The sequence below is a fragment of the Chelonoidis abingdonii genome, chromosome 17, assembly GCF_003597395.2.
Source record: "Chelonoidis abingdonii isolate Lonesome George chromosome 17, CheloAbing_2.0, whole genome shotgun sequence".
Classification (NCBI taxonomy): domain Eukaryota; kingdom Metazoa; phylum Chordata; order Testudines; family Testudinidae; genus Chelonoidis; species Chelonoidis abingdonii.
Genome location: NC_133785.1, coordinates 18,479,467 through 18,550,405, shown reverse-complemented (window position 1 = coordinate 18,550,405; position 70,939 = coordinate 18,479,467). Strand labels below are relative to the sequence as shown.

At 47.6% G+C, this 70,939-nt stretch overlaps 3 protein-coding genes across 4 annotated transcripts in view; all 3 read left to right on the top strand.

Annotated features, from left to right (window-relative positions):
* The window catches only part of MCM2 (minichromosome maintenance complex component 2), an 18,328-nt gene extending 17,464 nt beyond the window's left edge, over positions 1-864 (top strand). Inside the window, exon 16 of the mRNA XM_032802741.1 lies at positions 1-864. This exon is cut by the window's left edge and continues 246 nt beyond it. The gene's annotated coding sequence lies outside the window, so the exon portion shown is untranslated.
* Positions 865-14,904: 14,040 nt separating this feature from the next.
* Positions 14,905-56,811, top strand: PODXL2 (podocalyxin like 2). 2 transcript variants are annotated; one of them, XM_032802742.2, is made up of 8 exons: positions 14,905-15,671; positions 29,803-30,096; positions 42,280-43,205; positions 45,007-45,081; positions 49,228-49,384; positions 51,095-51,156; positions 54,559-54,738; positions 55,423-56,811. In XM_032802742.2, the coding sequence occupies exons 1-8, from the start codon at positions 15,626-15,628 to the stop codon at positions 55,630-55,632; spliced, it is 1,950 nt and encodes a 649-aa protein (XP_032658633.1). In that variant the 5' UTR covers positions 14,905-15,625; the 3' UTR covers positions 55,633-56,811. The 2 variants fall into 2 exon arrangements, with proteins under 2 accessions (XP_032658633.1, XP_074929275.1); XM_075073174.1 differs by lacking the exon at positions 29,803-30,096 and having other exon boundaries at positions 14,906-15,671.
* A 13,408-nt stretch (positions 56,812-70,219) lies between these two features.
* Positions 70,220-70,939, top strand: part of ABTB1 (ankyrin repeat and BTB domain containing 1) — a 40,740-nt gene continuing 40,020 nt past the window's right edge. The window contains exon 1 of the mRNA XM_032802724.2: positions 70,220-70,431. Within this exon, the coding sequence (XP_032658615.1) occupies positions 70,376-70,431 (56 nt within the window). The 5' untranslated portion in view covers positions 70,220-70,375. The remainder of the gene's footprint in view (positions 70,432-70,939) is intronic.

Here is a 70,939-nt window from a genome sequence, read left to right as displayed (position 1 = left end):
GGAGTGCCTTAGGGGTGCTGAGCTGCGGAAGGACTTGTAAATAGAGTTAACTAGGTAAAGGCCCAGCTAAGTCTGTTTGTTAGCAGCTTTGGTTACTCTCTTCTCTTAGCTGAACCTGATAGGTGAGAATTGCTGGTTGTGACATGGGTTGGAGTTTTACACCCTCCCCTCTTCCTCCATGCCGAGCTCCAGCTTGAGGTTCCCCGTGACGGCACGGCTGGAGCAGTACCAGCAGAAGGGCGTTCCTTCGCTGGCAGATATGTTCCAGTGAGATCACCATAGCCTTCAGCCTCCTTCTGTTTCTGGTTACTGCCTAATGGAGGGGCTTGGCGAGACTTTAACATGGCACATAGAACACGAATGCCTCAAATATTAGAGCCGTTGAAGTGTTTATTGGCAAAGCAGGGGGCCAGTATTGCATCTGTCTTGCACTGGGGCAGTGTTCAGAGTCCCTAGTGGGTTGTTAAATGCCTTGGTGGGTGGAACATTCTGCCCTAGGTAGGGGTACAGTTCAGAACCGGAACAAGCAGCAGAACCTAAGGTATATTTGTGGGTTTAGGAATGACCATCACGCCTCCCCTTCCCCCGCCAGTCCTAAAGCAACCCAGCTTGTACAGGAGGCTGACTGGCTGGTGAGCATGTCTTCAGTGCAAAATGTTTCAGTGTCCGTAAGGGCAAAGTCAGTTGAGATGCCACAGATGTGAGAGCTGTGGTGGCAAGAACCCCAGCAGGACAACATGCAAGGAGAAATCTGTTGGGGGACGGATGGTCTGAACACGTTCCTGTGTCACACCTGCTTTTTGTATATTTGACTGCGAGTCTTTTGCTCTTTTACTGTGTGTTTGAATACATGTGTTTTGAATATGCCTGTGTTCGTATTCCTCTGGAAGTTTCCTCCCCTGCAGTAAGGAAGTATAAGCATGACTGAGCAGCTTGCCTGCTCTCATCCTTTGTCTTGCTAAGTGTCTGTTCCGCCATTCAAAATGGAGGCTCACAGCGAGAGGGAGGAGCCATTTTTATCTCCTGGGGTTTGATATCCTGGCCCTGCTTTTGTACTACTTGCACTTAGCAGGTAACTGTCACTGTGAGGGGAGTGGGAATGGACTGGGCACCTGTTGAAGCGCTGAGGGTGCGTGGATGGGTGGGGGATGGATGGGCATGCAGTAGTTTTCTCTAGGCTATTCAGCATTTCCTCACCGTGATGGGATGATAGGAGACTGCCGCACAGAGCAAGGAGAATGATCGACACTCTACCATTTCTGCCCGAGGCCAGTAGTGGCTGAGCCTTTGAATGATACCTGGGTCTGTGGACTTTTTCTGGTTCCTATAGAGTCTGTGGATCTGAAGGCCAGGCCCAACTACTGTTCTGAACTGCTCAACCCCTGTTGTGTTCCACTGGCTCTCTGTAGGCTCCTGCGTCTCCTGTGAACAGCACTGTGACCATGGCTTTAAACTGCAGCCCAGTAACCCCAGTTTCCTTCCTTTTTAATATACAGCGTCCATGTCAATCTGCAGGCTTGGCTGAGGGGCTGCTACTTACACTTCACTGCGGCATAGCCCTAGACCATGTCCAAGAGCAGTTCAGCTATTTGGCTTTAAGTGCAATTTGCCTGACTGGTGTAGAACAGCCTCAAACCTGGGTTTAGACTGCCCCCACCTACTTTAGAACGTGTCGTGGAAATGACTGTACCTGCCGTGTGGGGTCCAGGCAAACTCCTTGGTGTTCAGGTGCCTTTCACAGAACTTGTCTGCATTTACTGGTGGTGTTGGCTCCCTCCCCATAGGTTACATCCCCACACAGCTTGGCTATAACTCTTGGCAGCAGGGCAGCTAACAGTGATCTAGATTAGCACATGACTCTTGTCCCATAAGTGGTTCAGCACACTGCCTTTGTGCAGTGTAAACTAGACTCCTACCTGGGATTAGTATAACTGGCTTGACTTTCCCCTGGGGCTCTGTGTGGCAGGGCGTCCTATTGCGGCTCATGGGCATGTCTTCCTGGCCCCCTGTCCCTTGCTGGGGATTTTTGCCTCCAGAATGTACTGATATAAATATGATTAATTAGTACACTAGATGTGGATGTGCCCATGTGGTTGTCATGGCAGAGCTGGGGTGTGGATACAACCTATAAATTGTAACCAGCTGGGGTGATATGAGCTTAAAGCCCATTTTATAATTGTGGTTAATGGCGGTAACCTGGACAGAACCTTTTAGCATGAACAGCATCCCAGTAGCATCCGAAGCTTGTTCTGATTTTTAGTGTACAGGGCTTTGAACACCTCACCTGCTACTGCCTGAGGTGGTGGGGAAGGCGTAGTGAGGGACAAATGGCCTGGGAGAGCAGCTGGGAATTCTGTGGCTGGCTCAGCCTTTTGTTCCTCTCTGTCACTCAAGAGGGGAGCTGCCTCCACTGGAAGAGGGCAAGGACCTTCAGTCTGAGATGTTGCTAGCCCTGCCACAATGCTACACACACCATGAGCTCTTAATTTAGAGGTAGCTACAGTACTTGGCTTCACCCTTCACCTTGTTGCATTGTCCAGCCCAGCTGTGCAGGACAATTCTTGACATCTGTGGCCCTTGCTACAGCTGACATTGGCATCACTAGTGGAAGATTCCCACAAGCCAGGAACACACATTTTACCCCATTTGGGAAGTAGCCACACTGTGTACTAGAGATGTAAGTATTGTTTTAAAAAGTATATGTATAAACGGTTAACCGGTGTAATTTTAATAGTTTAATTGTAAACACAAGGGGGGGCTGGGGCTGCTGTCCGGCCCTGCACAAGGGGGGCTGGGGTTGCCACCCAGCCCCACACTGCAGGGGCGTCAGGACTGCTGCCAATTTGCTCTAAACATTAACTGAAATATATTAATGGTTGGTTATTGGTTAACCGTTTAATATTTGGCATCCCTAACAGAATAGAAGTGTGTGCGTGTGCAGGGAAGGGGGTTCCTCTCCAGTTCCTGTGGCACTCTGACTCTCCTTCTTAACACAGGCCTGGAGGCATATTCCTCCCCTTAAGACTGTCGAGCATCCAGGGTCCCTGGAGTGAACTCGGGCCCTCAGAAACGTCAGATGCCTGGTCTGAGCGGGGACGCTGCACTGGGTGAAAACTGATACTGCTTCGCTCGGAAGCTGCCTTGCCAGGAAGTGTTCATCAGTAGACTGCAGCAAGGATGGCACTGCAGGGCTCAGTAGAAAGCACTCCACTCCTCTCTGGAGTGTTTCTCTGGGAGCTGTTGCCTTCCCTAACAGGCTTCACTGAAGTCCCTGGGGTTAGCCAAGTTTGACCACTCTGCTCCAAGCTGTAATGGGTAAAACATTACCTGAAAACCTGCAGGTCTTGTGTGTTGTGAAGGATGGGAGAGGCCACTGCTCTGCTTGGATTTGTACTTAAATCCACTGATAGCTGAGAAGTGCAGAGTTCCTTCGATGATTGCTTTTAAGAAATACACAGGCAAGGTGGTGTCACTACAATCTGCGAAGGCCCCTGCTGGGCCGTTGGCTGCTTGTGAATGCTGAGTTAGGCTGGCTTTGGAAGAGGCTCCAGTGTGACTTCAAACTACAATGATTGAAAAGGGGAGGGTTCACCCAGACTCTGATCCAGTACAAGCTGATCCCCTGGTGTGTAAGCTCAAGTCTCTTGGAGTTGGAACAATGCGTCTGCATGCACTTTACAAAACCGCCATCTAGCCTCAGCCTAGCTTGAGAACATCGTATAAGTGTCCAACCTAGGGGAGACCTGGATGAACTTGACTCCCTGGGCACAGAGAATGCTCTCTGGGTCTGGGTGGGCAGATGGCTGTAAGTAACCAGCTCCTTTCATAGGTGAAGTAGTATTGTGGATAGTTCCACAAAACTAATGGCACTTCAGTATCTACTCCAGTCCTGTAAGCTCTCCACTAGCAGCGTTACCCCTGTTATATGTAGAAAGGTTTAACAGTTCAATGTTAGCTTCTGCTTTCACCATGGCCCCAAAGCACCACCACCCAACCTCTCTCAAAGCTAATTGCATGCTGGATAGTAGACGTGTCTGAGCATGCTTGTCAAATGACAGATGACAGCCAGCATTCACAACTACAGCTGTAATGCAAAGGCTTTCACAAAGTAATGATAAGATTGGAACACACAGTGCCTTTGGCCTGACAATGATTCAAAATCTTCTATGGTGAACCTGCAGGGCCGGCTCTAGGTTTTTAGCAGCCCCAAGCAAAAAGATTTTTGGCTGCCCCCCACCCCTGCTGCCCCAGCCCCTGGCCTCCCCCCAATCAGTGCTGACTCTGCCCACCCCCCCTTGCCTCCAGCCGGTACTGGCAGGGTCAGGGTAAGCAGCAGGGCTCCAGAGCCGCACCTCAGCCCAGGGTCCCTCCAGCCAGGGCTCCCGCCTCCAGGACCGTCAGGGACCCGGGAGGGCAGAGCCGGGGGACCGCCCAGGCAGGGGGCTGAGGAGTCGGGGCAGGGTAGCCCCAGAGGGAGCGGAGCCCCGGAGAGCGGGACGTGGGCTCCGCACGGCAGCCCCCCGCCCTCCATGGCCCCGCTGCTGCTGCTGCTGCTGCTGCTTCTGGCCGGCCTGCCAGTCCCTGGGCAGCTTGGGCCGCTTTGCCCAGCTCCAGCTGCGGCACTGGGGGCGGCTGCCCTGTGGCACCTGCAGGTGGCTCCATGTGCCCCGTGGGGCGGCTCTTAGCCTGAGTGTCCCCCGCTCAGAGTCCGCCCGGCCCAGCCACATGGTGTGGTTGCTGCTCCCCCGCAGCATGAACCGCAGCAGCCTCAGGGCGCCCCCCATACATGACGCGCTGCTGCTGCCAGGGCCAGCTCTAGGCTTTTGCCGCTGGCAGCGGAAAAAAAAAAAAAAAAAAAAGATGCAAATGCCACTCTTTGAAACGTGCGCCTCAACACATGCTTGGCTTTGCTGGTGCCTAGAGAGCCGGCCCTGCAAAACCTGTGTTATATAGCTGGCAGAAGTTAGTTGCCCATCCTCTGCATTTCTCCAGGGTCCAGTGAATCAGCTGAAGGTTCTCTTCCCAGTGTACTCCCTTAGCACACTCAGGGCCAGCGTCTAGACTACGCCGCTATCGGCGCGTTAAAATCGATTGCTCGGGATCGATTATACGCGTCTCATCTAGACGCGATATATCGATCCCTGAGCAACGCTTACATCGATTCCGGAACTTCTACCAACCCCAACGGAGTTCCGATTCGACATGCGAGCCGCGGACATCGATCCTGCGCGGTGAAGACGGAGTGAGTAATCTGATTTTAGATATTCGACTCAGCTACGCGTATTCTCGTAGCATGAAATTGCGTATCTAAAATCAATTTTACCCGTAGGTAGACTGACCTCAGATGGCTGTGGCTTTGACTGTCTCTTGGCACTGATGCTCCAACTGTCTCTTGGTGTCCTACGAGGAAGCCGAGCACCTGTGACTCAAATACAGAGGGTGTAAAGGGGGTAAATTTCAGGGCTGTGTTATACCAGTTGTTAGATATGGGTTCCTGTCTGCATCCTGTATCACTTGCCAGACCGTATTGCCCTGGCCTCTTTTTTTGTCATTCAGTATTGGACCCATTCCATACCTCTATGCATTCTCACCTTTGGGGGCAAAGCCAGACTTTTGGCACCTGCTCCCTGATTTGATGTAACATTGGCTTGTGAATCAAGGCGACACACACAGGTTTTGGGCACGCCGAGTCCCTATGAAACCTTCAACGTGTGTCAATATGAGTACTTTAGGGTTGCGCTGCGATGTGCGAGAGCAGAGAGAGGAGAATGAACGTGTCCGTGTATTCCGTGTATTGACCGTACTTTGAGCCTTGATCACTGCTGTCGAAGCTCTCTCGTCGTCGTGTTAATAGAGCTTTACGTTGCTGCGTCGGTGCGTGTTTGGTGTGTATTTGTAAGGTATCAGTCTTTATGAATGCTGCATTTGTTTATAAATATTGTTAGTAGATATTTAAGGGCATTGGTGTTTTAGGTGCTTGTTAGTTTATTAAATATTCATAAGCTGCTCCTACCCTTGTGACTATTGCTCCACTAGAATTTAAATTGATTATTTTAGTTGTGGGTTGTGTGTGTGTCTGCAGTTTGCCTCGTGACCCATACTCCCCTTGCATCTCTTACCTATATAGTCTGTTGCCACGTGCAGCCTGGTAAATAACAGGCCTGCATTTTCTTTTGCCCCTGCGAATATGTGGCAATCTACAACAGTGAGGTCAGCTTAGATGTAGAACTTCTTCTATGCTATTTATCTGGAAGACTTTGTTATTACATGTCTCCTCCGCACAAGCCCCAGTAAGTGTTGAAGCTGCATCTGAGGGAAGTAGATGCAAACCTCACACCTACAATGATGTAAGACTAGAACCAGTACCTGCCCCTGCTTAGTACAAGTCACAAAATGTTTCACAGTATCCCAGCACTAAAAAGACTAAATCAGCAAAATAAATCTCTTATATAAATCTCTTTGGAAAGAGAGATGCTCAGGTAAACTTCTGTGTGCTGCAACAGCACAAGATTAACTTTCTTTTAGAGAAGGGGTTAGTGCTGCGACAAAAGGGAAATAAATCCTCAACACTTCCTATTATGAGAAAAAGGATGCTCTTGTGGCTTAAAAAAATAGACCGTGCGGCAGAACACTGGGTTGAATTCTCAGGTCTGCAACAACTTTCCTGTGTGACCTTGGCAAGGTCACTTAATCCCTCTATCCCTCCATTCTCCAACTGTAAAAGGACATTTCTTTCTCCCACTCTGTCTAGCCTGCTTAGATGGTAAAATCTTTGGGACAGAAATGCTCTCTTACTACTGTATGTTTAGTGCCTAGCATGAGGTCCACTCTCAGTTGATGCTTCTAGGTGCTACTGAAATACAAACAGTAAGTAGTTTGGGGGAAGGGGGCTTGTTTGTTTTATTTTATTTTTTTTACTAAAATCCTTTGTTCTGTTACTAGTTAACACCTGTAATTGTTAATGCTGCAGTAATATCAAAACATCTCTCTGCTCTTCACTATGGCAGTAGTTTACTTTTTGTTCAGCATGACAATGGTAACAGACTGGTTGGATTATCTGGCTTCTGATTGGTTTCACCCTCATGGTCTCGGATTAGATCAATGCTGCTTTGTTGGGCCCTAAAATCTCTTACCAGCATATTTTTTTAATTAATTTTTTAATTGAAGCTTGAAAACTAGCATTTGTTTTGTTTAGTATATTTTATTTAACAGATCTAAGGGTATGTCTACACTACGGGATTATTCCGATTTTACATAAACTGGTTTTATAAAACAGATTGTATAAAGTCAAGTGCACGCAGCCACACTAAGCACATGAATTCGGCGGTGTGCGTCCATGGTCCGAGGCTAGCGTCAATTTCCGGAGCATTGCACTGTGGATAGCTATTCTGTAGCTATCCCATAGTTCCCGCAGTCTCCCCCGCCCTTTAGAATTCTGGGTTGAGAGCCCAGTGGCTGATGGGGCAAAAATCATTGTCGCGGGTGGTTCTGGGTAAATTGTCGTCAGTCTTCCTTCCTCCGGGAAAAGCAACGGATAGACAACATTGTGCCTTTTTCCCTGGATTGCCCTGGCAGATCCATAGCAGGCAACCATGAGCCCGTTCAGCATTTTTTTTTACAGTCACCGTATGTGTACTGGATGCCACAGACAGAGGCGATACTCCAGCGCTACACAGCAGGCATTCATTTGCTTTTGCATGAGAGCAGAGATGGTTATCAGTCATTCTATATCATCTGCTGCAGCGTAAATTGGCAATGAGATGACGGTTATCTGTCCTTCTGTTACTGTCTGCTGCTATCATGGTGTGCCCTGGCTGAGATCGGCTGGGGGCGCAAAAGCAAAAACTGGGAATGACTCCCTGAATCAATCCCTCTTTATGGTTTCTAAAAACAGTCAGTCCTGCCTAGAATATGGCAAGCGTACTAGAGACCAGTGTATCAGAGAGCACAGCTGCCTCTGTCAGATCAGAGAAATGATGAGCTACATGCCATCACGTGGGTGCCCCTGCAACAACCCCACCGTTGCTTCCCTCCTCCCCCAACCTTCCTGGGCTACCGTGGCAGTGTCTTCCCCCCCCACCATTTTTGTCATGAAGTAATAAAGAATGCAGGGATAAGAACACTGAGTTTTTAGTGACATAAAATGAGGGGGAGGGCCTCCCGGGGCTATAACAGTCCAGGCAGGACATTAAGCGGTGGGGGGAGAGAAGCCCAGCATGCCACTGCTATGACCAGTCCAGGCAGGACAGAATCTTTTCTTTACACAGGAAGGGAGGGGGCTGATGGAGCTCACGCCCCAGTTGCTATGATTGAAGCGGTTACCAGCCGTTCTGTACATCTACTGGGAATGACTGGGAGTCTTCCTATTTTTACCCAGGCGCCCTGGCCGCCTCACCTGAAGCCAACCAGGAGCACTCACGGGTTGATAACAAGGACAGTTACCAGTCCTACTGCATTGTCTGCACCAGGGAGGGGAGAGGAGTGGATCTGAGCTTCACTGCTGCAGCATCGCATCTACAGCAGCATTTAGTAGACATAGGTGACATTGAAAGAAATCAAGAACGATTTCTTTCCTTTTCTTTCACATGGAGGGGGAGTAAATTGACGAGTATTCCCTGAACACGCCGGACAATGTGTTTGAACCTACAGCATTGGGAGCTCAGCCAAGAATGCCATAGTTTTCGGAGACTGCTGTGGACTGTGGAATAGCTGGAGTCCTCAGTACCCCCCCCTCCTCCATGAGCGCCCATTTGAGTCTCTGGCTTCTGTTATGCTTGTCATGCAGCACTGTTAGCCTGTAAATTTTTTTTAAACGCTTTGGCATTTCGTCTTCTGTAAGGGAGCTTTGATAGAACAGATTTTTTTCCCATACAGCGATCAGATCCAATATCTCCCGTACGGTCCCATGCTGGAGCTCTTTTTGGATTTGGGCTTGCATCGCCACCCGTCTGGCTGATCCAGAGCTCCACGCTGGGCAAAAAGGTAATGAAAATCAAAATTTTGGGGCTTTTCCTGTTTACCTGGCCACTGCATCTGAGCTTCAGATTGCTGTCCAGAAGCGGTCACAGTGGTGCACTGGTGGGATACCGCCTGGAGGCCAATACCGTCGATTTGAGGCACACTAACCCTAATCCGATTATGGTAATACCAATTTTAGCGCTACTCCTCTCGTCGGGGAGAGTACAGAAACCAATTTAAAGAGCCTTTATATCGATGTAAAGGGCCTTCATAGTGTGGACGGGTACAGGCGTTAAATCGATTTAACGCTGCTAAAATCGGTTTAAAATGCATAGTATGACCAAGCCTAAGTCATTGAATATTCTCCCTCAGCTTATTCACCATTCTCCTTCTACTTCCAGGAAGTTGTATGCAAATACAAAAAATGACATAGAGGACTGTAAAACTATGCATCCTCATAAGGACAAGGCTAGTAACTTAAACATGCACAAAAGAAATCTTCAGTTTCCTCGCAACTGAACAGTGCAAGGGCGCTAGTAGGAAGCCCCTGGTGGGCCAGCTGGTTTGTTTACTGCCATCCGCAGGTCTGACTGATCACAGCTCCACTGGTTGCGGTTCACCGCTGCAGCCAATTGGGGCTGCTGGAAGGGGCGCAGGCCGAGGGACTCACTGGCCACTGCTTCCAGCAGCCCCCATTGGCCTGGAGCGGGTGAACCGCGGCCATGTGGAGCTGCGATCGGCTGGACTGCAGACAGGGCAGGTAAACAACCGCCTGGCCTGCCAGGGGCTTTCCCTGAACAAGCGGCAACCACGGTTTGCGAAACATGGCATTAGAGGGAACTTGAAAGTAGGAACAAAAGTGGAATTGACCTGACCAATTTTAGTGTTCTAACCTACGTGAAGGGCAGAAAGTGACAGTAAAGACATTAATAATAAAAAAAAAAAAAGGGGGGGGGAGGGAGAGACATTTGGATGCTCCTGTTAACAATTTTCATCACAATTTTGGAGTTTACTTTGCCATAAAACAAAGGATCCATAACGCTTTAGTTGAATCACAAAACTCCTTTCACTACTGCTAGTCATTAACATAATTTGAGAACATCAACCACCTACGAAGCTGAATATCAAATAAATTATATAAACCTTCACCTGTAGCATTGTCTAAATCTTCTTAGAGCAAAGTTCAGTTAACCACACTTGTCTATGGTTGTGTGGCTCAGGTGCTGAATATAAGTTCTGCATGCTATCTTGGGACTTGGCATTTGCCCACTGCTGACAGCTATTTTTCCCAAGATTGGCAGAGTTGGCCTGGCTGCCTTAGGCTAGTGATGAATGGTGTCAGTCATTTCATTCTGTTTGAAAATGCGTTTTTCCCGCTTATGCTGCCTTTACGCAGATCAGTCAGAGACCAGAACACAAGTGCCAAAATAAGGAGCAAATTTCAGTCCATCCAGAGGCAGGAGTATCATGTCACTAGAAATTTTGAATAGGCATGTGCATTGTTCAATTAGTTTCCTCCGCCCATGTTATTCCTACAAGCCCAGGGCAGAGACCCCAAAACATAAAAGGATGTAGATCAGGACTTGGTTCTGAATTTATGGGCTTTTTCTATCACTGTCAGTGGAATGAATGAAAATATATCTCTAAAGTTTGGGGCTCTTGGAGGGAGGGGAGGCATGTGGCATTTAGATTGCATTAATTCTTGTAATTTCCCCATACTGGAGGGGAACTGAATTACCTTGGGTTAGTAATAAGGCTATGCATTTTTTAAAAATGCCTCGGGTCACTGTTTGACCCGGACTAACAGTGAGCGCTGCAGGCTTTGCTACATGAAATCAGATTGCCTCATTTGGTTGTTCTAAACAGAGGATGTCAAAAGCTGATAAGTATGTTTTGTGAAAAAAATTCCAAACATTTTCATTAAAAAAAAGTTTGCAATTTGTTGGATGTTTCTCTGATGTTTTTTCCAGTGAAAAACAGAGAACCGTTGTTTGTTTGTTTGTTGTCAGCTTTAACCTTTTGTTGAAAAATTACAGAATTTAGTGGAAAATGTTGATCAGCTCTAAGTGCACAACACAGATTTACAACGAATTTGTTGGCTTCATTCTCAAAATTATGGGATTAGGAACAAGGAATTGGGCCTTGTGTGTACCATTCCCCGATCTACCACCAGGTCACTTTCCTTGTTTTTGTGCTAGTTTTCTACATCTATGAACTAGGTAATTAAAAGCCTCAGCAGCCCTTGGCATAATCTTCAAAGTGCATTTAACTTATTATGGAGAATAGTTTGTAGAGAGTTATTTATAAGAGACCTGATGCCTGTCTTGAGAAGCTTACACTTGAAATCAGACACACAAATATTACATCAGGCATAGGATAGCCCCCGGTGAAGGGTCTGCAGGTTTGCCAACTCTTGTGATTTTATTGTTAATCTCATGCTATTGATAGTTGTTTTTTTTTTTTTAAGTTTTGTAAAGCCTTAGCTCCTGGAGTCATGTGATTATAAGAACCTCCACTTTCATTTTTTTTAAAGTACATTTCTATCCTCACAGCAGTGGTTCTCAACCATTCCAGACTACTGTACCCCTTTCAGGAATCTGATTTGTCTTGCATACCTTAAGCTTCTCCTCATTAAAAACTACTTGCTTACAAAATCAGACATAAAAATACAAAAGTGTCATAGCACACTATTACTGAAAAATTGCTGACTTTTTTTTAATTTTACCATATAATTATAAAATATTTGATTTGAAATATAAGTACAATATTTATATTCTATGTGATACTTGAGCCTGTTTTTCACTTGTGAGCCTTGTCTGATGCCCAAGGCCCAGTTGGTGGGCTGAAGCATGTAATTTAGCTTTGCGGGGGCCCCGTGTGATGTAGGGCCCTGCCTGCTACCCCCTAATGCCAGCCGTACACTTGCGATCTGTCTAAACCCATCCTGTGACTCCCTTGGGGGCTGCAACCCACAGGTGGAGAAACACAGATCTGGATGAGTTAAGTACCCCTGGAAGACCTCTGTGAACCCCAGGGGTATGTGTACCCCTGGTGGAGAACCACTGCCTCATGGTGTGGAGAAAAGCTTGAAAACATGAGCTGAGTACCTCCTAAAGGCTCAAAAACAGAAGGCAAAAAGTCTGGCTTTAAAAAAATTATGAATCTCATAATATTTGGTGGCCTGACTCATCATTTTTGAATGCTTGGGATTAGCAGTACCAGGACTGCTGTGTTAGTCAGAGAGCATAGGTGCAGGCTTTGGAAAACTGCTACTTGGGGTAGTGAATACTAAGATTTCAAGGGGGCAGAGAGAGGATGAGGTGGAGGGGAAAAGCATGAGAGGGCACCATCCCTTACTCTTGGCCAAAAGTGCAGTAAAAGCAAGAGAAGACAGCAGAACAGAGGGAATGAGGGGAGCACAGTAGGAAGTGAGAGCAGAGAGATAGGCAGGAGGAAAGAGTGTGAGGGTAAGGAGTTGAAGTTACCAGGCAGGGTGAGTAGGGAATAGGATAAAATGCAGGAGGCGTCCTAGTGGTGAGAGAGGATAACTGGAGTAGCTGTGTTTTGGGAGGGCAAACTAGTAATAACTAATAATATAAAAGCTCTTCAATTGTTAAGCAGAACTAGTTGGAAAATTAAGAGAAAAAATTTTGAAATTGTTTTATGTTTGTAGGGTGCATAATGGGGCCTGTCCTTGGTAACACTTTTTACCATGTCTCCTCTAGACATTTTTATCTAAACAGTGGCTGGTCGGTATTGTTCCTTGAATTTGAGGTAAACAAAAGATGTCTGACAGTGGTTCTCAAACTTTTTTTTTCACAGACCACTTGAAAATTGCTAAGAGTCTCAGCGGACCACTTAATGATCTTTCCAAATGTTGTTTGTATCGTTACCTAACTACTGTAAAGCGCTTTGGATAAAAGTACTATATATACAAAACCTTATTAATAATTAACATTTTTGTTCTACAAATAAAAGCACCCAACTCATTTTAATGTCAGTAGTCTTACCTTTCTAATGCAATGGATGTGCCTTCTCTCTCCTGCCACGGCCGCCCCTGTCATAGCTTCCTACTCAGATCTGAACCTTAGAGTTCAGAACATAAGATGCTAGCATGAAACCTCCAAGCTTAATTACCAGCTTAGATTTGATATCGCTGCCACCAGAGAGGAATTCCAGTGCCTGCCTCACTCTGGTCTCCCAAAAACCTCCCTAGGGGACCCAAGACTCAGATGCTGAGTCTCACAACAAAGGGAATAACCCACTTCCCTTCTCCCTCTTTACTCCTCCCAGGCTTCCCCTCCCTGGGTTACCCTGGAAGATTACTATACTTAAACTCCTTGAATTACCAAAACAGAGAGGACGATTCACCTTCCCCACTCCTTCTTTTCCCCCCCACCAATTCCCTGGTGAACTGCAGGCTCAACCCCCTGAGCCCCACTGAAAAAAAATCCAACAAGTTTTAAAAAGAAAGCTTTTATAAAAAGAAAGAAAAGACATAAAATGGTCTCTGTATCAAGATGAAATATACAGGGTCAATTGCTTAAAAGAAAAAATGAATAAACAGCCTTATCCAAAAAGAATTACAATTTAAAACATTCCAGCAATTACACACATGTAAACACACACAAAAAAAAAAACATATAGCCTATTGTTTTTCTACCTTTATACTCACAACTGGGAAACAGAAGATTTAGAAAGCCTGAAGGTAGAGAGATCCTCTCAAAGCCGAGAGGCACTAGAACAGAACAAAGAACCCACACCCAAAAACTTCCCTCCCTGAGCTTTGAAAAATCCGGTTTCCTGATTGGTCCTCTGGTCAGGTGTTTGGTTCCCTTTGTTAACCCTTTACAGGTAAAAGAAACATTAACCCTTAGCTATCTGTTTATGACAGCCCCTGAGCTGGGGCTGGGAAGAAGCCGGGGGGGGGGGGTGTTCCCTCTCTCCCCTGCCGCAGCAGTCCTGGAGCTGGGGAAAGTCGCCACTTTCTCTGGCCATCACAGCCCTGCACATCCCAAATTCCCCCACCCCCTCTTCTCACCCCACTGCCCCCTCCCACCTACCCTCTATTCCCCACATGGCCACCACCTCACACTACATGTACGTCTTCTCCAGGGTCCAGGTACCTAATTAGTGAAGCCATGCCTACACAGCTCCACTTATTAGGTAGGTGGCTTTTCGTTCTCTTGTGTGGGGCTGTGCAGACGTGCACCTTAGAGGGAACTATCCATGGACCACCTGAATGGAGGTCATGGACCACAGTTTGAGAACCTCTGGACTAACAGTTTCCATGTGAAAAATGTTGGGTTGATATTATCTACATATGTTGCTTTCTGTGGTGGGGAAAGTGAACAATGTGAGGACAGGCTATTTGTTTCACTGGGAGAAATGTCTCCTTTGGAAAATTTCCACCAGCTCTGCTTCTATGTAGCGCTGGACCCAGATCTGATGGTTTTACTGGGGGGAATCTGAACTCTGCAACTAGGGCCCTATCTCTATAATGCGTAGCTCAAATCCCAACTCTGGAGTGTGCCAGCTGCCAGTGAAAAATGCTGTATAAGAGCTAGATGATTATATTTAAAAAGCAACAAAGAGTCCTGTGGCACCTTATAGACTAACAGACTACTGGAGCATGAGCTTTTGTGGGTAGTGGGTATTCACCCCTGGAAACTCATGCTCCAATACCTCTGATAGTCTATAAGGTGCCACAGGACTCATTGTTGCCTTTTACAGATCCCGACTAACAGGGCTCCCCCTTCTGCTATATGATGATATTTGTAGCTCTGCCTTGTGGTGCTAATAGCACCTCCCTTCTCCCAGAAACAGCCTTTTGTGTGCACAAATGACAAGAAGACGCTTTCCCCAGCAGCCAGCCTCTTAGCGGTAGTCGGGGGGCGCTTCTGCCGGAGAGCTTCTCATTGTGTGTTGAGGGAGGGTAAACTCCCCCCACCCACAGCTCCTGCCTCCCACGGAGCCTGGCCCGCAGGAGGGTCGCTCGTGAGCGCCCTCAGCAGGGCACCGGCCGGCACTCCCTCTAGGACCCGGGGGAAGCTGATCGCGGGCAGTGGCCGGAATGCAGCCCCTGCGCAACGCCTGAGATGTCTGAATAATTCCAGCTCTTGGGAACCTGGGGCATCCCGAGCAGCCGCCGCAGCCATGGAGGCGGGGTGAAGGTTTGCCCTTAGCGGCTGCAGGAGACGGAGCAAAGCCACTGCAGCTGGCGACTAGGAGCAAGGCAGTCTCTGGGCACGCTCCGCGGGCCAGCCCCCTTTGCCCCGGGAAGGAGGATGCACGCCGTGGCTTTGAGAGATGTGGCTGATTTTATGCAAGCCTCAGACCTGGGCTGCGTCTGGCAGGGCGGCTGCTGAGGCGGCTGCTGCTCTTGCCCAGCTTTGGGCTGGCTCCCTTTGTGCATTGATTGACCATTGAGAAGCTCCCCACCCCACCCCCTCCAGATCCCCTACCCTAGGCAGCCTGACAGTAGCCAGTCGAGCCCGGCGGGAGGAGGGGGTCGGGGGAAAGTTGCGGCTCAGCTGCGGCTGGTGGGGAGATGCAGGCTGAGGGTGACCTGCAGGGGGGAGAGGTGGTTGCTGTGTCCAGGAGGGGCAGAGCCCCGTGGGCAGGTGCAGAATCCAGGTCCAAGTGAAGAAGTGCAACGGACGGCACCATGAAGCTGCGGCTGCGCCAGGCCCTGGCGGTGCTGCTGGCCTGGGGTGAGTTGCCTTTGTTGCTTTGAGTTTAAAGTGATTTGTTTGCGGGAGAGCTAATGGAATCGCGGGGAGAAGCTGACACAATCACAGCAGAGTTCTGTCAGTTGCAGAAGAGTTACTCAATTAAAGCAGCTTGGACAAAGCCCTGGGAATAAACTAGTGGGGTCGATCCTGTCTGGGGACCAGTGGGGTGGACTAAATAGGACTTCTCTATCACTAGGGAGCAAAGTCTTGGGGAATAGATAGTAGGGACCAAACTGGTTCTGGTCCCCAGCACCTGGCGAAGTAAATGGCACCTCCCCTCTTGTCCCTTCTGTTACTGTATTTATTAAATAAAAGAATAACTCGCTGGGTGTGAATGTGAACATGTGGGGAGCAAAGAAACCAAAACCACTCTGATCTTCTGGTACTTCACCTCTAACAACCTGGGTAGCTCCCCAGAAGGGAACATGACTTGTTATTAGCGAGTAACCCCCCTCTTCTGTATGTTTCCCTAGAGTTTGGGTTATGTGCTAAATATTCACCGCAGTGTGTTCTTTACTTCTGTGCAGCTTTGAGATCTTTGCTGGGCAGGTTCTTCCCTCCCTAAACCATTAATTTTAGGGATATAAGATTACGCTCACCCTTTTATGTTTAGATTTTGTGACCCAAGTTTCGCTTCTATACTTTTTCCTTCATTTGATTTTATGAAGGGTGCATGTTCAATCCATGATAGTTGTAAGAATCATTTAATTATTATTATGCAGTGTGGGGATTTTTGGAGAGAGGGGGAATCGTTTGTTACTTGTATGTTCTAAAAGTTTATTTCTTAGGAAGAAGGTGTGTCAAGGCTGCTAAAAGTGTCTTTGGGCAGGGAAGGTGTATGCTACAATAAGCACTTGTCCAACTGAAGTAAACAAGATGGTGTTATTATGGAGAGGATGGAAATAGCTCTGAATGTAGCATGCTTTGTGCATGCCATGTAGAGCTGGGATTCCTGCATGCTGTTGTTTTCCCCAAGGGGGCTGTAGAGATGCCACTATTTTGTGCTGCACAAGAAAATCTTTATTTATGGGCTTTTTCAGTTTACCAACTACTGTGAAGTCACCAAAAAAAAAAAAAAAAAAGGAAGAGGGGACTGAAAAAAACCAAGTCCATTGGCCCCAAAGATCCTAATCTTGAAATTTGGAGAAGGGGTGGGACATTAATTAAAGCCGATTAAGCACATAAGTAATTATACTTAGACTGGTTATGAGGTCTGTGCTGCTATTTTTATATAATCTGCTTGGAGATGTTTTCAAACAAGGGGCCCCTCTCAAAGAACTCTGGGAAAGAGAGTTTTGCCTTTTAAAAGAAAATTAGTTTGAATTTTGGGGTAGTGCTATGAAAACAGAACTTTGGAATGGAGCATTAGAAGTGTAAGCCTTCTTTGTCTGGGGTCATTTGAGAGTAGCCAGGGTTGAAGGCATCTTATGCTGGATCTGGGAGCATCTCTCCCTGAGTATAATGATAGGCCAGTTTCATTAAAAGGTAGTTCGTTTGCACTAGATGATGCACTGCGGGGTCAGTAATATCCCACTTCCTGATGTCAGTCAATGGTACACCCTCAAAGCAGCCAATGGAGAGGTATTGACTGTAAGTGCTTCGGGGCAGGAACTGTCTTTTGATTCTTTGTATGCAGTGCCTAGCAAAATGAGGCCTGGACCTCTGGTTGAAGTCTCTTGGCACTACCATAACAGAAAGAATAGATATATTTTTAAATAATAAGGAGGTAAGAAGGTATAGGACAGGAAGGATCAGAGGGCCTATTTAGGGGACTAGTACCAACTCCCACCATGGTGCTGAATAATCAGTGATGTCCCAACTGCAAATACTTGTGATTTCTTCCTGCCCTCATAGTGGGTGGACATCCCTTCCCTTCACTTAATACAGTTCAAACCAAGCTGCAGCAATCATATGAGAATATGCTGTAAGGAACCTTCCTGCGCTGCTTGAAGGGAGATAGACAAGCTGCAACCTAGCAGTTCTTCTGTCTCTGATTTCTGATTCAGCTGTCTACCTCTGTGTGCTGGCCTCTGATTTGCAAATACAGCTCAGAGTGCATCATGGAGTGAGTGTGGAGCCCTGCACCACCAGAGATTCAGGGGTATCCCTAGTACTCTTAGCATCTTAAATCAGCAGAGCTCTGATGTGCAGGTAGGGATAAATGGGCAAATCTTTGCTGGTTGGCTGACTATGCAGTCCACCCCAGTTTATGGAGCGCTACTCATGGTGGTCCAGAAGTGATTATGTACCTTTTTGTCCCTATCCCAATTGGTGATATGATAGTGGTGGCAAAATAGGGAAGAGGGGCCCACCAGAGAGATTATATGGTGGGGTGGGAAATTCAGAAACCAAATGTGGTTTAAATTATGCCACCAGAGTGTGTGTTTGTTAGGAGGAGGAGGGATCCAGTGTCTAGCCCTCTTCCCACTGGGGTCATCCAGCTGTTACAGGATCAGGTCTTAGCCTATCTCCTAGTGAAAAGTTCTCTACAGCATAGAAAGCCACCACAACTGGGACCTCCTTGTTGTGCATATCTGCAGGAGACCCCAGCAGTGAATGAGAATGGATACAATGACCTGCTTATCCTTGGAGGGTAAGGTCAGGGGCAGCTCCAGGCACCAGCACAGCAAGCACGTGCCTGGAGCGGCAAGCCTTGGGGGGCGGTGTGACGGTTGGCGGTGTTTCTGCGAGAGGTCCGCCGGTCCTGCGGCTTTGGCGGCAATTTGACAGCAGGTATGCCAAAAGCGCGGGACTGGCAGATCACCTGCAGAACCACCGCCGAATCCGCGTGACCGGCGGACCTCCCGCAGAAACGCCACTGAAGGCTCCCTGACTGCCATGCTTGGGGAAGCAAAAAACACAGAGCCACCCTGGGTAAGGTAGGGAGGTCCCTGGAGGCAAGCAGTATGAGTGTGGGATGGTCGCCCTGCTGCTTCCCGGAAGCTGTCTTTTGGGCTGTAAAGCCAGCAACTTTCACCAACACTAACTAGACAATTATTATTTTAAAGCTACGTTCAGCCCTTGGGAGGTGGCGTTAAATGACGTCTGGTAGCTACAGGAGTTGGGCTACATCATACCAATATTAGGTGGAGACACATAGACTGGCGAAACCTTCCAAATTTCATTTCAGTTCTGGAAGGGCCTCTCTGCTGAGATGCAGGTTTGTAGCTTTACAGTAATCCTCCAGCTGACTGACAAAAAGGGGTTTGGTCCTTAGAACTCTCCCAATTGTACCTAGATAGTATGGGGGTGGAAGGAGACACCGAAAAGGGCACAACTTAGTACCAGCTGAATCCTTTCGCTAGTGAAACTGGTATTGTGGCAGGAGAGGGTCAGTGGGTGAACTCATTAGCCAGCTGCCTCTGGAGACCTGGATTCTTACCTAGTGTAGCGGTCAGAAGTGAAGAATGAGGAGTCTGCAGTGAGTCTGCATTGCAAAACTAGTGCATAGTTTTTCATGACTGGCAGTCCCAGCTGAGGAGAGGTTCAGGTCTGGGATAACTGGGGGTGATGCAGGACAGGAATGAGGTGTAGCAGGGGAGCCTCAGGACTGGAATAGGACGGGAGGCTGCAGGTCAGGAATGAGGTGGATTGATGGAGCTTCAGTTTGAGACTCCGGGGCTGAGATAGTATCTTGGCTGCTGCAGATTATGTTTAAGGTACACTGGCTGAGCTCTGGGACGGTGGCAAGTCAGAATTGAGGTCCACTGTCAGATCTGGCAGGTGGTCAGCATGCCATTTACCTGAGCATTGCCTTACTCTAGCCAGTTATCTAAGACCTTTGCTTTCATGAATAGTAAATGTATGAGATTAAGAGAAAAACATCTCCCTCCTCCTCCCCATATCACCCCAGGTGTCTGTCTGCATGTGGCTGTGGGAATGCCAGGCTCTATTAGATAACTTTTTCCCCTCCGTCTGTCCGCTTAGACAATTCCTTGTTAGTACTGTATAAATGAACCCATGCCTAGGGAGTATAAATCAGGATGGATGAAAATTCCCTGCAGTCAATTTTTCCTTTGCCTCTTCAGTAACATAAGGAAATGTTCACTTAATTATAGGCATCAGGGGTTGAAATAATTACATGGAGACCTCGAAGGGAAGCTCCAGGCGACAGGCTGCAGATCAGAATACATAAAAGTTTTCCCTCTGCTCAAAGTGGGAGGCAGCTCTAGAGTATTGCGCATAAAATAAGCCAAGGGTAGCAACAAAGCATGCTAGACTGCAGAGTACAGTGTGAGGGGGGTGAAGGGTGAAGGTGCACTGGGGCCTGCTGCTGGCGACTGTGTGAATTTGCTGCCAGTTCTCATTGGTTATTTAAACACATAATCCCAAAAGAATGGAGACAAGCTATTTGTCACCCACACGAGTGCAGCCTGGGCAGAAGCACAACGGAGGCAAAGCAAACACACGCAGCCATTTGTTTATGGGGTAGGGATGCTGGCAAGACAGTTGTGCCCTGCTTAGCTAGGATCAGACCCGTGCTGTTCACTTCCCTGGTTAAACCTAGTTGTTGGCAGGATTCAGGCATGGATTCCTTGGTGAGGGGAGAGAGAGAGAGAGAGAGTGTGTGTGTGTGTGTGTGTGTGTGTGTCCCTTAACATGACAAGTACAACCAAGCCTGGTTACACCACTGTCTTCATTTGCTCCTGTCAATTTTGTAGTCTACCATGGAACGAACAGTGTTTTAAATGGTGTCCTCAAGCTACGCTGAACCCTTGAACATGTCCAGAGGTTTAGCCCAGTTAAGGAATATGGATGAGGTCCTGACTAAACTACAGCATGAAACTGTTGAAATTCGATCCTGTGACTTGGATATAAATATAGTAGAGGGGCCCAGACCAGTGCATCATCTAACAGAAGGAAGTCCGGAAGACCCTTTGTACGCACGGGCTGGAACTGAATTTAACTGCTGTGTTTAAGCTTAGTTGTGGCAAAATCAGTGTAAACACCATTTGGCCGACTGTGCTGATGGGGCCTCTAACATAGTTTGGGTAGCGTGTTTCTTAGAAACCTGTTCCTCTGTGCTCTGGTCAGGGAGCCCTGTCTCTGCAACAGCTATGCTGTTGGAGCCAATAATGCAACTTTATTTGGTACACCTCAGATCCTGTAATACTTTGAGGGGTTATGCAGTAAACTGGGAGAAAAAAATAAGAGGCAAGGGCAAAGAGAGATTTTTCAGCTGATAGTGGAAACGCCCTGGAATGGTGATGGAACAGAAGGATCTGTCGGGCTTTCCCAGACAGAGGGAGATGCAGAAGGAAGATGGTGAAAAGGCAGCTACTAGATGAATGGAAGGAGCAGGAAGGGGAGGGAAACCAGGTCCGTGGGGATTTGAAAACAAGGAGAGTAATCCTGATCTAGATCCTGGAATGAATGGAGTGGAGGAGGGAGGCGAGGTGGGTTTGTTTGATGCTGGTGGATGGGATGAGTTTTCACTGTATGTGTGAGGAGGCATTGGGCAATGGTCTGCTCAGCATCAGGATCCTCCTGGCATCGTGACACATGCTGATGATGGGCGCATTCCCTACCTTTCATAGTTGGTCAGTGTTAAGGACCTGGCCTTTCAGAAGTGCTTTGCGTCTGTATTGCTGATTGAAAATTGCAACCAGTTGAGGTCAATGTGAGCGGGGGGTGGGTGGGTGCTTGGCAACTCTGAAAATCAGACCCCAAGATCAGGGCCGCATGGTTCTGAGGCGAAGTAGCCTTGCCCAAGGGGAGGCAATTTCCAGCAGTGCCTGAGCAGAACCAGTTTCCACGTGTAGGCCTAGATTCTCTCCTGCATCCTTCCTGAAACAGCACTGGTGCTACCATCTGGTGTGCACTTCTTTGTTAACTGTGCCCCCCCCCCATCCTTTCCAGCATTCCAAGGTTGTCTTAGTGCAAGAGCACCCATCTTGCTTGGTTTGGTGGCTCTGGTGTGGGGAAGGAGCATGATGGTACAGGTTTACCCCTTCCCATAGAGCTCCTGCATCCTCTATAACTCGCCAACCACAAAGACCTGTTAGGCCACATCTTGCCCATCCCTCTCCAGTCAATGGAGAACTGTTCCCAGGACGAGTGATTAAACTACCACCACCACCACAGCCTCCCCACACACATACATGCATCGCAGTAGCCCAGAAAACATACTGGGGCCCAGGGAAGATAAGGTATATTAAGTGTGGTAAGGGACCTGTGTGCTCACCCCTTGGACTGTGCCAGAGGGGTGAGCTGTGGAAAGCTGTGTTTTCCGAAACCCTAATTAGAAGTGATAGCTCCCCTAGGCTTCCTAATCCAGCATTCAATTTAAAATGTTCCACTAGTAAATGAGAGCAACACAGCAAGGGGGAAGGATAGAGTGAGGGGAGGAGAAGGGGAATCTTGTAGGGGGAAGGAGCAGAGGTCAGATAATCTGTAACAATGAGCACACATCAGGCCGATTAACGCTGGCTGGGGTCTGAGCCTCTCATATGTTTCTTAGTGCAAGTCATTGAGTTTCCATGGGGCTGATGCTGATGCAGATGATAGAGGGGAGCATCTGAGAGTAGCGTCATATTCCTTCTTCTCTTTCTCCACCATCAGTACCTGGGATCAGAATTATCCTTGTGATTTCTCAGTTAGTTTTCATTCTGTGTTTCATGCTGCTTTAAAGAACCCAGATAATAGCCGGGCACTGAGCAGAGACAATAGCTGGTTGTCGTAAGTTTTAGCATTAATTCCAGATCCGTTTCCCTCCTCAGCTCTCTGTGCCCACACCTCCCTCCTCTCTTAATGCCGTTGGGCCTCGCTCCCTCAGCTATTCCAGACTACTCAGTGTTTTTGGATTGGAGGGGGAGGGGACATCACTGGCAGATGCTTCCCTCCGCCAGTCATTGTGCTCCTGTCCTAACTGATTATCAGTAAGTGACCCTTTCCTGACCCTGCTAACCTGATAAATCACATTTGCTGGGCAAACCCTTGGACCCGTTTGGGGTAAAGCTTGAAATGGAAGCCGGACAGCAGCAGGACCAAACTCGGCTGGAACCCTGAATACTCCATTTCCCTTCACTGTGTCATGGCTGCCCTCTTTCTGGTTGGGGACAACTTGAGACCCTCCTGACCCTCTCTGGTGCCCATCACACACTCATTTGGGAGGCTGTTGTACAGAATCTGCCAGTCAGGGGCATACCCCCATGGAAGAAACCAGTGTGTCCTGGCTAACGCTCCCCACTTGATCTCTTCGGCAGTCATGGTATTTTGTTTGCTTGTGTGTGTTGTTCTCCTATCAGCTGATCTATATTTAAAGTACCATGTCAGAAAACTGACTCCAAATGGAAATCATTTGTTCCCCCTTTGCTCTCCAAAGGAGTCTGGCTTAGGAACAGCCTTGTTGGATGTTGGATCTCCACTCCAGTCATTGATCCATTTCCTTCCAGGTATGCTCCTGCTTCTGCTTTGAGTCATCCATTACCTGTCTTGACAACTGCCATAGGCCTCCCTATGAGGCACTTGGGAGAATGTGAGGGGAGTGTCAATAAAGATTCCAAGGAGACATCCTGGGCCTGATTCTCCGGGTCCCTGCCCCTTGTGTTCCCCTTTCAACTGTGCAAAGTGGATGTAAGGCATTCCGATGCATGTGAGTGGGGTGGTAGCATTTTCTATTCACTGTGCACAAGTGTAAATGAATGCATGAAATGCAGGATAGCAGAGAACTAGGCTGCGAGTGTGTGCCAGGACTCGGAGGTGTCCTGAGTCCTGGCCCTCCATCTCACCCCTCTGTGACACTATTACAAAAGTGAACACCGTGCAACAGACCCTGGGCTTTCCCAGGGACTAATGCAACTACTTGGTCTTTCACCTGATGCTGGATGAAGTCACTTCTCTTGCTGCCATACTCTCTGACAGACCCAGAGGCACACTTCCATTTGGGAGATGTCCCTAGAGAGAGTGGGTGGTGCCCACATGAACCATCTCTGCTGACAGCTCACTCTAGAGTTTGAGACAAAGTAATTTCATCTTGCGCTGAGGGTAGTGGAACTCTGGGCTCAGCAGAATTTGAACTTTATTATTTGGTAAATTTTACAGTTAAGATCAGTGATAACAATTGGAAGAAAAGGTTAAAAGTAAACAATATTTACACATTTTCACAGTTTCACAGCAGAGCTATGGGGAGCACCTGGCATGGATGCGGGGCCAAGAGAGCAGGGCCGCAGGGGGCTTGCTGTGGGGCTGATGACACCAGATTCCTGCAGGTGCAAGTTTCAGAGCAGGCTATGGCCCTGGTGGGGCAGAGCAGAAACCCTCCCTGCCTAGGACTGTGAGGAGGAGGGCAAGTCCCTGGCCATGAGGGAGACCATCCTGTCACTGAATGGCTCCGGCCCAGGGACAGCCCTACACTCCTAGCTGTTTAATGAGTAAATGGGGCCGTGACAGTGGGGCTGCAGAGGGTCCCCTGTGTGGCCATGGGGCCTGGATACCAGATCTCGAGGGCACCAAAGGCAAGGGAGGCTGCACTCGCTGGCTGCTGTCGATGGATATTTTGTTCATTGGTTTCTGTGTAGGGTGACCGTATGTCCCATTTTGGCCAGGACAGTCCCCTTTCTAGCCCTGTTCCGGTTGTCCCGACTTCTTTGGCGAAACTGGGCATTTGTCCTGGTTGCTCTTGGCAATTGATCCTCATGCACAGTTTTGCCAAAAAAGTGTGGTGCGACCCCTAGCAGGGAGTGGAGGAACATGTTGGGGAGAGTGGAGCAAGCAGCAACGCTAGCCCTGCGCAGGAGAGAGGGCTCAGGAGAGTGGCTTGGGCTGGGCCAGGCGGGCAGTGGGAGGGCTCGGGCTGGCCTCGCATGCGGGGTGGTGGTGGGGGAGAGGGAGTCCTAGGGCTGGCCCAGGGTGGGTGGCAGGGGGACTCCAGCCAGCCCTGCAGGCATGTGGCAAGGGGGTTCAGGAAGGGGAGGGGGACCTCAGGTCAGCCCCACGTGGGTGGTAAGGAGGGCTGGGGGGAGGCTTGTGCAGGGGGCAGGGGGCCTCAGGCTGGCCCTGTGCAGTGTCCCATTTTCCTTTTGGGAAAATACAATCACCCTATTTCTGTGTGTCAGGTAAAGTCGATGTTTACCAACTACTGATGATTTTAATCAGATCCTGTCTAGCCTAGTTATAGCCACCGATGTCTATCTGCCACCACCATTTTGCTGTAGCAGAAGTAACGGGGAAGGGTAGAAATGCTCTACTCCAAATAAATAGCAGCCATTTTTGTGGGACTTACGGAAAAAAGGAGCTATGCTTTCCTCTTCTTGGTATTGCCCCAGCATACCACGTGTGTAGCAGGGTAGGCCTTCCTGGGCATTAGAGATAGCAAGGGTAGCCTTGTGGTTAAGTCACTGCTTGGGGATTCAGAAGATCAGGGTACCTTTCCCAGTTCTGCCACACACTCACTGCATTACCTTGGGCGTGTTGTGGCACCTCTGCTCCCTCACCTCTGTAACTGGGGAAATAACACTCCCTTTCTCCCACTCTGTGTCTGTCTTGTCCATTTAGGTTGTTAGCTCTTTGGGGGCAGGGATTGTTTTTTACTGTGCGTGTGTACAGTTCCTAGCACAGTGGGATACCTTTCTCAGCTGGGGCCTGAAGGTGCTACTCTAATATCCATAATAAATTATCAGCTGTTTTTGCATGAGAACAAGAAAATCCTGAACAAAATTGTGTCAGTTTAAGCTCTTTAGAAGTGGAGAAGGGGCAAGCACTCCTGTAGAGCTGAACCTGTGAAATCATTGCCTGTCAGGGACTATCCCATGCGTGGGCTTCTGCTGCAAAGCTCAGGATGTCTCAGTCCCATTGAGTGACTCAGCCACATGCCGATGAGTTTGCCCATCCCTTGGGATGCCTGGAAAAGTGTCTCCACTGGCTGCATTATGCTGCAGTAACTTTCCTTTCCATAATGCAGTTGTTTCTATCAGAGTTTCTTTCCATTTATCTGTGCTGGACTGAGCTGATCTTGTCTTAGATCAATAGGACAAAATTAGCAAAACCAAGCAGCACTTGGGGACAGGTGGGAGGAGAAAATAAATATTTCCTACAGCAGTAGTGAAAACACTCTTGAGGCCAAACACAGGCAGCATGCTTGAGAAATGCAGCCTGTCATTCCCAAGTTTCCCAGCAACAATGGCAAGTGATTTCTTTCTAGAGCTCTGTACGGGAGTGGGAAGGGTGGTCTGAGCATTCAGCTGGGAATTGGAAACTTCTGGCTTCTGTAGCTGACTCTGTGTATGACCAGGGGCAAGTCACCTGTGTTTCTAGGAGCTTGTAGCGAGGGGGCCCCCCTTCCCCACGCTCCTGAAGGGAATAGGCCAGAAAACCTGCGGCCCCGGGCGGAGGCCTGGCCGCCTATCCCCGCCCCCCGGAAGTCAAGGGGCGGGACCGGAAGTTCAAGGCCCCCTCCGCCTGTCCCCGCCCCCAGGAAGTCAAGGGGGGGGACAGGAAGTATAAAGGACAGGCCCCAGCCCTCAGTTAGGAGGAGGCTGCCAGAGAAGGCAGATGCTGAGGCCCGAGCTCCCGCTGGGTCTGGCTTACCCCATGCCCAGTATCCGGAGGGGTACTGGCCTGACCTCCCCTGGGGCCAGTACCCAGAGAGGCCGGCTGAGCCCTCTGACGCTCGGCCTGTGGAGGACTGGACTGGACCGCCCGAGCCCCGGTACCCTGAGGAGTGGACCGGACCTCCCGCCGCCGAGCCTGCTGAGGAACCCATGATTTGGGACCCCCCGGACGATGCTGGCGAAGGGCAGGTACCCAGTGAGGGGGAGGTTGGAAATGGCCCGGGGGCAGCCGACTCCCGTCTGGCTGCAGACTCGCCTGAGCCCATGTCAGTGTGTTTCGGTCAGGATCCCCCACTGACCGTCAGCGGCACTGACCGCTGCTAGGGCCCCGGGCTGGAGCACAGTGGAGTGGGAGGGCCTGCGTTCCCCTGCCACCCCTTTAAGGGTGGCAGACTCCCCCTCCCTTTTGCCTGAGGAGACCATCTACAGTGGTTGCCTGTTGCTCAGCCCTGCTGCAAGGCCTGAGCCTAACTGTGTGTGTTGCCCCGCCCTGTCCAAGGGCCTGGGCTTATATAGACTCCTGGCTTCGTGCCCAGCCCGACTGACAGAGCCGGAGCCTCCTACTAACTATTGTCGGCCCCCTCAGCACCCCAGCAAGGGACGGGCCCCAGGCCGACGGACTGCAGTGAGCCGGCGCGGCTCCCCTCCAACACCCGCCCCCCCATGTAGGAGGGTTGAGCCCCGGTCACGCCCGACTACAGAGCTCCTTAGATCAAAGTATAGTCTCTCATTAGCTAGTACATGATTCTGGGCTTCATTGATCCCATGTGCACTAGATGTGTATTCATATAGCACTGGCTAAAGGCCCAGAGTCCTGTCCCAGGATGCACTGGGCTCAGTGGATGGAATTTTGGGGCGGGACTGGCCCTGTCTTTGGTTGTTCCATAGATCTGATCTGAAATCCAGAGGGAATATCCCCAGGTGTTACATCCTCTGTGCCTCAGATTCCCTGTAAGTAAATGGGGATAATACTTAACCACTTCCCAAAGCTCTAGTGATGATTAATTAACTAGATGGTTGTGAAGTGCTTGGAATATGACCATCACTATAGACAGGCTGAGTCTGTATTTAAAAGTATGAAAGAGAAACTGACAAGGTCCCATGTTGGATATGTTCTTCTGTCTTAAATCTGAGAGCATCTTGGTCCCTGTGTACAGTGCCTCCACAAAAGCTTTGTTCCATGTAGGTACAGTGAATGGCAGTTAAACCTCCACTCCCCAGGTGTTTCAAAATAGAAAGGTCACTCATTCGGTTACGGGGAAGAGCCCCTTGCCTCTGTTCCTGTAGGGAAGAGCTGAGCTTCTGTAGAGGGCTGTAGCAGTGAGCGAGAGAGCTGTGTAAAGCTCATGTGAATGAGTTGAATTATATGTGTAACATGCCCCTGCAACATAGTGTGTTCCTAGGAGAGAGAGAGAATATATATATAGAGAGAGAGAGAGAGAGAGGGAGAGTGAGTCAGTCCTGGGGTGAAATCCTGGCCCTACTGAAGTCAATGGAAAAACTCCCATAGACTTCATTGGAGCCAGGATTTTACTCTGAGTATTTAAAATTCTGCCTCCTCTCCAGGAAGGGTGTTTAACAAGAATTCAGTGTTTGTCGATCGATTTCAGCCTGCAAGGCAGGGCGTCCCCTGATTACTTATTTATTTAGTCATTGACTACAGTGTGCCACAAGCCCTGCAGACAAATGAAACAGCCATGTTCCGTTCCCTGAATACCTCCCAGTCTAATGGTAGTTACAGCACAAGTATCAGAGGGGTAGCCGTGTTAGTCTGGATCTGTAAAAGCAGCAGAGAATCCTGTGGCACCTTATAGACTGACAGACGTTTTGGAGCATGAGCTTTCGTGGGTGAATACCCACTTCGTCAGAGTCTGCTGCAGTTACAGCACAGCAGCTGATACAAGCAATTGGGATGGCGAAAAGGAAGGGGAAGGTTACAGTCATAAGGTCATGCAGTTACTTTGGTTTGTTGTATACATCTTCTGGGGGACCCACCAGTATAGGTATACACACATGCAGAGGATGTGTCTCTCTCACCCCCACAGAGTCAATAATGACTGGTATCTTCTCTAACCTGTTGTGTTGAAGGTAGTTATCTCATCTTCAGAGTACTGGGCACTTCTTAGCCTGGTTAGAAGATTCCACCGACACCGAGTCCCTTCAGGACAAATGGAATTTTTAAGATTCCAGGACTGCAGGTTTATATCTGACCGGAGATGCTTCTGTGCTGAATAAAGAGCAGGCAGGGGCACACTTTGGTGGGGCTGGGCAGTAAGTGAATGTGCATTAACAACTGTTCCCTCGAGAGGGTGGCTTAGCAGGGTAAGCCCCAGGCTGGTAATGTCTAGAACCACAGGTTCAACACTGGGTCAGCTCAGCCATTCATCCTTCTCATACATAACTGAGCTTTGTGCAGTTGAGGGAAGATCTTAAAACTGTCAGTCTCTGTAACATGCACCAAGATGCCCTGGCTAAAGTTGGAACCTTTGGATAAAATGTTCCCTCCCCATCCTTCCGGCTGTTCAAAGTGGTTATGCAATCTGCCCTCAAGGTGGTACATTTCAGAGGTGCTGTCTCTGTGCAGCATGGGAAGCCCTTTGAGACAGGGGACCCTATAGGGATGTAACATATGGTGGTATTATTTAGAAAATGGGTGGGACTGCAGAAGCAATCTAGCTTATGTTTCCAACCTGCCTAGGTTATCGGACAACCACCACATGGGGCTCTGAACTTGATGGCTGCATCAGCCTCTCTTCAGATCCATTGGCCCAAGACAAACTGCGTTGCACATTTATCCCTTCCTCTCTGCTTATTTGTCATTTAGCATAAATCTGACTTAAAACGAGCATAGAAAAACCAAACACACAAGCTCCCAGAACATGAGCCTTCTTATGGGCTGAGAATTTTGAATGTTGCCACTCCAATCATGCAGTGTAGTCAAAGCCATATTGGTCCCGGGATATTGGAGAGACAAGGTGGGCGAGGTAATATCTGTTATTGGACCAATGTCTGTTGGTGAAAGAGACAAGCTTTTGAGCCACACAGAGTTGTCTTCGGGTCCACTGCAGTCAGGCAACTTTGGCCCCAGCCACACTGCGTCTGATAAATTCAGTGGGGCCAAATCCTCAGCTGGGGTAGATTGGCCTAGTTCCCTTGAAGTCCATGGAGCTCTGCGGGGGTAAGTGCCTGGGGCATCACTGACCTCAGCAGGGTGACACTGCTCTATACTAGCTGAGTCTGGAGGTGAACTTGTATCTGTGTAGCTTCTTGTGTATGTTTATTCAACAGTTATGATTGTTTTTGTCCTAAGCTAACAGTGTCCTCAGCCTGCAAGGTGTGTGTGTGTGGATATTTTAGAGACTGCATCAGGAAGCTAGATGGGCTGATCTGGTTTGGCAGGAGGCAGGTTACTGGGTTAGATGGTCTTGGTCTGACCCAGTACAGCTGTGCCTGGAGCAACGGAACCTGTGGCCAGATCAAAACCCCTATATCTCATTTAATCAGTTCCCACTACTGCCTCTCGCTGTTATTCTGACATGGGTCTCCTTGTCATTGTGTAGGGACCTTGTGCATCTGTCTTGTTTCATGTGAGGAGCCTACCGCTGAGGGTCTCACTTCAACCTCCTTGGTGGAGTTTACAATGATGTCCCATCCGGAGCTACTGGATTCCAGTGAGCAAAGCAACCTGGAGGCCACAGAGCCTGACCCTGTCCTCGGTACCCTGCATGCCTCTGCGGGATCAGGCTTTGCCAGTGAGGAGAATGAGGAGTCCAAGATCCTACAGCCCCCCCAGTACTTCTGGGAAGATGGGGGAGAGCTCAACGATTCCAGCCTGGATCTGGGACCAGCAACAGGTAGGTTATTTTTATCTCTTTCTTCCCTTCCTTCCTCTCGGGGAGACTCTGTTCTCTTCCCTTGACACGATTCTTGCTAAGAGGAGCTGGGATTAAGCATCAACTCTGTTATCTCACCTCAGTGTCTGATGTGTCCCTAGGGAACCCTGGGCACGGGCGGATATTACAAAACAAGGTACATCTGGATCATTATTCACAAGCTGAGGAAGTAATCACCTTTATCTCTGTCTCTTGCTCACCTCATCCTCCGCCTTTCTGTCTCTGTCCTCTTATTCTCCCTTTAACACCTTTCTCTCTTTTCCCTTGCCACTGTGAACTAAACTAAGTGCAGTCTAGTCCTCTGAGCATAAACCTTGAAGAATCCAGGCAGGGCCCTGGGTTTGAGTCCCAGCTGAACTCACTAGGCCCAATTCTAAGCCTTGACTTCAATAGTAGTATGGCCAACAGGATCTGGCTGGCTGAGTCCTGTCAAGTAACTCAACCAACTTTCTTGGGGAGCCTGTCAGACTAGCTGGAAAACTGGGACAAAAAGCAAGGACCCTCTCACTGTAACTGGGTGCCATGTCTGAGCTGAACTTCCTCTGGAGAATGTAATATACACAGTCTTTCCTACTTCCCTCCCATATCAGACCCACCGGAACCCACTGCTGTGCCTGGGCTGAGCCTCCCCTAGAGAACATAAATCTATACACGCCACCCTCTTCCTCCCAGGCCCACTGGAACCCACTGCTGCATCTAAGCTGAGCTTCCTCTCTGTTGACAGTGCAAAAATCAAGCTGAAACTAACCCGCCTGTATTTGTCTACGTAAATATGGCTCCTGCTTTAGCCCCCTCCTCAATCTGGCTGAGCTTCTTAGCAGAAGACGACTTAACTTTCGAGACGTCCACTGGGAGAGGGACGGGATAGGGAGGGTGAGTGTTTTGCAGGCTTTCCTATAGCTTATGAGATTATCCCACATGATCCTGCTCTAAATTCCAGGCTGGGTATGTTTAAACACAGTGCAGGAGACTGACCTTCAGCCCGATCCCTTCTGCCCTCCACCACATCTTGTGTCATCAACTCTTTCTCAGCAGGCACTTTCCTGGGTTGATTGAGGTCTGGAATTAGAAAGCTGAAGTATTTCTAGTCTTCTCTTTGCACTGATTCCTCTGACCCTACAAAGACCTGCACTCCTACTGGGATGAGGATAGAGCAAGCAGCAGCAGCAATCTAATTTACAGTGGTACAACACATTTTTGCCTGTGCACACACGTGCTCATACTTTTGCTCTTGCATGCTCTGTACTAGACTGTGTGCTCCTTGGGGCATGGATGTCATTGACTTAGGACTTGAAATCACCATCAGCAGCGGCTCCAGGCACCAGCACTCCAAGAACGTGCCTGGGGCGGCAAGCCACGGGGGGCAGCCTGCTGGTCACCATGAGGGCGGCAGTCAGGCTACCTTCAGCAGCATGCCTGCAGGAGGTCCGCCAGTCCCGCGGATTTGGAGTATCCACCGCCAAATTGCCGCCGAATCCGCGGGACCGGGGACTTCCCGCAGGCGCGCTGCCAAAGGGAGCCTGCCTGCCGTGCTTGGGACAGCAAAAAAGCTAGAGCCGCCCCTGATCACCATGCTCACTAATTGTGCTCTGTACACATCCTAGTTACACTCACAGTGACACACACAGAATCACAGGCACTCTTACACATTACACACTGTACATGCGCACTCCCCCTCTGACACTCATGTGGATCATGCAGATGCTCCTCACGCACCTGCGTTCATAGTGAGATACACAAGTTTACACTCGCCACCCATCTCTTGTATGCTCAGCCACTAGCCTCTCACATGTATAGAGAACACACTTCGTCATCACTCAGAAGCACTTCCACATGCATGTAAGCACGCACAATAGCTTCACACACACACACCCCTCACTCCCATTGGCTTGTACATCTAGCCAAAGAATCTCACCTCCTCATCACACTTGCACATTAACAGCAATAAACACAGAGCACCAAAAACAGCCTTATCCCATGCACACACTCATCATGCAGAGCACACCTGCCTCTTCCCACTCTCGCACACACAGTCTCTCACACGCTCTCTCTTTGCTCTCCTTTACACACACATGTCCTTATCGACTCACCACCAAACCGCTGCAGTACTTCTGAGGGCTGGCCTTCTGCCAGCCACTGCTCTGTGCAGCTTGCCTCTCAGAACCTCAGTTAATGCAACTCCTTGAATTATTCAAAAGTTCGGGAGCTCATTTCTATTTAAAATTTAATTAGAAACCTGGCGTGTCATTTCATTATAAAGGATATAGTAATAGCATCCCTAAAACAGGATGCTTTCCCCAGTCACACTTGGTCTACAAGTCTGTGATATACATGCCACATGTGTGATGGAAGTGCCATGTGATTCCCTATGGAACTGTGTAACCAACTGCATTTATTATGTTACTTCTAACATACCAACCCATGAGTGATGGATTGTTGTTGTTTTTTTAAACCAACCTGCCAGAAAAATGTTTCTTTCATTCACCAAATGTAAAATTTCCTCCCAAAATTACAGTGGAGTAAGGCCCAGGATGGGAAAATTCATTTCTGGAGCAGTGACAGGTCTGAGGTCCAGTATCAGTCAAGGCTAGAAATGGGTCAGAGATACTGTTAGAAAGGAATGATTCCCAGCTTTGTAACAGGACACATAAGATTTGCTTCTTTCACTGTAAAGTGTAAAGATATTGGGTCTCAAAATAACAGTCTGATATAGGCCAGATTTCTAGAGATTTCAAAGCTGTGTTAATTTTTTCCCTCTGAAATCTGTAGAGTTGGACTCAGCTCAGCCTTTTTGTGGCTTTGCAGGTGGAGGGATACAAAATGTAATCCCAGTACATTTCTTCGTAATGTTCTCAAACTTTCCTAAAATATGTGTACTTTTTGTGGCAAACACATGACATGTAGAGAACACCTGGTACTCATTTGGGATGGCTGGCATCACTCAGCTTGTGGCTTTGTCTCTCCTGAGTAACACACTCCTGCTGATAAAATCTTCATGCCACACCATCAGCTTCAGTGGGTCCCTGTCTGAGTAAGGACCTGAGGATTTGTCTCATACTGTCTTGGATTTTTATCCATTTTATCCATACTCCTCCTCCATGAATGTGCATTGAAATGCACAGTCCTCCACACTAGCCCATTGGCACCCACTGTGTTTTCTATATATGCACATCCGTTACCTATCAGTTACTCATGTTCGATTCTACAAGATAAATTAATGTGGCTTGGCACAAGGATTTCTGTAGTGGTCAAGATGGGGGTTGGAATGCTTTTTCCTTAGGACAAGGAGCGGCAGCTGAGTTGCTGTATAGCTACAACTGCAGCAATTGCACAGGAGGCATTGACTGGGAGATTCACATATTTGTGGACCCATTAGCCGTGCCCCTAACTCTTCCTTGCCCTGCTTTCAAAACCCCCTCCACCTACATGCATTGAGGCAAATGGCCTGCAGAGCACAGGAGGGTGGGAAAGGGGGCATGATTTCTCTGCATCCAGCCTTTCTGCACAGTGGAGCAACATCCGTGCCCTTGCCTGTTGGGCTGTGCGTGAGATGGGGTTTAGGATTTACACCATTGCAGCAGCCTTGCAGTGGCTGGAGTCTCAGACCACAGAACCAAAACCATGACCCCTTTAGCCTTTGCTTAGTGGGTTGGCAGGTACACTGGGAAGCACAGATGTATCTGGGGGCTAGCGCAGGGGCATGGATCAGTTTGAAGGTATTTCACTGCATGTTCTTGTGTGTGTGTGTCTGAGAGAGCCAGCGCTAATTATCTGACTTAGTTTGAAAACCCCACAGAGGATGTGCAGAAAAAAGTAAAGAGAATTTGTAATATACTAGTCCCTCACTGAGGACTCGGGAATATTTCAATGCAGGGTGTTTGGAGACTGAGTCCAGAGTTTCCTGCTTCTCCCAAATGCAGAATGAGTCTCTTCCTGCTGTAGTGATGATTGTCAATTGTCTCCAAGGCATGATTAAATGATTCTGAATGTCTTGGGAAGCATTGGGGTCTTCCTGTGATATTAGAGTGACTGATATGTATATGTAGTAGAAATCTAGCACCCCAGCCAGAGGATGAGTACACCCAAGACCTAAAGTTATTAGCAGTTCGGTCTCTGACTTCAGTGGGAACAGGATCTGACTTTTGAAGTTTAAAACTTCCCCTCGAGGATGATGTGCTTGGCCTTTGTCTCTGTCTTTGTTTCTGAATGCAGCTGATACTCTGGCCCAGGGAAGAAGTCAGCGCTGTGTGTGAGAGTCACATTACAGGACTGACCAAGGACCAGAGCAGAGACTTGGAGGCAGATCACCGCTGGGGTGGATTACTTAAGGAGCGCAGATGTTAGCATACAAGGAGGGACCAATGGAGGAAGAGTCAGGGCAGGGCTGGTGCTCAAGTCAGGAAGATAGACGAGGGAGGAGAAGCACCTGTAATGTAGGAGCTTCCTTCTTGATGTCAGCAGCAAAGCTCTGTGTGTAACACAGTATTGATTTGCTCCTTTCCTTCTAGGCACAAGCTCCTGTTGTAAGCATGGGGAGGGGAATGAACTGTGCTGTGTTCCGCATGGCATGTGTATATATGACAATTTCTTGCAATGTCCTGGACAAACTCTATTGAACTAAGGTTAAGTGTTTTATGAGTTTATTGTATTAAAATACAAATGTTTCCATATTATTGTGGGATTGTGTGTAATGTCTCTAGGGTGGAGGCATGACTAATGTAATCCTGGGAAGTGTTATGAGCTTCAAAGGACTCTTTTAAATAATGTGCCAGATGAGAATGAACTTTTAGTTGAGTGGGTTTCCTACAACATACTTTGGAGGAGATGAAGGCAAATTCCCACTTCCGGACCCAACCTTTTGAAGCTATACCTTGAGGAGAAATCCATTGTCTGCTCATCCTCTGCGTCTGGGGTCCCAAGATCAAAGACTCCAGTTGTATAAAGGAGTAACTCACAGATGCATGGCTGTTCTTGTTCTGAGCAAAAGGTGTTATGAACTTGTAACCGCAGAAAAAATCCTGGGTGGGGTTTGAAGGACTGATCACCTCCCAGAACCCATCTTGGAGTTGGGGGGTGACCTCTGGTAAGCTTATTAGTATTCATGTAGGTTCTTTTATTGTTTTAATATATAATGCTTTTACCTTATAAATAAATGTGCTAGCTTAGAAAGGGCTGTGTGGTACCTTCTAAATGGGGGAATTATGCTATTTATTGCCTCTGAGGAGAAAGCAAAGCAGACCTGCGTAGGCAGTTTGACTTGCAGGGGAACGCACAGTATCACAGGGAACTGTGCTGCTTAGAAAAACTATGATAAGGAGGGAGAGATGCAAGTCTCTGCCCAAGAGAGGTGATGGCAGAGAAGCTGGAAGCCTAGAGTGTTTGCTCTTGCTAGACCACAGAGAGGAGTACAGGCGCAGTTGCTCTGAATTATGACAGCATGTTGCAGACTAAAGGACCAGGAGGCTTGGCCTCCCTCCCCAGCTGTCCTCAACTGCCTCCTGGTCACCTCCATTGGTCAGGTTAATGCTCGGTGACCTGGTATGCCAAAGCTCATGAGGAAACCAGAAGCTGTTCAAATTGTCATTTGGGTTTGACTTTTTCATTTCTCCTTTGCAGTAAAATTGGATTGAGTGACTCCTGCAGGCACTTGCAGCAGGGTCCCAAATGACCTCTATCCCCTCCTGTTTCCTCCTGATGCATTGCATCTCCGTGGCAAGCAATGGGGTTTCCTCGCTAACTGAAGAGAAAGAAGAATGGGGTCTGCTTTAAAAAAAAAAAAAGGCTTCAGCTCCATCCCTGGTGTAACCCCACTGACCTCTCTGACTTCATTGACACCAGTAGAGTTGCACTGGGTCATATCCATCCCTGGTGTGTCTGCCTGGATCACCAATCAATATGTTCTTCTTAGGCTCAATCAGAATCAGTCCCACTGCCCTTCCTGTTGATTTTTTTTCAACAGGTGGGAAGTGGAGGCCTCTAGAATCCTTCATTTACTCTGTCTGTTCCTCTCCCGCCACGGCTCCAGTTTGGGCCAACCCAACCTTCCAGCTCAGGGACAGCTCTGTGCTCCCCGGCTGCCAAGTGGCAAAGTCTGTTCCGAGCAGGGTCGTTTAACATGTTAGCGTACGTTAAACCAGGACGTAAACAAGCGGCATCCCGGAGCTGAGTGCAGGCAGGAGGCTGCTCAGCGCTAAGCCTCTTACACATGGTCTTTACCAGGTGCTTCGTTGCATTAATGCCTTGGGTGAAGATGGGATTAAGAACTGTAGATTTGCTGTCAGTCTGGAACAGGAGGTGGCTCATTTCAATGAGCCTGGTGCCTGGAGGGGAGCAGAGGGGATAGCTATGGCGGAGGGCAATTAATGCACTCAGGAGAAAGGGAGTTATTAATAAAAGGGCAATGAGGTGGGAAAGACCTTAATTCACTGACTGTTTAGTTGGAATTTATAATTGTAATACAGTGTCCAGCCTGTCTCTCCTGTTACCCCAGCATCTTCTCTCTCTAGGAATGGCCTCTGTTAAGCAGGGAATAAGTGGGAAATTAAAAAGGGTTTTTTAAAGTGCCACATGCCACTATAATGAACCACAGCTGCCTGTATAAAGACCTGATGGCCCTCAGCAATGATCAAAACTGGGACCCTTAATCAGGGAAGATTCCTCTGTCAAGGGTGGGAGCCAGTTAGGAAGACTGGGTAGAGAAATCTTGTGTTTTGAATTTTGGTAATAAACTAGACTCCTTTCTTGTAATGGAAAAGCATTCACACCAAGTACATACACAAGAGAAGTGCCAAAGGGTATGGCTACACTTGGAAATGTGCAGCGCTGGGAGTTACAGCTGTGGTCGTACAGCTGTGTAGGAACAGCGCTGCAGTGTGGCCACACTGACAGCTACCAGCGCTGCAGTGTGGCCGCATTTGCAGCGCTGTTGGGAGTGGTGCATTGTGGGCAGCTATCATCAGCGTCAAGTGGCTGCAACGGTTGCTTTTCAAAAGCAGGGGTGGTGGAGTGTGACGGAGCACGGGGAGACAGAGAAGCGGATTTGGGAGGCAGACACATGTGACACTCCCTGCCTGCAAGTTCAAAACGGGCGTGGGGTGGAGTGTGACAGGGAGCATTGGGAAGACAGAGAGAGCGGATTTTGGAGCAGACACTGGAGCTCCCTGCCTGCAATTCTGGCCATGTCCCTCACCCTTCTCTCAATCACTCTTTAAAGTTAAAAAGGCTTTCAGACCAGATAAGCAGCTTCTCCGACGGACTCCCTCCCCCCCGCCGTGCTGTTTTGTCTCCTCAAGCCAAAGAGCTGTGAACATTCCAAAGCTCAGGCTCGGCTCGCTCGCTGGACAAAGGAGCAGCTGTGTTGGTTAGCTCCGGGGAGTACCTACCGGTTGTGTAGACAGGAAATTCTGGGATTACCTCTTAATACCCTGGAGGCCAATGACAGTGCTGAGTGTCCACACCTGATGAACAGCGCTGCATCACCAGCGCTGGATTCGCTACACCCGTAGCAGACCAGGAGTACAGCCAGGGAGTTGCAGCGCTGGCTGAGCTTTGTAAGTGTGGACACCGAGTAAGTTGCAGCACTGTAACCCCCTCACCAGCGCTGCAACTTGCAAGTGTAGCCAAGCCCAAAAAGAGGACAGGTATTTGGAAGTGAGTTCTCTCTTTCTAGCATATCCAGGGCTCCCTAGCCAGCAAGCCAGAATCTTTAGCCAGGTTCTTTGAATATTAACCTGATCCTGAACAAGTGATGTACAGTGTAGTATGTCAATGTTGTATTGTAACGTTGCCCTAGTAAAAAGTTTCAGCAAAATAAGCCAAACTCCTAAAAGGGGAGAGTGACTGAGAAAGCATCTACTGTGTGAAGCTTTCTTAACTGGGGCAGAAGGTGAAATTGAGGCAGCAGCAGGGCCCCAAGTCAGACTGGGTAAGCCCCACTACCTGGAGATGTTAGCATCCTCAAACTGGAGTGCAGACCTCTCCATATGCTGTCCTCTTGTGCCATTCTCCTCTGGGATACAGGTGGGGGTCCCATGCAGGCTGAAAACCAGCAGGTTTCTGGTCTGCTGCCTCTTTGTGTCACTCACCCTGCTGTGCTGCTCTACTGTCTCTTAAATCTTCATTACTGGTAAATTTAGTAGATCCTTCCACAAGGAAAAACTCATCTTTGAACATGGTCCATATGTACCCAGATATGATCTAATCTACCACCGACTTAAATTGAATGCCCCTAGAGCAGAGCAGCACAGTCAGTAGAATGGAGATCTAGCTGTGAAGGGGTTAATGATGAGACTGCAGCTTGCTCACTTCTGACCGCTTCTCTTCTCCTTTCTCTTGCATCCTTCTATTCCGTAAACAGGTCTCCACTTCCCTGTTGAAATATGATGCACTCATAAACCAGCCTGACGAATCTGGCATTGCAGCCAGCTACCTAATACCCATCCTGTTAACATAATACCCAGCACCTCCTCGCCAGGGTGAGTGCAAGTAACTTGAGTCAATCTGGACTTCATATTCCATGATGCAGGGTGACAGGATGCAGTTACTGTAGAAATCTCAGTAGTACTCTGGCGGGGGCAGGGGCAGTCTAGCGGCTTAGCACACTCGGGAGGTGGACAAGATATCACCCAACAATTCTGTTGAATCCAAGTTCTGTGACTCAGACTACAAGAAAGGATGATCTTGGGTCTCAGCTTGAGGTGCCTTACAGGGACCTGATGTTCAGAAAATGCTGGACACCTGCCCTCTAAAAAATCAGACTCCTTTAAAGTGCTTCAGGTGGGGAACTGAAAATCAATAGTTGTTTTTGAAGATCTAGGTCTTGACGTACACTAACTAGAGAGGCTGAACAATCACTCCAGATCCCTGAACTCTGGAGATGTCTGAATCTCGATTGGGATCTGGATTCTGCAAATATCTTTATAATGGGCAAAACCAGTGCCTGCCAAATCTAAACCCCCTTGAACTTAGGGGCAGTCCAAGGCTAGATCTGAATTTTGCTCATCTGTAAAGTAACTGGTGGAACAGAGTTCTTCGCAGGATTTTAGGGACATTTAGGTTTTAATCCATGCCAGGTTCTTGTTGGGCCAGACATGTAGTAGGACCCTGGGCTTAGCCTGCAGGGAGGTGGTGCTGGTGGGGAGGGGAAATGCTAAATCGATTAGCACTGAGCCTGAGGACTCCTGCCTCTGCTTCCATCTCACTGACTCACTGCTGGAGAAAAGCAGCTCAGGTTTCAGTTGTAGGCTGCCCTGTAAACAGGAGCCTGCTAGGAAGTGCAGGATCAGTTCTCTCTCAGCTTTGATCTCGCTGGTGAGACAGGAGGCAGCAATCCATCAGCTTCCCTGAGGGCTCGCTCACCCTGAGTGCTCTCTGTTCAGAGGATAGCAGGCAGGCTGACTCACATGGGAGGTTTAACCCTTAGGGAACTGGCAAATTCCCAGGTGCTCTGACAGTTTAAGAAAAGGTCAGTTGCAAGTGTTTCAAGGGAGGCTGATGTGTCAGGAGAGTTTCCAGCTGTCAGGGAGTAGTGCTCTTGCTTGCTACTTGGCCAGTTCCAGCCCTGTGCAAGGAATCTGTCTGCTTTCCTGCTGCGTGTCTTCGTAGTCCAGTGTCCCATCTCTGACAGTGCCCAATACCTTACGCTTCAGGGGGAGGCCAGTCCTCCCCTCCTTACCCATAGTGCATCTGTGCAGGCGCAATTCCTACAGTTCTCAATGGGGCTACTGTATGGAATGAAATGCCACACGTTTCAATGGAAGCGGAAGCCCGAGAGCCTGGTGAGGTGCACTAGTCCTCCCCTGCCCAGTGCCCTCAATCCCATGCGTCTGACGAAGTGGGTATTCACCCACGAAAGCTCACGCTCCAAAACCTCTGTTAGTCTATAAGGTGCCACAGGATTCTCTGCTGCTTTCTCAATCCCATGGTCATTCCTGCCATTAACCAGTCTCTGGCTAGTGAGGCAGTGGCTGCTGCATATTTTCAGACAGGAGGATGATGACAGGGCACTTGGAGCGGCTGGTGCCAGACTGCAGCCAGGGAGGGGTTTTCTCTGCCTGGGCATTAGCTCACTGCTCTTGCAGCCACCTTGCATGACAGGGCATAACCTCTTTGCTAGCCAAAGAGCGGTGGTGGGGAGCCCTTCAGGTGGCAACTGTCTCCTTTGGCCCTTGGAACTCTTGAGACTATCGATCCTGTTTGCACGTTCGCTAGTGAAGAGGCACTTGGATTTATGCCATATTCCCTTCAGAGCTCAGATTGAGCCTATGAGCTCCAGGTGGCCCAAGTGACAATAGATCTCGGTGCCCCGTATGGGGCCAGAGGTGGGAGAGGCCCCATGGGAGCCCAGTTAACAGCACCCTGGAGGAGCTTGATAGGCTCCAGTTTCACTTTGAAGGAAAGCATCAGGAGAAAGTCACCAGCTCCATGTCACAGTGTGGGTCAGGGGCTCTGAGCCATCACAGGCATATAAAGCAGCCTTAGGGAGAGCTGGGGGCTGATTTTAATATAAAGCTACTGATGTGGGAGATTCTTGTAAATCAACCACCAGCCGGGTAGGAATTTGCCTGTGACACTTTTGTGGTCACCTTTAGGGGTGAAAGGATCAACTTGCTTCCTGCTTTGGGACTATGGGGACTGAGACCGATGAGTTGCTCAGGCAGCATGGAGAGGTTTACCTGCAATGGAGTATCCAAGTGGCTCTTGCTAACAACACACTCTCTCCACCGCCCTCAACTGAGCTCCAGATGCAGTAGCAGTAAGCAGTGGTTTGGGGACGAGTGTCATTCGGAGGCTCCTTTCATGGACGCGCACTGTAAGGCATCCAGACGGCTGCCTCCCACCATGCTTAATGAAGCATCCACTTTGGCAGCCAGGCAAGAACATATGTCGGACAATTGCTTATTTATTTATGAAGAATAACCACAGCCCAGGGAGGTGGGAGGGCCGGTGTTTTCTGGCTGCAGCGAGTCCACTTTCTGGCTCCCAGCGTGCACTGCTCTAGGTGTCGGGGAAAGAGGACTTGTTCAGGAGGGCAGCCCAGTACTCAGCAGCATTGTTATTGGCAGCTTCTTGAAAGGAATGGAGAGACCGATTCATCCCGGGTGGGTCCATTGGCATTAGGGATGAGTGTGGCTGGAGCATGTGGCCTGTCAATTGTCAGTAGCTAATCTTGCTGTTACTGTGTCAGTCCAGGACATCTTATAGGTCCTTGCTGGGCTTCCAAGAGAAGCCACTGACTGGTCTGATTTTCCTGCTGTGAGGCCTAGTGTTCCCTCGCCCTGATATTCCAAAAGCTGCTGGATTCCCCTCAAAACACCACACACACTGGCCTTCCAGAACAGTGCCATGCTGCAGTTAGTGAGCCTTCGGTTGGGAATGTGTGGATTTAGCTCAGTCCCTATTTCTGGCCTTTATTCCCTACGGCTAAACAGTTTCTTCAATAACCTGGTGGTTTGGAAACCCGGGAACCACCTGTGAGGTGATTTTATGCTGTGAGGTGCTTTCCTGACCCAGAGTCTGCTCTCAGTGACATCCGAGTCAATCCAGATTTCAGTGGCGGTACCTATGTGTAACTGAGAGCAGGATGAGGTCTATCATTCTGTCGTTCCTTTCCCCCTCAATCTGTCATTTCCACCTTAGTCTGGTAGTGGCTGAATGGCGGTACATACTGGTATCTGTTTGAGAGCCCCTGTATTAAATGAATTGCAGGATCTCAGCCTAGTTCCTAGAGCATGCAAACCCACCTCATGAACATTGTCAACAGAACTGGCCTCTGGGTTGGCAGGCTCAGTGGAGAGGCCTGGTACAGAAGGGGCTGTGAAGTCTGAACTCCCCTGTCATCCCTAAAAGGGTGCCTCCAGGCTGGGTGGTGAATGGATGGGAAGCTTGCACTGCTGTTGCCCAAGCTGCATCTGCCAATCATATTCTCGTTAACATATGAACTTAAGTCTATTAAACGAACCCATTTCCCTCTTTGGTGGCAAACACCAGGGCACTCTCATAGGGCCTCCAACCTCTGTCATCTGTGTCCCTAAGTAGATAGACCGTGGGCTTGTTTCCTCCTCTCTGCTTTCATCTCCCAGTCTTTCAGCGTTCATGATCATTTGTGATAGACTCCTAACATGAAGCATCTTGGATTTGTTTTAGACTACAGTTTTCCAGTTACCTCTCATAAGGCTCTGCCCAAGGGAAACAGGACGCAAGTTAAAGACAACTGGGAAACAAACCCCCTTCAGCCGTCATCTGATTCCATGGAGCCTGACCCACATACACCTTTCACCAGTGCTCTGGAGGAAGAGGAAGAGCTGCTCCCCATAGATCAGTCTAAGGGAGGGCAACAGAGCAGCCAGACTCAATGGCCAAAGGACATATCTTCAGAAGCAACTGGCCAAAAGGACTCCTTGTTCTCCCTCCTGTTCTCCACAGCCTCCAGCAGACTGGGTGTTGTGACTGAGGCAGCTGTAGGAAGCCAAGAGGAGGACTCTGTTCCTGAGCACACTTCTTCGGGCTTTGACCTAGGAAGTAGCATGGGGCCAAGTCTGCTGCCTGTGTCCTCCATCCTGTCGGTCATCACTGCAGGATCCCAAGTTGTCACAGAGCATTCCATCCAGGTGACTTCAGAAAATATTGGGGCTACAGTGGGAGTCGGAGTGGAGCTAGCAGGGACCGTGGCAACAGCAGAGTCCACACAGACGCTGGTGGGAGCTGGAGTGGAGACCACAGAGCTCCCAGTGAGAGGGGAGCTCATTGAGCCGTCAGTACGAGAAGAAGGGGAGCAAGTGGGCCCCACAGTGTTAACTGGAATGGAGCAAACGGAGGAAGCTCCTGAGGTAACATCGCCTGGAGGCAGCCCCCAAAATCCCAAGATTGTTTCTGATAGTGGTGATGGCCCCGCAAATGCCAGCTCCTCAGCGGCTTCCTTGGATAGGTCTGACGAACCAGCTGCAACCCCTGCTCGGAATGGCATGAAGCTGGCTACTGAGACCGTGGCAGCAGGGCGGAGCTTTATGCCACAGACTGGGGACACTCACCTGGATGTGCTGTCAACAGGACTGCCCTGGAACTCGGCACAGGTATCCCATTATGCGGGGGAGGGGGACTCATTGTGGAATATGTTTGGGTATAAACCCTTCCTGTCCCAGTGCTGTGTGAATATTAACTTATACTCACCTCTCCCTGCTTTCAAATGCCCCATCATCAGGCTGGTGGAAATAGTTGCTGGGACTTTTCCCATGACCTCACTAAAGGTTGTAGGGGATTGTTCCCTCTTTCATGGCACATTGTGGAGACGCCTCAGATACTGAGTGTGTGTGTGGGTCAATTCACCAAGAAACCCTCCCACACAGTTTTGTTTCTACCCTGCTGTCTGTGCATATCTAATGTAATCTTTGAGCAGAAAACAGCAGTGAAAGGGTTAAAATCTAGCTCCTTTCAAGTCCAGTTATATTTCTTCAGGTTGCATTTTTGGAAATATAAGTGCATGAATGGCCCCAAACACCTCTGGGAGGTGCCTACACCATCAGTACCTGCATCGCTACCTGCGCTGCAACTGTTGGTACCTGGACAGATGCAGGGCATGTGGGAGCAGGTCAGCAGTACACAGATCTTTGTCAGCAGGTTAGTACAGGAGATTTGCAGGGAGGGAATTGCAGGACAGACATACAATACAGTTGCAGGGAGGGTTCAGAGGAAGGATGGTCTAGTGGTTAGAGCACTAGCCTGGACTGTGGGAGGCCTGTTCAATAGCTGTTCTTCCACAAACATCCAATTTGACCTTGGTCAAGTCACTTAGTCTCTCTGTGACTCACTTGTCCATCTTTAAAATGGGGATCATAGTGCTTCCCTGCTTCAAAGGGATGCTGTGAAGATAAGATTGTGAGGTGCAAAGATATTATGCAAATAGAGGCCATATAAGTGCCAAGATAGATGGGGGTGAAGGTTACAAGGTAGCAGTACAATAAGATTGCAGGTGGTTGTACGATTGCAGGGTACCTGTGCGGTAGTACCTGCTTTGAGATCTATTGAGGCTTCTCTTGTGTTGCAAAATTTTCTGTAAGGCTTGATGGTATAAGGAATGGAGAAAGAGATCCAGAACTTTTCACCACTAGGTCAGCGAATTTCAGTGCCACTCAAGCTGATAGTGAGTGAGGTGACCAAGTCATTATCGTCTGATGGCTGTTGAACTGGACTTTGTCTAGTTTTGAAACAATCTGCAGCTTCTAGGAGTTCAGCTGAGGAGAAGGGCTCCATTTCAGCCTGCCTACAGAGCTGCTTCTTAAGGACCATGAGGCTCTGGGTGGAGTCTCTGTTGTGATAATATGCAGGCCACCTAAACAGCAGGTCCAGCTACCAGAGTGTCTAGCTCCATTTGGATGATATAATGCAGTAAACAGGTGTCCCTATCACACAAATCAGTCTGGCAGTTAGCACTAATTGCCTGTCCCCTCCCCCATTCTTATTCTCAATAAGGGAGCCAAGGACTGAATGCACCATTAGATAGCCTCAAGGTAGCAAGGCTGATTGGCATGGTAGCCTGTAGGGAGCTTACCCGGCCACTGATTGTACTGTTCCTGCTCTGAGGATTAACAGAGCACAGTACCGAAATCCACTAGCACTCAAATGAAAAAGAAGACATTTCTTTTCTATGCATGTATATCACAGCCTGGAGAATAGGGTATGTCCTCCAGTATCTCATCTTTGGAGAATCCCCTCCATACTGGAGAACATGCAGTTCCTCCAGAGCTTTCCCAAAAGGTCAACCCCCTGGTCAGCGTACAATACAACGCCTCACTTGCTCTGCTCAAGCTTCTTGTGCCTTCATCAGGAAGCTGCAGTCTCCTTCCAAACCCAGCTGTATGTGTCTTGTCTTTTCAGGTGATCTGCAAGGACTGGAGTAACCTGGCAGGGAAAAACTACATCATTCTGAACATGTCTGATAACATCGACTGCGTAAGTCAGACACAAGAGACCTGAATAGAATGAGAGTAAATGGGAAATAGCTAGAATACTAACATAGGGGCTGGCTCTGCTACACAGGGCAGCAAAATATTTGTTAGTGTGACCGATCATAGGATTCATAGGACATTTTCTAGGGCAGGGGCGGGCAACTTTTTGGCCTGAGGGCCATATTGGGTTTCCAAAATTGTATGGAGGGCTGGTTAGGGGATATGTCTGTTCAATAACATTTTGTGTATCATCAAAATAAATTTGAAAATAGCTTTTTTCTGTATTTCAGTTTTAGTGATCTTGGATGTTCATTGTAACTAGATTTGGTATAATAGTTTCAGAGATACTTGTGATATTTTAAATGGACTGTGTTCCTTTAATTGAATCAAGCCTCTCAACAGGCCAGTGTTGTTGGTAAGCATCTCAGTTTTACAGCTGGAGAAACTGAGGCACAGAGCAGTGAAGTGACTTGCTTCAGGACACACAGTGAGTCAGTGGCAGAGCTGGGAGTAGATCTCAGATTCGCAATCCTGTGATTTTAGCCAAAAGCCCGTGCATCCAGAAGGATAGAAATTGGGTTTATAATATATAGCCATTGGTCTGCTTTTCATTTTCCAGACTTTTTACAAATGCTAGTCATCACAACCCCGATGGGACGAAGGTTAATATTATTCCCATTTTACAGATGGGGAAAAAGTTGGCAGCGAAAGTGTTTTGTCCAGTGTTGGATCTGGACTTATATCACCGTAATTCCTGGGTAGAAGTCCAGTGCTCAAACTACTAGCTCATATTTCTCTTTCACACTCATACTTTCTAAACAGTATGCCGTACTGGGTTCTGTGCTGGCAGTGCAGTCACTGTGGAAGCAAGCACAGCATCTGTTCTTAGCTTAGTAATAGCTCCAATACAGCCTGAGAGGTCAGAACCTATTTTACTGCACGTAGGTACATGGCCTAAAGCACCAGGTTTGGGATCTTTAATTTCCACCTGGATGACCACCAGATGGAAGGAGCCTTTTCCCCATCTCATCTGCAGGATAGTACCTGTAACACTGCATTCCCTAGTCATGCAATGAAGCGGCAAAATTGGGGTCTGATCCTAAGACCCAGACTTTTTTCCTTTCCTCACTTTTGGGGTCTGATGTCTCTGCTCAGGTTTCTCTGATGATTCTGCAAATAAAGACTCATTGTTTATGGAGTAAACTGGTTCAGGCTGTCACTAAATCTTCCTTAAGTGCCTCTGCTCTTGTCCCCCTCACCTCCCCCTTATCTTGTTTGCTTTCCAGTGTCTGTTAACCAGAAGTGCTCTGCTAATCCAACACTCACCCATCAGTCCCTGAAAGCTGCAGTTAATTGATGAACCCAAAGTCCCTTGTGTATGTCTGGTAAAAGGGCCCATTTACCTTTAGAACCTCCCATGGGCCATTTATCAAACCCTTAAAGACCAATTATCAAGGGGACAGGGTCAGGTTGTCCTTTGTGATTTTTAAACTGATTTTTAAAATACATAATTACTTTAGAAATTTGAAACAATGTTTCTCTGATTTAATATTTTCTCCTCTTTTCATATCTGTTTTTTTTTTATCATAGGCCCCTGCACTGGACTAACTGTGCTGTTTTTGTTCTTACAGGATTGCTCTTGAGCACTGATGTGTGCAGATTGGTCTTTTTTTTAAAAAGAGAAAATGAGACCCTGAAGAATTTGTTTTAGAAACAATAAATATATAGACTGAATGATGATCACTTTCTAAAGGGGTTTAAGAAATATGTTCCTTTCAGTAAGCCTCCTGACCTTAGCATTGCCCCTTCAAACAGAGAACTGTTTGTCCTTCATACCATTTTAAGTGCTTCTGTCACAACTAGCATTTACAGTTCAGAACATCAGCGCTTGAAAATAAGCTTGTGATGGCTCATTTCCTATCCACCTTGGTCATTATCCCTCTCTCTCCCATTTCGTCTGTGTACTACACAAGTGCAATTTTGCTGTACGTAATAGCTCTCATCTCTTCCTGTTGCCATTTGCAATCATTGAGTTTTAACCATTGGAAGGAGATAAAAAGTGAAAGCAAAAGTGCAGGGAACTGGAGGTGTAATCCTCCACTATTCCCTTGCCAAACATAGATGCCGCCCTTGGGCAGGCAAGACTGGGCTGTTTTTCTACTTGACTTCATGTTTCAAAACAAATATTCCCAATAAGTGGTTTATGCAGTCCTCAACCTTATTCAAAGGGACACCTATCAACTTAAATATTTAACACAAGTGTTTCCCTTCCCTGTGTTGTATTATTGTTCTATACGATTGAAACTGAAAGGATTTTTGTTGTTTAAGTCAAATTCCCTCCTCCCCCACCATCACAGTTGATGCAGTTTGTTTACTGTCTGTTGAACTTCATTCAGGTTGGACAGTGAAAGTACACAGGCTGGCTTCCCTGAGTGCATCAGTTTTGCTTTCTGGCTCCTGTACACTAGGCCCCTGCTGGGTTTTGTTTCGGTTTTCAATGCTGCAGGAGAGTATGTTTGCATTTTTAAGCAATTTATTGATTTATTTAAATTAGTTTAGAAAAAACATGCAGATATTTCTGTTTGGTTGTAAGGGCCTGATGCTATGACGTGTTGAGCGTCAGTGGGCACCTCTCAGCACCTTGCAAGATTGGGCCCTAGGATTCTGTACCTGTTACCACAAACACGCTCTTACCAAGATCTCCAGTGTAAACCCAAGTTGGCTTGGTCCTTTTATCTTTCTAATGGATTCTAAGTGCCCAGGCCCTTTTTGGGCAAAATTCTCAATGATATCTGTGGGAGTTTTGCCTGCAGGATTGGACCTAACAATAAGGCATGTCCATTCAGGGCCCTGCCTCCATTCACAGGCTGTTTGAACCTGCACTGCGAGTTATCCTTTTGCTGGATTAAAACTCTGTCATGGTGGCTTCTATCTTCAGCCAAGGAGAATTGCTGGGGCTGTCAGGGCCTCTTCTGTCTCATTTGCTTCTGTTACTTCAAATATTCTCTTCCCTCTACTCACCCGCCCTTCATTCTTTTCAGGCTGAGCATGCTACCCCTCCCTTCAGCATCCCCAGGCCCCTGCTGAGCCATAGGTGGTGGTTGCGTCACAATGCGGAGAGTCGACCACTAGGCCAGTGATGGTTGCATGACCCCTGTGTGTGGTTCTGAGCAGAAGGCCCCTGCGGTAAAGTTGTGGAGCAGTTTCCCACCCGTGCCCTCTTCCCATGCTTCTCCTGACTGGCTGCATACGCTCCCTCAGCTGAAATCCATCACCCTCGCCTGATGAGACATGGCACTGATGGGCTCTTGTGATTCAGGCCTGAGTCCTAGGTGTCTTTTCCAATTAGGCCATTCACTGCTCAGGCCTGTGCCTGCCCTGAGCACTTGGGATTGCCATGGCAACCAGGAGCGCCAGCATTTATTAATCATCCGGGTGGCCTTTGGGTTGGCATGGCAACTGCAGACAAGAATAGAAACACAGGAGTGGGAAAGTGGCAGAGGAGCTGCCAGGCAATGGCACATGTCAGGCAGAGCTGGGCCCCCCTGACCCAGTGCCGGGTGCTGGGAGAATTGAGGCCTTCCCTTCAGATCTGGCACTTTTTATTGGCTTATGAAACAATTTTACTTTAGGCTAAGAAAACAGCTCTGCACGTGGGAGTGATTCTGGGATCCCTGCCTGCTGCAGGGAGGGGCTCAGTTGAGACTGGAGGATGCTACAAAGAGAAACTCAAAGTGAGGGTACAGGTTAGGACTGAGGTGCTTCAGCACAACTATGTGGGCCAGGACTGGACTGAAAGGAGACGCTGTGATTCTTGACTGAAGAGCCTCTGCAGATCTGGATGTGGAACAAGAACATTGATGGTTTGCATTGTGGTTACTGCCAGCTGCTTTCAGAAGTGCTCAATTGACTTAATTTACACATACATTTAAACCATCCCTCAAGCCTATATGGTTCCTTTCCTACCAGACACAAAATAATCCTACCACAGCCCCATTCAGCCCTGCCGTAAACAAGTATAACTCCATTGAAGTCAGTGGCATTGCACTCACTTACACCAAGTCTGCATTTGTCCCTGTTTTTCCACTCCACTGGTTTTTCCACTCCACATGAAATAGGGTAAGATGCTTTTGAATGTTCCTTATTGCAGGAGGAATTTCGGCTGGAGAAGGGTCCCCAGTTGCTGGCTCTGGTGGAGGATGCCTTCTCCAGGCAGACAGATGGACTGCAGGCCCAGTGGCTGATCTCTCTGAGCAAACCCAATGAGAATGACAAGCACCTGCTAATGACCTTGGCAGGGGAGCAAGGTAGGTGTTGGTAGAAAAACGAGTGATGGTGGGAGAACTGGTAAGAGGTGTATCTGGCTTCAGGATTGTTTTCCAGTGGAGACTTCCAGTGATGCTGGAAAGAGCTTTCTCTGCCTTGTTACCCCCAATTTTTCTTCTGGTTATAGTGACATAATCCTTCCTGTTATACAGTACAATGCTGCCTCTGTTAGCTATACCTGGTGATTGCAGGCTTGTCGGTCTGTACATAGAATATAAACCTCTGTCCCCCCATACACCATGTTACCCCTCCTGTGTATTCTTGCCGTGGTTTTCCCTCTTGACAGTCACATCAGATTCCAGGTTCTCCTCCTGACCTTCAAGACTCTGCAAAGCTCTGCTCTCATCTTTCTCTTCCCTTCACTCCTCCAGGGCCTCCTGCTTCACCCCCTCCCTTTTTATCCTTGCACACATTCATCTTTGTGCATTTTTTCCCAGGCTTGCCTCTGTGCCTCCCTCCCTCTTCTGCTGCAGAAGGTGAAATCGTCTGCTTTTTGTTCAGATCTGCAGAGCCTGCCAATGCTACCCAGTGAGGGTTAGAACTATTGCATGTCTATTGAAAAGCAGTCCCAATAGGAACACTCTGATCATCTGGGGCTGTCTCTGTTCTGTACTACTTCTGTAGTCTGTTTAGAGTATAGGCTCGATGAGGAAGGCCCTATAGCATACAGGGCAAGTAAGAAGTAATATTATAAAATGCAGCACAGTTGTTGGGAAATAATGTTGACATTTAAGGGGTATCTTCTACGTGCTTGTTTAAATTAGTATCTTTCTCCCAACACTGTGGACCATGCCATGTACCATTAAAAAGACTCTTGTAAGCACATGCGGCCCTAATGTCAACCTTTCTTTCTATTGGAGGGGATCCCCTTGGGGATGAGAAGCTGGGCTGTGTAATGCTAGCAGCACAGCTAGGCTGGGCAACTGTCAGAAGTGGAGTTCTGTGCCCAGTTAGGAGCCCTGGAATCGTCAAGGACTAAATCATTTTCTGCTGTAAAGAATGAGGCTCTTGTTAGGTTTCCTCTCTGTTGCTGGACCGAAAAGGAGAGGCACCTGGAGAGGGACAAATTCTCCTTGCCCTCTAAATCCTACTGACAGGTCATGCTTTTCTGGCTTGCCAGCTTGGAGAGTATCCTGTGAGCTGTGTGGGAAGGAAGCCACTTGGGGGCCACTCAGTGATGGCTAGTGACTCCCTAGCAGGGAGGCTTTTGCAGATTTCTTTCTGCCAGGAACAAAGTTGTTGCAATATGCCTCCTGACAGTTAATTGTGTCATGCCTGCTAGGCTGCCTTGCTAGGGATCCCTGCAGAGCACAACACATGTCCTTAAGAATTCTGTAGATCAGGAGAGAGGTGTATTGGCAGAGCTGCGTGAGCAACTCAGGAGTAGCAAGTGCTTCAAGTCGGGGCTGAAATGCATTAGCGGAGGGATGTGTGAGTAGCACAGTGCTTAGTCCCATTATTTTTGGATTCCAGTTATTCCACACTTTCAGTTGCACTTGCATGCACCCAGAATTCCTGGCCAAACATTGCTTTTACCTCATAAAATAGTTTGTAAAGTAATAAAATGTGTGTCTCCTTCTCCTCCACATCCTGCCCTGGAATTCCCAGGGAGTGCTGATGTGCTGAATGTGTGAGCCAAAGCAGAGCATGTAGGGCTGACCACTTCTGTCTGGTTCTCTTCCTCTTACCAGGTGTCATCCCTACAAAAGATGTCCTGATGGCACTGGGGTATGTTCAGAGGAGCTTAGCCGAGGTAAGAACCTGTCTGCTTAACCTACAGGCTGAAGGCAGTCAGTGTAATTAAAATGGGATCATGCTTCAGTCTAAGGGGGCTCTGAACCCTTCATAAGCAAATTGGCAGAACTCTCTATTCCCTCCCTGATGACTGCAGAATGATCAGATGTCAGTTCCCATTAAGAGTGACTGGCTACAGGGTCATCTGCTGTCTCTGGAAGGCTTCTTTGAAGTTGCTGTCCACACTCTGGGGATCCTGCATAGACCAATCCCTTCTCTGCTCCCCACACTGCCATCTGCCAGGATGGGTTGCAGATTTTATCTGTAGGATTTTTTTATAGAAAGATGAGACCTGAGATTTGTCCAGCTCATTGCATTGTCCACTTTGAGCTCTTCTTGCTTGTAGTTGCTCAGCTTCTGCTGAACAGTCCAGGTGAGTTCCCACACTGGGCAGAATGCCCTCTAGGGTTACTCAGCCCTCTGTTTCCTAGGGAAATATTTTTAATTGTTTTTGCCTGTCATCGTATTCCCTGTGTTACTGGGACCATACTGAAAAGCTGAACCTTAGATTTGCTCCAGAGAGGGGGACACCTGATGAATGCAGGTGGCTGTGTCTTCCCTCCCCTCAGTGTTCAAGATTGCTTTTCGGTCCCCTCTGACATCACAACCTTCAGTACAGTAACTCCTCACTTAACTTTGTAGTTATGTTCCTGAAAAATGCGACTTTAAGTGAAATGATGTTAAGCGAATCCCATTTCCCCATAAGAATTAATGTAAATGAGGGGGTTAGGTTCCAGGGAAATTTTTTTCACCAGACAAAAGACTATATTATATATATATATATATACACACACACAATATAAGTTTTAAACAAACAATTTACACAGTGTACACAGTGATGATGATTGTGAAGCTTGGATGAGGTGGAGGAATCAGAGAATGGGATATTTCCCTTACTGCTAAATGATGAACTAGCAAATGGCTGAGCCCTCAAGGGTTAACTCTCTCACTCTACAAGGCAGCAGGAATGGAGGGAGGGGAGACATCACAGACAGAAACACACACTATATGTGTGAGAGAGAGAGATGCGCATTTTCCCTTTAAGTACACTGCCTTGTTAATTAGATCAGCTTGCTGAGACTGGTGTGTCCCTCCTGATCTATGGAAGATGGAGTAAGCGGGGTGCAGGAGCAGGGGGGAGGGTGACACCCTGACATTAGCCCTCCTCTTTCTCCCCCCCCTCCCCCCAGCAAGCAGGAGTCTCAGGGAGCAGCTCCAAGGCAGAGCGCAGGAGCAGCACATGGCAATGGGGGGAGGGAAAGCTGACCTGCAGGCAGCTCCTGCACAAGGAACTTAGGGGAGCGGGGAGCTGATGGGGGGCTGCTGGTCCACCCTGGTTCCAAGCCCCCACCAGCTAGCTGCAATGGGCTGCTCTTCCTGCAAGCAGTAGACAAAGCAGGAAGCTGCCAAATAACGTTAGAAGGGAGCATTGCACAACTTTAAACGCGCATGTTTCCTAATTGATCAACAACATAACAACGAAACAAGCTTAACTGGGACGACTTTAAGTGAGGAGTTACTGTACTCCATTTCTCTCATTGACAGCACTATTCGAATTCCATAGCAGACTACAGTTACTCACCAAACATTCCCCTAAGAACCTTGGTGCCCTGGATGAGGAGCTTGGGAGAAGGCAAACTAGTCTATTTGCTTTGAGACTGCCCCTTTAGCTTGTTGGACTTGAAGGCGTTAAGAGCCTGATTCTGTTCTCACTTACACTGGTGGAACTATACTGACTTCAGTGGAATTACTCCAGTGTAAGTGGGTCAGACCAGAATGTGTTGGCAGATGCATGTCTTCCCCTAACCTAACAACCCAGTGCAGCTAGACAAAGCAAATTAAGTGCTCAGTGTGGTATTGATTGGCTTACACCAGAGAAAGTGCTAAAAGCCCTACAAGGAGCATTGCTGAAATTGTGTAAATAAGGTACCAGCACCCTGAAGTGGCCTTTCCATAGAAAACATGGGAGGAGACTCTTCAAGGCTCTCTTGGTGTTGTTTGAGAGAACAATAAAGCTACCTGCAGAGATCCTACAACTTATATTCTACCTCAGCACCTGGAATTCTTTCGCCAGCCATATCAGTAATGAAACAGACTCTTTATCACAGAGACGTTGTGTAATCATAAGCTTGGAAGAAAGAGGGAGGATATTCTCTTACACTCTTCATATACATATTGAATTGATACATAACCTTTCTGAAATCTGCCAAGTCACTGAGCTCAATCAGCAATTTTCAGCTTTGTTTGCTGATATCCCATTTCTAGCAGGCAAAGTTTTGTTTTGTTTTTTAAAGTTTTGGTATCATGCTTGTCTGGAGTATGTGGTCTGGGGGAGTGATCACAGGACAGGGAGTTCGGAAATCCTATGTTCTAATCCCAGCTGTGACGCTGACCTGCCATTGTGACTGTGGGCAAGACCCTTAACCTGGGTTTCTCCCTTGTAAAGTGGGGCCTTACCTGCCACCAAGGAGTTTTGTGGATTGAAGTGAGTGAGTGTTAATGTGCTAAGATCATTTCTGTGAACACTTCATGGGTGTGTCTACACTGCAGTGAGGAGCAAGCCTCCCAGCCTGGGTAGGCAGAGTTGGGTGGGCTTGCACAAGTCTCCACCTGAGCCACACCTTCCACACTGCTATTTTTAGCATGCTAGCTCGAGTGCTGCTAGCACAAGTCTGTCTGCCTGGGATGGGAGGCTCACTCCCAGCTATAGTTTAGACACCCCATATGTCTGATTGGCCTCTAGAATATTCAGTATCCCAAGTGGAAGCTGGTGGAGTGGGTCACTCATGTAGGAACAGAATGCCAGTCTTCCATCGAAGGAGGTTTTTATCCACAACTTTATTCCTGCACTCCTGTGAACCCAAGTTAGAGCAAAAGAAACAGCAGGTTTGTGCTTAAACATGTAATGCCCCACTCCAGGTTACACTCAGCTGAATGAGTAGTTCTGCCTCCCCCACAGGCTTTCCTCCCCTTTGCCCACTAGGTAGCTGTTTCTAGAGCATTTCCTCCCTCTGACTGACCCTGAGCCACAGCCGCTGCCTTGCTACCCCACTCTGCACACCTGTGTGAGCCCAGAGCCGGGATTAACACCTGGTGTCCTGGTTTCTTCCCACTGTCACTCCCTAGAAGGAAAATGTCATGGCCTCATGGAAGATTTGTAGATAGTATTAGACTGAGATGGGCTTCCTTCCAACTGTGCAGCACAATCCCAGAGCAGATCCCACCAGTCTAGCTCTTGTTCCTGTTGGTCACAGTTAGCCTGTGCACACTGTCAGAGCACTGGGATTCTGCACAGGACAGTGACTGCAGCTCCATTAATCTCCAAATGGTTGAGCATGCCTTACTTTTCGGTGAATTTTAGATTGGCATCCAGAACTACTCAACCACCACAAGCTGCCAGTCACGACCCAGCCAGACTCACAGCGACTATGGGAAACTCTTTGTGGTGCTGGTCATCATCGGTTCCATCTGTGCCATCATCATCATCATGGGGCTTATCTACAATTGCTGGCAGAGGCGCCTGCCCAAGATGAAGAACATGGTGAGTACATGGAGGGTAGGGGAAGACATCTGGACTTGGCTCTTATCCCTCAGGATGGAAAGAGTGGGGTGGCTGGGTGGGCAGGGGACATGTTCCTTCTCCATGTCCACCTTCCCAGGTGAGTTTGGTAGAAGCTCCTGGGCCAGATCACTGTGGGTCAATGGCCGTGTCCAGATTAGAATTTGGGACCCTGATAGTGTTTCCTTATTTGATCTAACCCAATAGCATGAAGCATAGCCTGCAATGGGCCAGATCCAGCTCAAAGAGTTCTTCAGAACAGTCACCTCATCTTTAGTATGGAGATGCTGCCTGCAGATCCCAGCATGCCATGATCCATCTTGGTTCAAGCAGCCAGAGTGCACTGCATGCTGGCAACAATGTTACCCACCATACTTGACCCCTTGTTATTAAAGTTATGACTTCAGGTGGCTCCATTTTATATAGAATAGGTGCAGCCTTTGGGCTCCTGGCATGTGCCACCTCCTTTCCACCATGAAGGCCAGTTGACCTTCACATGGAGCCATGAACAAACTCCACCCAGTCCTATTCCCATGAAAACAATGGCAAAAATCTCCATTGACTTGAACAGGAGCAAGATCTGGCCCTGGCCTTGTGCCTCTACAGCATCGGGAGCTTTTCTCAGTTTGTGTGTCCCATCCTGCCTCCTTCTCCTCCCCCTTCCAGTCACACGGCGAGGAGCTGCGCTTTGTGGAGAACGGCTGCCATGACAACCCCACCTTGGACGTGGCCAGTGACAGCCAGTCGGAGATGCAGGAGAAGAAGACCAGTGTGAATGGCGGAGGTGCCATCAACGGCCCCAACGGCTGGGATGTCCTGATCACCAAGCGGGCGAGTGAGGACGCAGATGTATTTGAAGAAGATACACATCTTTAAAAAGAGAAACGGCTTAAATATATGTCTATCCTATCTTGACTTAAGGACTGTGAGGTGAGGGGCAGCTTCTCAGGAACCTCTTATAGGGCTTGGGACAGAGCGACTCTTTCTTGTCGTGGTCCTGAGGCTGCATCTGAATCCTGGAGCAAGAAGGGTCACTGGGAGTGGAGGGAGGCGGGTGGGGCGCTGGGGTGTGTATGTGTATGTGTCTTTTGCTATCAGTAGCGCCAATGCTTTTTTCATCACTTTTAAATGCACTTACTTAGCTCTCTGGTAGCGGCTGAGAATGGCTGGGTTTGAGAAATAAAATGATGAGGCTAAGATGGACTCCAAGTGACTGGGGAGTCAACTCACACTGGATGCCCAGCAGGGAGATGGCAGGCCAGACCCTGACCTCACTGGCTCCTGGAGCTGGAATCAGAATCTGTCCCAGCAGGTGCAATAGGAAAATCTGGGTCTTGTTCTGGATCTGGGAAGCGAAGATTCAGTTGATGTTCTGGGCAGAAAGTTTGCATTCTGTGCATGTATGAAGATCAGATATTCTCTGGTGCCCTTGCTTTAGCTTCTGATGAGACGGGCTGCTGTGTTGTTCAGATGAAAACATTTTCCTGTGAGCTCTCACCTCTGCCTAATACCCCCCAAATCCCTTTTTGGTTCCACAAGCACCATGTTGAACCTGAAAAGTTTGAGCACTTTAACCTAGCCTGGTTTGGCTGGATGATTGCAGAGAATTCAGTGCTGCACTGCAGAGCGTCTGCTGGTACTTCAGTGTGGGGTGGGAATTCATCTGAAAAGGACACTTACCTATCTTCTGGCATTTGGGAGGTCACATCAGCAAAAGATCCCTTGTCTAAATCTCAGAGTAGGAGGCCTTTTCTGCTCCTATCCCATTTTCCATGGTCGTGGCCTCCAGCTGTGGGTTGATCTCGTGAGATGAACATACAGAGTAGCTAGGACATCTTAATGAAGGAAAATAAGATCCAGAGATCGAAAACTTCCCCCTTCCATTTGGGACCTTACCAGATCTGTTTCAAGGGAGAAGATTCTAGTCTCACTCACATCAGTATAAAGCATGAGTAACTCCACTGACGTTATTGCATTTAAACTAGTATAAAAGTCAGTGTGAGGTCAGAATCAAGCCTAAGTGCCCATACAAGTGCTTCTCAGGCTTGCCTTGGGCAAACCAATCCTGCTGGAAAGGTATAACAAGTGGGGTTCCGCAGGGGTCTGTTTCGGGACCGGCTCTGTTCAATATCTTCATCAACGACTTAGATGTTGACATAGAAAGTACGCTTATTAAGTTTGCAGACGATACCAAATTGGGAGCGATTGCAACTGCTTTGGAGGACAGGGTCAAAATTCAAAATGATCTGGACAAATTGGAGAAATGGTCTGAGGTAAACCGGATGAAGTTCAATAAAGACAATTGCAAAGTGCTCCACTTAGGAAGGAACAATCAGTTTCACACATACAGAATGGGAAGAGACTGTCTAGGAAGGAGTATGGCAGAAAGAGATCTAGGGGTCATAGTGGACCACAAGCTAAATATGAGTCAACAGTGTGATACTGTTGCAAAAAAAGCAAACGTGATTCTGGGATGCATTAACAGGTGTGTTGTAAACAAGACACGAGAAGTCATTCTTCCGCTCTACTCTGCGCTGGTTAGGCCTCAACTGGAGTATTGTGTCCAGTTCTGGGCACTGCATTTCAAGAAAGATGTGGAGAAATTGGAGAGGGTCCAGAGAAGAGCAACAAGAATGATTAAAGGTCTTGAGAACATGACCTATGAAGGAAGGCTGAAAGAATTGGGTTTATTTAGTTTGGAAAAGAGAAGACTGAGAGGGGACATGATAGCAGTTTTCAGGTATCTAAAAGGGTGTCATGAGGAGGAGGGAGAAAACTTGTTCACCTTAGCCTCTAATGATAGAACAAGAAGCAATGGGCTTAAACTGCAGCAAGGGAGATTTAGGTTGGACATTAGGAAAAAGTTCCTAACTGTCAGGGTAGTTAAACACTGGAATAAATTGCCTAGGGAGGTTGTGGAATCTCCATCTCTGGAGATATTTAAGAGTAGGTTAGATAAATGTCTATCAGGGATGGTCTAGACAGTATTTGGTCCTGCCACGAGGGCAGGGGACTGGACTTGATGACCTCTCGAGGTCCCTTCCAGTCCTAGAGTCTATGAAAACCTTAAGGCCCCAGCTCCCTGAGGATGTGATAAAATGAACTTGAATATTCATAACTGTGCTCCCAGCCCTGCCTAAATCATGATGCTCAAAATTACTGCTCTTTAATTTGAAATGTTTTGTCCCTTTTTTTCCTCCTCATTGTTTCATGGACCTGGATCCAAAATAAATACATAAGAAATTCCCCTCTTCACCCTGTTTTGCATATCTCCATTTTCAGGCTGGCTGGCTGCCTGCGGCAAGAAGCTATTAAAGTTTGGTCTTTAAGGGAATAACTGTACAAAAAGAGCCAAATATATTTAATGAGGATTAGCAATTCACTTGTAATTCAAATCTATCTATCTATCTATGTCTGTAGGATGCTCCTCACTGATATCTGAGTGCTGAAAATGAGGATATAAATGAGATTGTTAATACAGATTAATTTTTGCATAGCATCTTCCATACAAACTGACTCCCAAATCAACTGAAATGAATAATGCAGGACTATAATTAGTCAATGTTGTGGAATCAAGAACCACTATGTTGAAAATGCTTTGAGGTTCTTCAGGATGAAGAGATGCTATATAAAATGTAAGACATTATATGGTGAATAAATAAAACATTGAGTTAAATTATGTGTTTATACTGCACCTAGTCCAATGGGGCCAACCTGCCTGTGGCCTTTAAGCAGCCCCCCAGTATAATGTTAATAATATAGCTACTAATCCTCATTAAATATGTTTAATATTCAGTAGTTACTATAAAAAATAAAATCATATTAAATCAAACATGGTGTAGGACACCCACACAAAATATATTTTTCCTTGTTGGGTTCCCTCACTTGTTACTTCAGTGCTGGGCTGCTTTGCCACTTTCGTTTCATATCCTCTCACTATGTACAGAGACAGCAGAGAGCTGATCAGCTAATACTTAAGCCCAACTGACATAAGTCAGCATTTGTTGAGATGGCAGGGAGCCACCAAACTTTAAATTGTTAAAGGTTTGTCACCAAGGCTTATTAATTAGCAGCTGTAGCCAGGAGCGGCTCTAGGCACCAGCAAAGCAAGCAGGTGCTTGAGGCAGCCCATTTGCAGGGGTGACAGCCGGCAGGGATCCAGTCTGGGAGCTGAGAACTAACAAAGCTGTAGTTCCTTGGTTAGCTCCTTGCCTATAGAGCCAGCCCTGGAGCAGAGAAAGAACTACATTTCCCAGCATTCTCTTGGCCGCTATCAACAGGAAAGGGAGGAGGAGGGAGTATGGTAGTTGAAACCTAATGCTTGCTGTGAATAGAGAGCTCACTGCTAGAGTGGGTGGCACTGTGAATGGGGAACAAGTGTGCCCAAGGGGTAGAAAGCTTTGGCCCAGATATTCCCTTCAGAAGACATCCCCAGACTGGATTAGGTATACTGGTGTGACCTCACATTGCAGCCCCCAAAGAAGGAATTGGGGGGACTAAATGGACAGTGCCCTTCTCTATCTGAAGCCTAGCAAGGGAGGTATGTGGATTCCACTAGAATTTAAAATGAAAAGTAAGGGAGGGAGTCTCTACTGGACCTGGGCAGCTTTAGATACGGTACCAGGCACGTAGGAGGATATCCACTTCTGAGCCATGGAAGGAGAAATTGACTTTTCCTTTCCAGATTTAGCTAATGTTCAGAAAGGGAATCTAGCACCTGCCTTCCAGATTTGAACACCTCAAAATTCAGGAGTGCTCAAGGTCCATTTGGGCAGCTGTTATTTCATTTCTTCCAAATCAAATATACTGATCCATTGTAATTTGCTGTAGGAAAAATAGGATAAAATTGAGCAAGCAATGCTTCCTAGTGGTGTTTAGGACTGGAATTGCTATTTTCAACAGCCATTGCCTTTTTTTTTAGTTTTATTTGTTTAAAAGGAAGACAGTGATATTGCCTTGGCAAATTCCCCATAGAAACAAAGAGTGGAACAAAAGAATAATAAAAGCACCTCAACTTTTCCTCATTTATGGAGGACAGTCTTATAATATGCATCCAGATATCCTCCAATCACACAAGCTGAAAATTGTTCACTTTACTGCAGTTCTGTAACCGTATGGGAACCAATCCTGTCTGTGTTCTGTGCACATCCAAAATTCCTGCTGAAAGACCTGCCTGGGAGCAAGTTACCAGTGACCAGGGCTGGGGCAGAACGAGGGGGCAGGGTGGGAGAGCCCAGGGCTGGGGCGGCAGGGGGTGTATGGGTGGGGGGCACTGGTGGAGGGAACAGGGGGGAGCCCAGAGCTGGGGCAGCATGGGGTGTGTGTGGGGTGAGAGCCCAGGGGTGGGGTGGCAGGGGGTGTGGTGCAGGGGGAGAACCAAGGGCTGGGACTGCAGGGGAGTGTGTGTCGGGGGGAGAGCCCAGGGGCTGGGGCAGCAGGGGGGTGGGGGGTGGGGAGGAGCCCAGGGCTGAGACGGAGGCAGCCAAAATGTTTTTTGCTTGGGACAGCAAAAAACCTGACTCTAGCTCTGAAAGCTGGCAGCTACCAAGCTCCGGTGGCTTGCTACTCCAGTTCCTTATGGTTAGCGTAACACCATGATTGTATCTCAGGAGGCAAATTCTGAGGTTCAGGAGCTCTCCAAATATCTAGATTGGTCTTTAGATGTCTGTCACAGTGGCCAGATCACTTGCTTTGGAAGCGTCTCAGAGGAGGTGTGGCTTGGCTATGTAATCCCAGCTTGTCTCCAAAAGCCTTGTGGCTAATAGCATTTTACTATTAAAACTGAGACATTTTTAAAATCTACCTTCCCCGCTTAGTTTACTATTTGCATTTGTCTGATCTTGGGAGAGTGAAACTTCATGCATCAGTTACACTGCATGGGCCTGATCCTTCAATCCTTCCATGAGCAAAGAGCTCTTATTGACATCCATGTGCAGGGTTTGGAAGTGTATTCCTACTCCTCGTCAGTTTTACTCTGGGTCTTGTGTTTCGGGTTTCTAATGCTGCAAAGGGAGGTTTAAAGGAAGGAAAGAATGCATTTGTTTTTTTTAATTATTTGTTTAAATCCTGGAAACTTTTCTGTTCATATAATTTTGTCACACTTTTATTTTTAACATAAACCCTCAGTGTTGGGCACCAAACTGGACAGAGGATAAGCTGACAGTTCAAAAACTTACTTCACATTCAGTAAGGTTTCTTTGTAGTCCTGTCTGCCACGTATTAGGTTACACTGACACCTGGTGGCTTCTGGTAGTTATAGGTTAAGTGAATAAAAAGGACCGTTCTCTCTTAACTGTGAATGCTCATTTTTCCTGTGATTTTTTTTTTAGTACATTCAGCTGATAACCACTCACATCTTATTGATATTCTGTAGCTTTTGAAATCACTTGTGGTCGGAGGGTTCAGTGTGAGGTGAAGTGAGACAAATGCTATGTAAGTACATCCCTGCTTTACCTCTGCAAAGCAACAACAGGGAGTTGATCTATTGTTCTTTGGGGTCACAGTGCAGAATTCTGAGCTGAGATCTATAGACAGCAGTAGATGTTGCAGTACACCACAGGACACGTACCCATCAATGAGATGCATCTGCATGGAAATAAAGGAGGTTTTTAAAACATATAGCATACATGAAGAAAAGATGTGAGTTGGTGCTTGACTGGAGTGACGTGTAAGTAGGAAGGAAGAAAGAAGGATGGCTATCCAGAAACATAATGAGCTACAGCCTGTATGTTTGGTGGGGTGAAATCTAATTTGGTGGGGTCAAAGTACAGGCTGCTAGCCAAATGTAGCCCAGGGGTGTCTGGAATGGGACCTGTGGCCACCATGCTGTTTAAGCTGGAGATGAAACCAAATGGATCAAGATGTATGCTAAGATTTGTCATAGCTATAGGCTGCGTCTCTAGGTTCAGAGTTTGGGGAACATATCCAGTAGCAAGCCAGCAATTATAGTTGTAAATTGCCTTGAGAACCCTCTGGAGGAACAGTGCTGCGTAAAATGTAGGGATATTATTATAGAAGTTATTAGAATGATTATTTTGAGAGCAACAATGAATCCTTTTTATCCTTTGCTGCTTGTACTCTGTGGCAATAACCTGTGCCCTGTCCACTGACAAAGTTCCCGGCAATACAGCAGCAAGAGTTTCTCCTGTACAGTGGGTTGGGGTTCATGGGCCTGACATTCAAAGGTGCTGAGCACCCTCAGCTACCATGGCATCAGTGGGAGCAGTGTGTGCTCATCACCACTGAAAACTGGGCCAATAGCCTCTAGCTTAGACAGCAGTAAGTGTTCTCAAATTCCTCGTTCCTGCTGGGCTTGGCTGCCACAAGCTACCCTTTGTATTTGTTTGGGGCCATGGCTGAAGAAAGTTTAGGCTTGGGCTACACTGAAAAGTTATATTGGGATGATTACATCAGCCAGGGGTGTAAAAAACCCAAACCACCACACCCCTCTCTGAGCAACATCACTATGCCAACAAATCCCCCCCCTGTCCACCCGACACAGATATGTTGACAAAAGAGGGTTTCCATCAACACAGCTGGCTTTGCTGGGGGAAGTGGTGTCCCTGCACTGACAGAAAAAGTACTGTTGGTGTAGGCTGCACCTCCTGTGTGGAGCTATGCCAATATAGCTATGCCAGTATGGTGTCTGTAATGTAGACACACCCTGAGAAGCCCTTGGGGTTGGCCCTTAAATGGGCAGGATTGTGGCGGTGATTTGTTTATTCATTGAACACAATAAAAATACCTTCTGGGTGTCTGAACACTTAGTAGGGTGTGAGAATCTATGTTTGATCACCCTGGCTTCAACTGACTTCTCTTGCATCTGCACACAGACATTTACATACACTCATTGTCTTTACAAAAAATAAAGCCACCCAAATCTCAGTTCCTCTAAGCTGAAATGATTGTTACATTAACTAACCCTCAAAGCTAGGTACACTCTTTCTGCTCTTTGATCCTTTTTATTGAAAGATTTGGCTTATAGGGGATAGAGTGGGAAGATACCTACTGGACCATCCAGTCTAACTCTCATGCTTCAAACACAAATATATGGCTCTGTCCATACAACTTTGCCTGTAACGCCTCTCATCCTATAATTCCTTCACCAGGCAAAGGGCTTTTCCTGTCTACTCTGCCACGTAGCTTGGAAGGTCTGACTTCAGTGCGTCTCTGGGTGCTGGTAACATTAACCCCTTCCCTGCCTGTACTCCTGGGGATTATGATCATCTTCTGCAGCAAATGCACAGACTGGACTGTGGTCTGCATTGCAGCTCTCATCTCTGCTCTCCTGTGTTCTCACCATTCCACTAAATAAACTAACTTTACAATGGTTACTTCTTTGTTTTCCTTTGCCAAAATATAGTGTTAACTCACCCCTTCCAGCCACCCCAGTACCATAGCCTGGGCCACCAGAAGTTGAGAGAGGCTGCTGCAATGTCTCCACCTGGTCTCTCTTTCAAGCACAGCTGTAAACTAACATGAAGAAGATGTGGGAGTGACTTTAATTCTTATGGGAGTGACAAAAACAAAAGGTAGAGACCAGGCCCACTACAGAACAGAGAGGCAGCTCTTCAGCAAACCCCTCTGCGCTATTCTGCCAATACAACTTCTGCTTTGGCTGCAGCATCACAGGGGGCCTGAACCTGTTCACGTAAAGATTGATATTTGTATATTGTTGGGGTGGTTATTATGGTGTGGACAGATATCAACAGGACCAGGGATTAGGATGAACCTGTAAACTCCTTTCCAAACTTATTTCAAGATTTCAAATGGGATCTCCAGAGTCAGAAGACTAATGGAGAAGTCTCTGGGGCTCCCTGTCTGACTGGCCAGAAGGTACAGATTGAATTTTTTTTTACCAGGCACCTATTAGCCAGAGGGCTAACATTCCTAGGCAGAGTCCAAGATAAAAGATAAGGGAATAGGACAGATCAACACAATCTGTGGAAATGTTCTAGTGAGGAGCCCATTCAATTTACTCCCCACCAGGTGGGAAGGGAGAAGGTGTCACACTTCCTACCAGGGTGCTGTTCATGGATGCTATGCAGGGGCTCTATCTTTTGTATGGGTCTCCAGCTCATAGGTGGCTGATAAAGCCTTCCCCTCCCACACGGCTGGAAGTGCTGCTCTCTCAACCCCACCAACGTTCCCAGCTTCCTATCTACTGGGATGGAAGAATAACTATACAATCCCTCCTCCAGCTTCCTGGCTGCTAATAAGTACATAGTGTCTCTGCTAATCTATTGTTCCTTTAGCTGTCTGCCTATTATTCCTTAGAGAGAGAGTCTATATGGCACTGCCCTTCCTCAGCCTTTAGTTTTTGGGTCATCCTTTCTCATGAATAGCTTCAGTGTCTGATCCTGCTCTGGGCTTTGTAAAGTAGCAGTTGCAGAGTGAAATTAACATAATTCTCATTAATTTCCTTGCTGCATACTGGTCTGAATAGCAGAGCACTGAAACTCACCACAAAGGAGTTAACATCAAACTGTTGCTTCTTGGGAAATTATGAGCAGGAGCAGAGACACTGGAGCTGCCTGTGTGCAGACTCAGGAAAACAGAATTCCGTGGTCTCATTTGAAAGATTTTCTTCTAAACCAGTAGTTCTCAACCAGGGGTACATGTACCCCTGCGGGTACACAGAGGTCTTCCGGGGGGCACATCAACTTATTTAGATATTTGCCTACTTTTACATCAGGCTATATAAAAAGCACTAGTGAAGTCAGTACAAACTAAAATTTCTTACAGACAACGACTTGTTTATATTGCTCTACATACTATACACTTAAATATTAAGTACATTATTTATATTCCAATTTATTTGTTTTATAATTATATGATAAAAATGAAAAAATAAGCATTTTTTCAGTAATAATGTGCTGTGACATTTTTTGTATTTTAGTAGGGTTGTCAATTAATCACAGTTAACTCACGCAATTAACAAAAGATTAATTGCAATTAAAAATTAATTGTGATTAATTGTACTGTTAAAGAATAGAATACCATTTGAAATTTATTAAATATTTTTGGATGTTTTTCTTCATTTTCAAATATATTGATTTCAATTAAAACACAGAATACAAAGCACAGAAAATAATAAGGCACAGAATACACAGTGTTCACTTTATATTATTTTTTATTACAAATATTTGCACTGTGAAAATGATAAACAGAAGAAATAGTATTTTTCAATTCACCTCATGCAAGTACAGTAGTGCAATCTCTTTATCATGAAAGTACAACTTACAAATGTAGGGGTTTTTTGGTTACATAACTGCACTTAAACAAAACAATGTAAAACTTTAGAGCCTACAAGTCCACTCAGTCCTACTTCTTGTTCAGCCAACTGCTAAGAGAAAGAAGTTTTTTTACATTTACGGGAGATAATGCTGCCCACTTCTTAATTACAATGTCACCTGAAAGTGAGAACAGGTGTTTGCATGGCACTCTTGTAGCTGGTGTTGCAAGATATTTACATGCCAGATGTGCTAAAGCAGTGGTTTTCAAACATTTTTTCTGGCGACCCAGCTGAAGAAAATTGTTGATGCCCATGACTCAACAGAGCTGGAGATGAAGGGTTTGGGGTGTGGGAGGGGATCAGGGCTTGGACAGAGGGTGGGGTGCAGAGACAAGGGCTCTGGGTTTGGGGGGGCTCAGGCCTGACGCAGGGAGCTGGGGTGCAGGAGGGGGTCAGGGCTCTGGTCTGGGGGTGCAGGCTCTGGGGTGGGGCTGGGGATGAGGGGTTTGTGTGCAGAAAGGGGATCCGGGTTTAGGAGGGCTCAGAACTGGGGTAGGGAATTGGGGCATGGGCTTACCTTGGGTAGCTCCCAGGCAATGGGGCAGCAGGGGTGCTAAGGCAGGTTTCCTGCCTGTTCTGGCTCCATGGACCATGCTGCACCCCGGAAGCAGCCACCAGCAGGTCCGGCTCGGTGGAGGCACATAAGCGGCTCCACGTGGCTCTGGCCTGCAGGCACTGCCTCCACCAGCTCCCACTGTCTGGTACTGGGTCATGACTCACAGTTTGAAAAGCACTGCACTAAAGATTCATATGCCTCTTCATGCTTTGGCCATCATTCCAGAGGACATGCCTCCATGCAGATGACGCTAGTTAAAAAAATAATCCGTTAATTACATTAGTGACTGAATTCCTTGGGGAAGAATTGTATGTCTCCTGATCTATTTTACCTGCATATATATATTTCATGTTATAGCAGTCTCGAATGACGACACAGCATATGTTGTTCATTTTAAGAACACTTCCACTGCAAATTTGACAAAATGCAAAGAAGATACCAATGTAAAATTTCTAAAGATAGCTACAGCACTAGACCCAACATATAAGAATCTGAAATGTCTTCCAAAATCTGAGATGGATGAGGCATAGAACATGCTTTCAGAAGTCTTAAAAGAGCAACACTCTGATGCGGAAATTACAGAACCCAAATCACCAAAAAGAAAATCAACCTTACGCTGGTGGCATCTGACTCAGATGATGAAAATGAACATGCTTTGGTCTCCACCCTGCTGTGGATCGTTATCGAGCAGAATCCATCACCAGCATGGATGCATATCTTCTGGAATAGTGGTTGAAGCATGAAGGGACATATGAATCTCTAGTGCATCTGGCATGTAAATATCTTACCACACTGGCTACAACAGTGCCATGGAAATGCCCGTTCTCACTTTCAAGTGACATTGTAAACAAGAAGCAGGCAGTATTATCTCCTGCAAATATGAACAAACTTGTTTGAGTGATTGGCTGAACAAGGACTTGTAGGCTCTAACATTTTACATTGTTTTATTTTTGAATGCAGGTTTTTATTCTACATAACTCTACATTTGTAAGTTCAACTTTCATGATAAAGAGATTGCACTACAATACTTGCAGTAGGTGAATTGAAAACTACAATTGCTCTTGTTTTTTACAGTGCAAATATTTGTAATAAAAAATAAATATAAAGTGAACACTGTACACTTTGTATTCTGCTGTAATTGAAATCAATATACAGTATTTGAAAATGTAGAAGACATCAAAAATATTTAAATAAATGGTATTCTATTATTGTTTAACAGTGCGATTAATCACGCAATTAATCACAATGTTTTTAACCACACGATTAATTGCAATTAATTTTTTTAATCACTTGTCAGCCCTAATTTTTAGGTCTGATTTTGTAAGCAAGTAGTTTTTAAGTGAGGTGAAACATAGGGGTACGCAAGACAAATCAGATTCCTGAAAGGAGTACAGTAATCTGGAAAGGTTGAGAGCCAGTGTTCTAAAGCATAAGGGCTAGATACTTTTTTTTTTTTAAATGAAAGTTTAAATTCTATCCCACTTACCAGGGAAAGTTTCCAACTCACCACTGGCAAGTGGATTTTTCAGTTTCTGGCATAAACTGTAAAACCTAGAATTTCATTGCATCTGTGGTCTTCCAAAGTTTCAGTTCATAATCACAGGGGAAGATCATTCTGGATCTGAACATGTGTGTCACATCTCTATGTGCATACATATTGCACATGTACGTATGTCGTGTGTGTTACATTCTTTATTGCTTGGCTAAAAAACAATAGAAACCCACCTGCAAATATCTGAAGGCTCAAAACATCCGGGAGCTAAAGGAATAATTTAGAAAGGCCCAGAGGCTATAACTAGGAGTGATGGAACTAAAATAAGCAAAGGAAAATGTAGACTATCATGAAACATGTCTACTAATGAAATCTAACAGACTCTGGAAGAGCATCTTACAGGGGAAGTGGTGGATGATCCATCAAAATGGGACAGGACAAAGCACTAGAAAGTATACTGTAGAGAATGATCCTGTACTGGCTCGGGATGGATAAACTGACCAACCTATCTACATGTTTATATGGCCCCCACACTGTTCTATTTGAGTACCTAGATCTTATCTGTCTCTAATTTCTATGACTTTATAATTGCCTTATCTATGATTGTATGTTCATTAAGGGAATTTACTGAAAGACTATGATCCCTCAGAGAAAAAGACTTTAATTAAAATGTAGGGAGACTGGCCAGCCTAAGTGCTCTGAGAAGGGAAAGCTAAACTGGAGACTAAGGCCTGGTCCAGGAACATATTTTATGCCACTATAGCTGCCAGCTAGGAGTGTGACTTTTTTTAACCAATATAGTTTACTCCTGGGGGAATTCTGTGCCAAAAAAATAAAAATGAAAAAAAAATAAAAATTTGCATGCAATATTTTCAATTCTGTAAAATTCTGCATATTTATTTGTCATAATAACACAATATAATTACACCAGTTTTAATTATTTTTGGTCATTTATTTCAAAATACCTGTCAGTGAGTATATCTGTAACAATACAGACAACAAAAAAGATTCAGGAAATGTTTTTTGACAAATAGATTCCTTACTAGTCATATTGATACAGAACTCTGAGTAATAATTCATTTAAACTACAGTACAAAACCGTATTTCACGCACCCCTCAGAAGCAGTGCAAATGCTTGGGGGAGTCAGGGATAATGGAGGAGCTGAGGGAGAGGGAAGTAATTGCTGGGAAGGATCCTGGGTGTGAATTTGGAGGGTTGTTGCGTATGGGTGGGAAAAGTATGGAACAGGTTTTTTTGGAGGGCGGGGAGGAACTGTTAGGGAGTTTCCCCCATGCTGACCCTGGCTGACCCCTAGCCTCTCCCATTCAATCAGACGAATCTGCCCCTCTCCCCATGTGTCCCTGCACGTCATGTGTCTTTTACCCCCTGTCCATGTGTCCCTTCACCCCCACTCAGACACCCACTCTCCCCTTCCCCATATAGCCCTGCACCCCCTGCCCCAGTCCCCCATGTGACTCTGTGCCCCCACTCAGCCACCCCGTCCCCATGTGGTCCTGCACATTCCCCCCCCTTCACCATGTGGCCCTGCAGCTGCCTCCCCCTTGGCCCTGCACCTCCATGCCCATTCAGCCCCTGGCCCAGTCTCTCTTCCCCTACTACTCCTGTCTGACCCTGCAGCAGACCCACGCTGTCTGTCTCCAAATAGTCCCTGTCTCCTGACCTGGCCTGACAGGTGCTGTGAAGAAGGCACTACAGGCAAATCTTTCTCTTCGCTAGCTGGCTGGTAGCTGCCACTCTGTTCTATTGCCATAGCGCCTTCATTTGGGCAAAAGTCAGAATTGCAGCAACTTTCCAGTCGAAGTTTTTTCTACTGGGTCTGGCTGGGGATGCTGCTCTGTTCTAGCACCACAGCTCTCTCTGGTGGGAAAAAGGTAGACTGCAGCAACTTTCCAGCAGAAGCTTTTATCTGCGCAAAAAATTAAAAATATGTGCGGCTCATTAATTATGTGCATATACAATGGCACAGAATTCCCACAGGTGTAATAGTTGCACTGGAAAAACCTCTAGCATGGACACAGTTACACCAATATAAATATTCTCATACTAGGGCCTAGCCTACACTTACAAGTTATGTTGACATAGTGACGCCAGTCAGGGGTGTGAAAAATACACACAACCCTGGTGCTGAAGCTATGTTGACCTAACCCCCAGTGTATATGCAGCTATGTTGATGGAAGAATGCTTCCGTTGATGTAGTTATAGTAGCTCAGGGAGGTAGTGTTCCTACACTGAAGGAAAAACTCACCTCTTCTGTCTTTGTAGGCTGCGTCTGCACTACTGGATTATTCTGACATAGCTCTGGAAACGTAGCTATGCCAGTGTAACCTCTGTAGTGTAGACGTAGTCCTGGGTTCATTTATTCCCCTTCTCATACTGGAATAAGTTAAACCCACATAATCACTTTTACACTGACATAACTGTGTCCACACTAGGAGTTGTACGGCTTTAACTATACCGGTATGGTTAAAGAGAGTACAAGTTTTGTGTATAGTCAAAGTAAAGTCAGATCTTGGATATTGAAAGATCCACTTTAAGTGAAGCACGATAGCTGTGCCTTATACAGACTGCAGCTATATGCCTTGTAGGAACACAGCACATGAGAAAACTGAATACAGCCTTTTGGGAACATCACGTTCCTGAGCGTTTACACAGAACCCCTATCTAGAATGTTGCCTGGAGAGCCTGTGTAGCATATTCCAGATCAATGAGCAGACAACTGTGTGGAGGTCGAGTAGAGCCAAGATGCTCAGTGTTCTAATCTAGAGCATGTTCTAGACACCACATCATGGACTAGAGCAGACCCATCCATTCCCCCATTTTCGAGAACATCTGTGGTTCTTTACAGCTGGCTGAAGCCACGCCGGGTATGTCGTTTTACCTCCAGTACAACATAAAGGGTTCCAGAGCCATGCCCTCTCCCCTGGGGCACTACATTGAGCAGAACGCTCCCAGCCCATTCTAGAGCTCCCTGCAGCGCACGGTCTAGAACAAGCGGGGAGCCCCCCTCCACGGCCATATTCTAGAGCGGCTTTGTTCTAGAACCGCCCGCCCCCGGACGAGAAGTTGGTTCTCGGACCCCTAGCTCCGCCCGGGGGGCGGGGAGCGGGGCCGGGCTTCGCGGTGTCAGCGGCTCTCCGCCCGCCGCAGTGTTTACATCCGCTGCCGCTCGCCTGCCCCGGCCTGGCCCGTCCCGTCCCGGCCCGGCCCGGCCCCGCTGGCAGAGTCAATGCGGCGCCGCCGCCCTTCGCCCCGGCCATGGACACCAGCGACCTGTTCACCAGCTGCAAGAAGGGGGACGTGAGCCGAGTGCGGTGAGGCTGGGCAGGGCCCGGGGCCTGAGCGATCGGGGGAAGGGCACCGGGGGCCGGGCCTTATGGGGAGGCTGGGAAAGGGGGTGCAGGAAGCGGGGTCTGGGACTAGGATACAGGCTAGCTAGGCCATGGAGGGTCGACTCCAGGGATAGGGGCTGGGCCAGGTTGTGGGGCCCCAGGGAGAGAGGCACGAGGGATACAGACCAGGTTGTGGGGGGGCCCCAGGAGAGGGGCATAGGGGATACAGGCCAAAGTGTGGGGGCACAGGGAGAGGGGCCCATGGGATAGAGGCCGGGGTGCGGGGACACAGAGAGAGCAGTATGGGTCAGGGCACAGGGGATACAGGCTAGGTCTTGGGGTCACAGGGAGGGGACAGAAGTTGGAGCTGAAGGGGAATGGGGGAGAGGACATGGGGTGGCTGGGGGCATCATAGAGAAAGAAGTGGGGTGGGGGCAGCAGAAAATGGAAGGTAGGGGTTGCAAAGAGCAATAGGGAGCTGGGATCATTG

What these genes read in the sequence shown, in the direction of transcription:
- PODXL2 (XM_032802742.2), top strand. Translation starts at nt 15,626, where the DNA reads ATGAAGCTGCGGCTGCGCCAGGCCCTGGCGGTGCTGCTGGCCTGGG. An exon ending in GGATCTGGGACCAGCAACAG is followed by an intron (nt 30,097 to 42,279) that starts GTAGGTTATTTT and finishes GATTTGTTTTAG; the next exon opens with ACTACAGTTTTCCAGTTACC. An exon ending in TGTCTGATAACATCGACTGC is followed by an intron (nt 45,082 to 49,227) that starts GTAAGTCAGACA and finishes TCCTTATTGCAG; the next exon opens with GAGGAATTTCGGCTGGAGAA.